At 41.6% G+C, this 65,806-nt stretch overlaps 1 protein-coding gene and 1 pseudogene across 4 annotated transcripts; one reads left to right on the top strand and one right to left on the bottom strand.

Annotated features, from left to right (window-relative positions):
• Positions 1-12,131: 12,131 nt before the first annotated feature.
• Positions 12,132-37,479, top strand: LOC104854473 (cyclin-Y-like protein 1). 4 transcript variants are annotated; one of them, XM_010612975.2, is made up of 10 exons: positions 12,132-12,987; positions 17,426-17,500; positions 19,462-19,496; positions 22,551-22,651; positions 26,998-27,033; positions 29,300-29,351; positions 30,334-30,453; positions 32,605-32,772; positions 34,031-34,192; positions 35,488-37,479. In XM_010612975.2, exons 1-10 carry the CDS (start codon positions 12,768-12,770, stop codon positions 35,596-35,598), a joined length of 1,080 nt encoding a protein of 359 aa, XP_010611277.1. In that variant the 5' UTR covers positions 12,132-12,767; the 3' UTR covers positions 35,599-37,479. The 4 variants fall into 4 exon arrangements, with proteins under 4 accessions (XP_010611277.1, XP_010611279.1, XP_033616922.1 ...); XM_010612977.2 differs by lacking the exon at positions 34,031-34,192 and adding an exon at positions 13,308-13,379 and having other exon boundaries at positions 32,605-32,771; XM_033761031.1 differs by lacking the exons at positions 12,132-12,987; positions 34,031-34,192 and having other exon boundaries at positions 16,932-17,500; positions 32,605-32,771.
• On the bottom strand, positions 25,138-25,671 carry LOC117285194 (annotated as a pseudogene).
• Positions 37,480-65,806: the final 28,327 nt, after the last annotated feature.

Raw genomic sequence — 65,806 nt, 5'->3', positions numbered from 1 at the left:
GTTCGAAAGGCACCACCTCACACCTACAGAGTGTGTCTCATTCCTTCACAAGCGCCGACTCCAGCCATCCTCCTCAGGACCTGAACTCTCGCCAAGGCTGGACCCCAGCAAGCAAGAAAGGTGACAACTGGGTCAAATGGAACCGCTAGTTTTAGTTTTATGAGGAATCTCCACACTGCTTTCCACAGTGGTTGTACCAGTCTGTGCTCCCACCAGCAGTGGAGAAGAATTCTTTTTTCCCTGCAACCCCTCCAGCATTTGGCTTTCTCTCTCTCTCTCTCTCTCTCTCTCTCTCTCTCTCTCTCTCTTCCCTTCCATCCTTCCTTCCTTCCTTCCTTCCTTCCTTCCTTCCTTTCTTTCCTTTCTTTCTTTCTTGGATTGAATTCAGGACCTTGTGCTTGCGAAGCAGGCAGCAGAACCACTGAGCTAAATCCCCAGCCCTACAGGTCTAGTTTTAATCTTTGCCATGTGGAAAGATAGTTTTTCCAGCACCATTTAGTAAAGAGGCTATCATTTTTCCAGTGCAAGTGTTTGGCTCCTTTGTCAAAGATAAGGTGGCTGCATATGTTGGACTTGTTTCTGGATCTTCTAATCTGTTCTACTGATCCTTTGGTTTGTGTTTTTGGTCAGTACCATACTGTTTTTTTTTTTTTTTTTTGAACCAGGGATTGTGCTTGTGAAGCAGGCGGCGGCACCACTGAGCTAAATCCTGGCACTACCATACTGTTTTTATCACAGTGGCTTTGTAGTATAATTTTAAGTCAGGGATTGTGATGCACCCTTCCTTGCCTTTGTTGCCCAGAATTGTTTTTGCTATTTTAGGTCTCTTCTGGTTCCAAGTAAATTTTAGGATTGTTTTCTCTAATTGTTTGAAATACGCTATTGATATTTTATTTTATTTTTGGTACTGGGGATTGAACTCAGCTTGCATTTGCAAGGCAGGCGCCATGCTGTTGAGCTAAATCCCAGGTCTGCTATTGGAATTTTTTTTTTTTTTTTTGGTACCAGGGATCAAACTCAGGTCCTTGTGCTTGCGAGGCAGTTGCCAGAACCACTGAGCTAAATCCCCTAGCCCTGCTATTGGTATTTTGATTGGGACTGCCTTATATCTGTATAACAGTTTTGAAAGTATGGTCATTTTCACTGTATTGGTTCTTCCTACCAAAGGACAAGGGATATCTTTCCATTCTCTGTTATTCTCTTTGATCTCCTTTTTCAATGTAGTTTTCAATGTAAAGATCTTTTATTTCCTTTGTTCGATCAATTCTTATATATTTTACTTTTTTAGATGAATTGTGAAAGGTGTGATTTCCATAATTTCTCTCTCAGTGAGTTTATTTGTGTAAGGAATGATACTGATTTTTGTGTGTTGACCTTTTATCTAGCCACATTACTGTATTTGGTTATTAAATCTACAAGTCTTTTGATAGCATTTTTGGGGTCTTCTGTGTAGAGTGTCATGTCATCTGCAAACAACAATAATTTAACTTCTTCTTTTCCTTTATTCCTTTTTTTTTTCTTTTTTTGATCTAATTACTCTGGCTAATGTTTCCAGAATTATATTGAATAAGAGTGGGGGCAGTGAACATCCTTGTCTCGTTCCTGATTTTAGAGTGATAGCTTTTAGTTTTTGTCCATTTAGTATGATGTTGGCTGTTGGTTTATTATAGATGGCTTTTATCAGATTGAGATAAAGACCATCTATTCCAGTTTTCTGTAGGGTATTGGACTTTGTCAAATGCTTTTTCTGTGTCTATTAAGATGATCATATGGTTTTTCTCCTTGGCTGTGTTTGTATGGGGTGTTACATTTATCTATTTATTTATTTATTGGTAACAGGGATTGAACTTGGGTCTCTGTGCTTGCAAAGGAGGTGCCAGAACCACTGAATAAATTTATTGATTTATGCATGTTGAACCAACCCTGCATCTTTGGGATGAGTCCTTCTTGGTCATGGTGTATAATCTTCTTAATGATTTGCTGCTTTCTGTTTGCCAGTATCCTATTGAGGATTTTTGTGTCTATGTTCATTAGGGAGATCGGCCTGTAGTTCTCATTTGGTTAGATCCTTCTCTGGTTTTGGAATCAAGGTAATCCTTGCTTCCAGGAATGAACTTGGGAGTATTGCTTCCTTCTCAATTTCATTAAGGAGTTTCAGAAGTAGCAACATTAGGTCTTCTCTGAATTTCTTGAAGAATTCAGCAGTGAATCTCTCAGGGCCTGGTCTTTGTTGGTAGATTTAAAATTACACCTTCAATTTCACTGGCTGATATTGGTATGTTTAAAATTTTTATATCATCTTGATTCGGATTTGGTAATTTATGCAAATCTAGGACTCTATTCATTTTTAGTTTTTCATCTTCTTAGAGAACAGGTTCTCAAAGTAGGTACTGCTGATCTTCTAAATTTCTGCAGGATTTGTTATGATTTCAGTCTTTTCATTAGTAATTACGTGGATGTGAGTCTTTTCTAATTTTTTTGATAAGGTTGGCTAAGGGTTTGTATGTTTAATCTTTCAAACAGCCAACTCTTGAATTAATTGATTCTTTCTATTGTTTTCTTAGTCTCAATTGTATTAATTTCTGATCCGATTTTTATGATTTCCTCCCTTGTATGTGCTTTGAGTTGAACTTGCTCTTCATTTGCTAGTAGCTTGAGGTTCAACATTAAGTGTTGAACTCACTATATTTTTCTGATTTGGGAATTCACTGCTACAAACTGACCCCATGGACTAATTTCATTGCATCCCATAAATTCCAGTATATTATATTCATTATTGTTTAATTGTAGAGACCATCTAATGTCTTTAATTTCATTTGTGGCCTATTGTTTGTTCAGGAGACTATTATTAATTTCCATGTGTTTATGTAGTTTTGTGGTTCCTTTTGTCATTTATTTCCAATTTCATTATGTTATGAAATATGTGTGGGATAATTTCAATTCCTTTGCGTTTACCTGTGCTCTATGAGCTAGTTTGTGGTCTATTTTGGAGAAATTCCCATGTGCTGCTGAGAAGAATGTGTATTCTGTTGGTGGGCAGAACACTCTGTAGATACCTAATAAGTCCATTTGCTCAAAGGTTTGGTTCAAATCTGATATTTTTTATTTTTTGTCTAGTTATCTATTTGTAACACTGGAGTGTTAAGGTCCCCCATTACAATTCTATTAACACTTATGTGATTTTTCATATCAGTTTGTGTTTGTTTTATATAGTTTGGTGCACCAGTATTTGTTGTGTGTATATTTATGATTGTTATCTTTCCCCCTTGGATTGTTCTCATAGCAAGAATACAGTGACCTTCTTTGTCTCTTCTGATCAGTCTTGGCTTGAAATCCACTTTGTTTTTAATTAGAATAGTTACTCCTGTTTTTTTCTGGGTTCCTGTCACATGGAATATAGTTTTTCATCCTTTGACTTTCAGTCTGTGAATATCCCTTTGAGTAAAATATGTTTATTGTATGCAGCATATTGTTGGATCATGTTTCTTGATCCATTCTGCCAATCTCTTTCTTTTGATTGGTGAGTTGAGACCATTCACATTGATGATTATCTGGTAGGTATTGACTTACCCTTTTATTGTTGGTTCCCTTTCTTTCACTTCTATTTAATTGCTTGCCTTGCCTGGTAGATACATTATATTGGGATTTTTGGAATTGTTGTCTTTGTTCTCTTTCTAGAATATTCTTGAGAACTTTTTGGAGTGCTGGTAGAGTGATCATGAATTTCTTCTGATGTTCTTTGTCACAGAAGTATCTTATTTCTCCATCAGTTTTGAAAGATAATTTTGTGAGGTAATTAATCTGTGTTGGAGTTTGTTTTAGAGCTTGAAATACTTCATTCCAAATTCTCCTTGTCTTAATGGTTTATGTTGAAAAGTCTGCTGTGATTGTGATGGGTTTTCCTTTATAGGTGATTTATTTCTTTTCTCTAACAACTTTTTTTTTTCTTTTTTTTTGTACTGGGGATCAAACTCAGGTCCTTGCACTTGCAAGGCAGGTAGCGGAACCACTGAGCTAAATTCTCAGTACTAACAACTTTTGTTTGTTGTTTTTCTTTTTTGAGGCAGGGTCTCACAGTGTAGTTCAAGCTGGCCTTGAACTCACTATGTAGCCCAGGCTTGCCTCAAATTCATGGCAGTCCTCTTGCATTAGGCTCCTGAGTACTGGGATTACAGGTATGCACCACCATGCCTGGCTTCTCTAACAGCTTTTAATATTCTATTCTTATGATGAATTTCTGGAATCTTGACTATTTATATCTTAAGGTAGTTTTTTTTTCTTCTGTTCATGGGTATTTGTAGTTCTATATGCCTCTTTTTTGTATGTCAAGTTTTTTTCCATGCTTGGAAAGTTTTCTGCTAAAAGAAGTAATTCTTTTTTTTGTACCAGGGATTGAACTTGGGGCCTCACACTTGCAAGGCAGGCAGTAGAACCACTGAGCTAAATCCCTGGCCTCTGCTGTAACTTCTGAGAATAGTTTCTTTATGCTCTTTGTACTATTTTCTGATTTTACATTGATTCCAGTTAATCTTGTTAGTCTTCTTTGTATCATCTAGCAGCTGTTGAATTGATTTTTCATGGTCCCTAGATATTTTTCAGAAGTGTTTCATTTGGTGATCACCAATCACAGCCCTGTCTTCTGGATCTAATATTCTGTCCTCACAGTGGTTGATGCTGCTGCATATATTTTCAATGGAATTTTTAATCTTCTGGATTTCTGTTTGATTCTGTTTTATGGACTCCAGTTCTTTTATCAATTGGGCGTTCATGGGTTCCATGTCTTTCCTAAGCTCCTCTGTTTTATCTCTTCCAGCTCCTCTGTATCTCTTCCAGATTCACTAGGCATTTCCTTCATTATGGCCATCATCTCTTTAATTATTTGTGTAATTGTTTCTGTTTTGACTTTGTCAAGAGACTTGTCTGCTTTGTTACTTCGGCTGCTACCATTTCATAAAGTTCACCTAGGTGGCTTTTGATTTCTTCCACCTCAAATTCCCCTAGATTTGCTTTGGGGGAGTTGGGGATTTTGAAGTGAATCTTACTTTTGTGTTTTTCATTTTCTGTTTTTTATTCATTTTCTGCAATGATGCTTGAGAATTACTTTCAATTGGTAGCTTTATTACTACCTTGGAGATCTTTAGGTAATGACTACTTTTCAGAGATGTCTTTGAGGTGTAGCTGACCTTTGGTCTTGAGGTTGTCCCAGCGTTGTACCACTCATGTATATTAGGAATGAAAGGTTGCAGCATGTTTGACATAACACCCATTTCTTTGGTACTGGACTGTAGTATTGTTTATGACCCTTAGTCTAGGTATTGGCATGTAAGGAAGATCATTTGATCACAATAACTATATCACCTTAGCTAAAGTAGTACAATCAGTAATAATAGCATCAAACACAAACTGGAAAATGACTAATACATGGCCACCTTTAACCATAAGTACAAGATTTATAGTTATAGAAGAAAATCTGAGATAAATCAGAAAACTATATACAGTAAATATCCACTCAGTATAGCAGTTTTACCCCCTTTCATCATAAAGCAGTGTTCAGCCATAGTAAGCTATAACTACCTTCACGTTCATAAGGTACGTGGTACTTGGTATGAGTGCATGAAGGAAAAGGTGAAAGGAAATAGATTATGCAAAATAAAGAGATGGAAGATGTGACAAATGTATAAGGTTTATGTAAAGGGCCCTGTTAAGTATTAAAGGGAAATAAGTGGTATTAATAACAGTAACAGAAGACCAACTAGAAAAGGGTAAATAACAGGGAGTGGAGATTAAACTTGAGGAAAAGGAAATAAGAAAAAATACTAAGGTAACAAGTGGAGAGAGAGAAAGTTAGAAAAGAAGAGGGAAAAAAAGGAGGGCCTATTCAAACAAAGTAAAATGAAAAAGGGAGACAAGAAAATGGGTGATTAAACTTCAACCTCCACCAAAAGAAAACAATAACACATGCCAATAGAGGAGGAAAAATTGGGTTAAATGAATGGAGAAGAAGAAGAAAAAAGAGAAAAGTTCCTGTGTTCTTCTAGAGGAGTGTTTTCTGCCGGGACAGTAGTTTTTAATATTTTTAAAAAAAGTTTAAAAATAGCTACTTTATTTGATTTTATTTAAAATCTGAGGGCTGAAAGAAATATAGCTCTCCCAGACCAAAGCAAAGAAACTTCACCGATTTTTTTTTTGGTACCAGGGATTGAACTCAGGATCTTGTAATTTGCGAGGCAGGCAGTGGAACCCTGAGCTAAATGAAACTTCACATTTCTAAAAGCATCAGTACAACATGTAGTCTTTAATCTTACAGGTAGCATTCCTGTTTGCCCCTCTGTGTAGTCTGAGTTTGTACAGTGTTTGTTTAGTTCAAAGGGACTTCTCTGTGTAACCTCCTGGTTGTGGCAGCTATTCAGGCTGGGATGTAGGACCAGGGAGGCGTGGGGCCTTGGTTCTGAGGCTCCTGTCATGGATTACTGCTGTTGGGAACCACAGCTGGTTAACGGTTGTGTATTCTGGCATCTGTAGGACAGGCTCCTGACAGCAGGTGGAGGCTCATGTTGACTTGGGATCCCCAGAGGAGTTCCAGAGGAGTTATGTGGGGTGATTCTGGCAGACCAAGTGAGATTATAGGGCTCTGAGTAGTGCCTCACTGGTGTCTAGGATAAAGGGCAGAGCCTTAACCCTCCTGCTTACCCAGGCAGAGGGCTTGCCTGTTGTGTTAGGCAGGGAGGGACTGTGCCCAGGACTGGCAGATTGCAGGGTGAGATTCCAGTGTGCCCAGAGAGGAGGCAGTGCAGGATGCTGCCACAGTCCAGGTATATCAGGGCTTGGAACACCCCACGGAAAACAGGCTCTCTGGGACTGGTGCTAGGTGTCAGACAGTCTGGAGAGTCTAGGATCAGAGCAGGGCAGTGCGAGCTGGGTGTAGACTCAAGCGAGCCTGGAGTGCTCATTACAAACTCTAACCCCAGACCAGTGTTAGCTCTGTGTGCTGGATGAACGCCCCAGTTGGTGAGGGATAAACTACAGGCTCCCAGCAGTGACCCGGTGTGGCCAGGGTTCAGCCCTGAAAATTCCCAACACAGACAGTGACTGCTCTTTATTGTCTTGGACTCTGAGATCGCGTGGGCGGGGAGGGAGCCACTCTGATCCCTGGTCACGTTCACTTGGTGTGTGCTGGTGAAAATGCTGCCGCACTGCAGCCTCCTCTGTGTTTGAGAGGGACGATGAGAGGAGGGCCGCACACCCAAGTCCATCCTGTGAGCCTAGGTGCTGCCTGGGAACTTCCAGCTACTGCGGAACTTTGGAAGGTGGCTGATGCCATGAAGGGTGAGGGTGGGGGCCCCATGGGCCAGTCCTGCTGGACTCCTCCCCTTTTAAACTCCTATGTGTATGTTTGATTTGATCTGCAAGTCTCTTCTTTGCAATGGTTTTTTTGCATCAGGGTGTGTCCCTCCCTCCCTTCCAATTTCCTGTGTCTTTAGTTGCTCTCTGAGTCTCTCCGTCCTCCATCCAGGTGTGTTGCTCCAGTTTTCACTTCTTCTTCTTCTTTTTGATACTGGGGATTGAACTCAAGACCTTGCACTTAGGAGGCAGGTACGGTGCCACTGAGCTAAATCTCTGGCCCCAGTTTTCACTTCTTCATTCAAGAGACCCAAAATCTTGGTTATGGGAGAAAAAGCACCACATGTTGGTCACTGATTCAGAGTATATACAACCTTCTGGAAAACGTGGACTCAGAAACAGATGGGCAAATACCACCCAGCTGTTGCTGTAACTGTCTTCTAGAGGCCATTCCATTGCTCCGTCAAGCCAGCGGCTTCAGGGAAGGGGGAAGATGGTGAATCTGGTGCCATTCTGCCTAACTTCACTCTGTGAAGTGAGCTCCCTAATCAGAACAGTACTGTGCCAAATACCATGATGATGGAAGAGGTGTTATTTTAAAAGTTTGCTGAGGGTAATTTTGCCAGAAACATTTGTATGGGGAAGGCAAATCTGTGTTCAAAGGGAGGCTGAGACAGATTACATAATACCACTTCCACTTGACGATGATGAATTGCTGTGTGTCCCCAGCTTCCTTGCTCAGTGGTGAGACAACCCTTGGTGCGTGCTGGCAGCTGAGCTTCCATGGTAACTTGGGAATGATGTGGTTAAATGTTCGTTCTCTATGAAGGTCCAGTGGCAGGCCAAAAGTTCTCAAGAGCAGAGTAGTTTTGTGCAGGCTATTGTAGGGCTTTGTTTCAAAACTCTGAGTGCTGCTTCTGTGATTCACATATGAAGGCCCTCTGGAGGCTGAAGACAGTGTCCCATCTGTCACCACAATAAGGCACCCTTTCGTCTGTTGAATTGTATGACTCAAGTGGCGGAACAGCCTGCACAGCAGCCTGGACCTGATGCACATCTTTCTCTCACTCTGGGCTCCACTCATGGGAACAGCTCAGTGGGTCTCCTGGTCAGTGGAGAAACAGAACAGGATAGGTTACCTTGAAACCAAACAGAATAGGTTACCTCGAAAATCCAATTAAGCCCACTGGCTGCTGTGTCTCTTTTGGGGTTGTAGTGTAGGGAAAGGTGGCTCCTAGGCAGGGAAGGGATAGGATAAAAGCCTTATTTAAGCTGTATTAAAAAGTAACTGGGGGCTGGGGATTTAACTCAGTGGTTCTGTTGCCTGTTTTGAAAGTGCAAGGACCCAAGTTCAATCCCTAATACTAAAAAAAAAAAGAAAAAAAAACGTAACACTAATCTTACTGAAAGGAGCTTTTAACTCTACAGTTAGACTCTACAGTTTGAGCAATTAGAAAGAAAAGGTAGGAATGGAAAGAGAAACCAGATCTGTAAAGGCTCCAGGTAACACAAATGCCATAAGAATTTATCAGAAAGCATTAACAAAGCACGGAGGAAGCCAAAAACCAGGGTAACCAGCCCCCCTCATTTACCTCTGATAAAATACAAAGGAGACAAAGGACAGCCAGCCTGGGACTCTTACTTAATATATAAAAGACACACACCTGTACATGTATACATACATATATTCTCATTTTAGCATCACTGTATTACTACACCAGGTGCATACATGTCTCATTCATTCAGTCATTAACTCTGAAGCTTCCTTTCTATAAGCTTCCTCCCGCAACAGTTATCTATCACAAAAGGGCAGAAAACAAATGAAGTGGCCAGAAGGAATGCAGAGAGGTGCCCAGGTTAGCGTTAAGACAGCCGGAGAGCAAATCAGATTGTGACAACTTCCAGATGGGAGGAGTCAGTCCTAAATAAAAAGCCAAGGACAAGGGGTTGGGATATTCGCCTTTCCAGTGCCCCCTATTCTTCTAGAGTAGTAATCTTCTCTTTTCTACCCTTTTCTAAATAAACCGTCTTTATTTTATTATTTATTTATTTTTATTTATTGATTGATTGATTGCAGTACCGGGGATCAAACTCAGGACCTTGCACTTGTGAGGCAGGCTCAGTGCCACTGAGCTAAATCCCCAGCCTTGAAGCATCTGTATTTTAAAGTCTGACTTTTTAATTCTTAATTGGTACTGAGAGTTTACAGTCCTGGTGGCTGTGTGTTCCGGTGGAGCAGCAGGGAGTACACACTACTGACCCAACAGTACGAGGAACCTGAGGCCAGAACTTATCCATCAGTTTAAGAAGGAATATCTCCACAGGCCCATAGCACTAGACCCATAACTTTCACTGAAATTGAAGGCACCAGGGTTCTTGTCATATTTATTTCCCACTCTGATGTAAAAATGTGTTACCTATAAATGTAAAGCAGTTGTTACTTGTTGCTCACTAGGTGAATCAGCATAATTTTACCAGTGCAATAAACCAGTGTAATATGTTATAGAAAGAAGCAGTATCAGGTTCTTGGAAACTAAAATACTCTTCTTTATATATTCTAAACATTAGTCCTTTGAGGAATAGATGTCAAGAAATTTTTCCCATTTTGTAGGCTGCCTCCACTCCATTAGTGATTTTGTTTGCTGTGCAGAAGCTTTTTAATTTGATGTGATCTCAGTAGTTGATCCTTGGTATTGTTTCTTGTGCAGCCAGGGCTCTGTTCAGAAAGTCTTTGCCTGTACCTATGTCTTCAAGAGTTTTACCCATTTTGTCTTTCAGCAGATTATTTCTGTTTTAATATTTAGATCTCAAATTCATTTGCATTTTAGTTTAGTGCATCGTGAGAGAGATGGGCCTTGGTTCAGTCTGGCATGTGGATAGCCAGTTTTCCCAGCATCATTTGGTATCCTACTAAATTTGGTGATTAGTTCTAAAAGTGTTTTGGTGGAGTTTTTGGATTCTCCTGTGTAGTGGACCATTTAATCTGAAAATAATAATTGTTTAACTTATACTTTCATATATTTTTAATTTCTTTCTCTTGTCTAATTACTCTGGATAATAGTTCAAGACCTATATTGAACAAGGGCTAGGGGTTTAGCTCAGAGCTGTTGGTTTGTCATAGATGGCTTTATAAGATTGAGGTAAAAACCTTTTTTTTTTTTTTTTTTGGTACCGGGGATTGAACTCAGGACCTTGTGCTTGCAAGCCACGTGTGGTGCCACTGAACTAAATCCTCCGCTCTAAGGTAAAGATCTTCTGTATCTGTTTTCTTCAGGCCATTATCATGAATGGATGTTTAATTTTGTCAAGTGCTTTTTTTGCATCTGTTGAGATTATTGTTTGGTTTTTATCTATGTGGTATATTATAATTTTTGATTTGGGTATGTTGAACCACCCTTCCTTGGAATGAATCCTACTTCATCACAGCATATGATCTTTTGGATGATTTGTTGCATTCTTTTTGCCAGTATCTTATTGAGGATCTTTGCCCTTGTGTTCACTAGAGATTGGCCTGTAGTTCTCTTCTTTTGATTTTGGTATCATGGTAATGCTTACTTCCAGGAATGACTTTAGGAGTATTGTTTCCTTTCCTGTTTTATTAAGGAGCCTGAGGAGTATTGGCATTAGCTTGCCTCTAAATTTCTTATCGAATTTGGCAGAAAATCCATTGGGACCTGGGTTTTTGTTGATAGTTTTTTAATTCTTCAGTTTCATTGACTGATACTTAATTATTTAGGGTTTTTCTAGCTTCTTGCTTCAGTTTTGGACATTCATATGTATCTCAGAATTTATCCATTTCTTCTGAGTTTTCCATTTCATTAGAGTGCTCATTCTCAAAGTAGTACTGGTGATCTTACAGATTTCAGCAGAAACTTTGTGATTTTAACTTTTTAATTTCGAATTGCATGGAGTTGGGTCTTATTTTTGTAAGATTGGCTGAGGCTTTGTGTATTTTGTTTTATTCTTCAAAGAACCAACTATTTGATTCATGGATTCTTTTTTAGTGGATATTTCTTGGATATTCATGGATTTTCATGGATATTTTTTTAGTCACTGTTTCTTAATTTCTGCTCTAATATTTATAATTTCCTAATTTTGGGTTTGGACTGTTTTTCTAGGACCTTGAGGAGCATCATTGGCCTATGTATTTGAGTTCACTCTGCTTTCCTGATGTGGAAATTCACCCCTATATACACTTCCCTCTTCCGACTGCTTTCACTGTTTCACTATGTTCCGTAGGTTCCAACGGGTCATACTGTCATTGTTTGATCCTCGTAACTACTTCATTAATTTCACCTGTGACCCATTGATTACTCGAGATTATATTCAATTTCCATATGTGTGCATAGTTTCTGTGTTGTCTTTTGCCATTGCTTTCTAGTTTCATTTTGATTTGATATGTGGGATAATTTTGATTCTTTTGCATTTATTTATGCATGATTTATGGGCTAGTATGTGATCTGTTTTGGAGAAAGTCCCATGTTCTGCTGAGAAGAATGTGCATTTTGTTGTTTTGGATAAAATACCCTGTAGACATCTATTAAGTCTATTTCTTTGAAGGTTTGATTCAACTCTGACTTTATTGTGAAAAATTTTTTGGTCTGGTTGATCTGTCCATTTGTGATAGTGGGGGATTGAGTTCCCCTGTTATAATTGTGTTGGTATTTATCTGATTTTTTTATGTCCATTTGTGTTTGTTTTATGGGGTTAGGTGTGCCGGTATTTGGTATGTATTCTGTATATATGTACTGTTGAATTGTTCCTTTAACCAATATGTAGAGAAAGTGGATTTCAAACCAAGACTGACAGTAGAGGAACAAAACAATTAACAATCAACAATCTGGAGGCAACTAAGTTCTCTGAGAAAAATGAGAGCTGGACGAGTTACCTATGGAACCAGCTTCTTATTAACTGGGTCTTTTTATAAAGTCTGTTGACCCAGAGTACCTGTATAATTACAAAAGCCAGAGAGGCTCCAGGCAGCACCTGACAATGGAAACAATGGAAACATCGTAGACTCTGTGTGAGGGAGATGACAGCCCCAGGTGGGCAGGGGTATTTTGAATCAAATGCCTGGGTGCCAGTTGGGTGGGCATGTGGATGGAACTCTGGTCATGATTGGCTCCTGGTAGCCAGGTGACACAGGATGCATTCCAGTTGGCAGGTGCTGGCCTAGCGCTTTCAGTTGGTTGGAGGTGGCTGAAGGAGGAAGAGCTCTGACCTGCTATCTGGCAGTGGCTTTGGCTCTTAGCACTTTAAGTAATTGGATCACAGCCCCTCAGAAGACCAGTCAACTTGGGGGTTTGGGGGAGGGTGGCCGAGGGTAGGGCCAGCCTGCTGGCCAGAGGGCAGGTGAAAGAACAGCAGTCTGCCTCTGCATTGCTGAGCTGCTCAAGTGGGGCCGAGCCAAGGTTCAGTGGTGCCCCATGGGGAACATTCTGACCTGTTGTGTGGCCCCCAATGCCAGCCGCAAGCCGGGCCGGCGCAAGGGGACAGTGGAGCCAGACTACGCGTCTGAGATCTATGGAGCAGTGGCTGGAGATGCAGGGGCACAAGCACCTGCCTCCCAGGAGACCGAGGAGTTTCTCATGGGAACCAGGGATGGCTGCCACCTGCACCACATCAGTGACCGGGAGATGCCCCAAGGTAAGGAGGTGGGGAGAAGCTCTAACTTTCTGACCCCCTGGGGCCATGGGGGCTCCTGGCTCCTTTGTGCCAGGAGCTGGCTTTCTCGGGGCTGGGCACTTGTGGCAGGAGTTTCAGGCCGACTGTGCCTCGCTTTCCCACACTTATTCCTTCCCTGTCCTGCGAGGCCAGTGTCTTTCCCTCTCTACCCTGACACCCAGTTCTTGGCCCCTTTTTTTCCCAAGTCCCATTCTGGTTCCTTCACGTTAAGAAGTCCTGTGAGACTTTATTGAGACTTTTTGGTATATTTGCTCCCTTTTCTCAAAATTCAAATATGCCAGTATTGGAGCATCCATCCCATCTCTCTGTGCTTACCTGGATTGGTACCCAAGTGAAGGAGACAGGTAAGACAGGTAAGACCAAATTCTTCCCTTCCTCACACCAGGCAGGGATACTCTAGCAGTTCAGACCCAAATCCTTGAGGATGTCTTATGTAAATTCAAGTAGAGGTTGCCATAGGAGTTTATATGGTATTCTTGTGTTACCTCTGTAGAAGCTGATTATTCTTCCAAGTGTAATTTGAGCATAGAGAGAAAGATGATTTTGGGAAGGGGCCTTTAAAAAGCTGAGAAAGATGTTAAATAGGCAGAAAAGTTTTCTTTTCTTTTTTCTTTTTTTTTTTCTTTTTGGCCAAAGGAGTTTACTCGTAGAGTTCTGGTTACTTCATGTTTCCCACTTTGACAAATATGTCTCCTGCCATGCTTCAGTCACTTAAAGGATTTGGTTTATCTTGCCTGTTCTAAAGGAGAGGTGAGGCAGCTCATAAGATCATGAAATTGTTGGTCTAAAGTTTTAAAAGAGAAAATAGGACTTTAGCGTTCAATTAGGAAGGTAAAGATTTGGGAGTTGAGGTGCCAGGCCCTGCCAGCCCTGGAGCGTTTGTTGCCACCCCTTCTCCTTTCCTCCCCCTCCTGCCAGTAGACCCTGCTCAACTGCTAAGAATGTTTCAGTGAAAGGAAACTGCTGTAGAGAGGAGACAAAATGTTTGATTTTTGCCCCTAAAATTTTGGAAAGGAATCCGTGTAGGTAAAGATAATTGTGGGTAACAAGTTGATTCCTGAAGACTCTTTCTTTCCTTTTTGAAGTGCTGGGGATTGTACACAAGGCCTTTGTACCTAGCTCTAGCCCTAACCCTTTAAAAAAATGTATTTTGAGACAAGGTCTCTGCATCACTTAGTTTCCCAGGCTGGGCTTCAACTTGGAGCTGGGCTTACAGGGCATCACTGAGTCCTGTGAATTGGAAAGCATCATGTCAGAAGAAGTATGAGTCTTGTTTTTTTTTTTTTTTTACTTTTTGAGACAGGGTCTCACTATGTAGTTGAGACTGACCTGGAGCTCACTATGTATCCCAGGCTGGTTTTGAACTCACAGTGATCCTCCTGCCTCAGCCTCCTGAGTGCTGGGATTACAGGCATGTGCTACCACACCTGGCAAGATTATCAGTCCACTCATTTCATTTCAGTGGCAGATTTTCTTTCATTGCTACACAGGAAATGTCTTTTTTTTGTTTTTTGGTACCGAGGATGGAACTCGCCAACTTGTGCTTATGAGGCAGGTGCAGTGCCACTGACCTAAATCCCTGGCCCTAGGAAATGTCTTCTAGTCTTCATGTTAAGTTTAGCCAGGCTCTCAGTTTCTCTGATAGGCTAATTAAGCTGCTTGATAAACAGGCCTTTGTAGCTTTTCAGAAAATTGAAAAAATCATTAAAGAATGAATAAATACATGAACTATACCTTTAAACACAAAGGATGTAAGTATTTGTGAAAAGTGACTCTTTGCTTGGTGGTGTAAAGTAAGCCCCTGATTGATTTTATAAAAAAATTACTAGAGCTGTAATACATTGCAAACATGTACTAATAAAAAAGGGGAAGGGGCTGGGGATCTAGCTCAGTGGTTCCACTGCCTGCCTTGCAAGTGCAAGGACTCGAGTTTGATCTCTGGTACAAAAAAAAGGGTTGGGGGAAGCCCAAAATAGGATGTTTTCATAATTCTTTATGCTTTACAACACGTTCTCATATGTTGAACATCTCATTGGGCCCTTCGAAATACAAAGGAAGCCTGTGTATAGTCTCTATTAATTAAGAGACAAAGGTAGGAAAGGACTGTATAAGAGCTCTGGCTGCCTCCTAGCTCAGACCGATATAGAAGTGGTACATATGCCAAATTCAGTTCTTGAAAGAAAGCTTTTGAGAATGTGTCCTATATTTCATGCATAACGTAGACCTTTCTCTTAGAACTGTCTTTCCTAGATTCATTTATGTGTGTGTACAAAGCAGAGGCAACAGTTACCTCTGTGCCATGTGTGTACATTCATTGTGATGGATAAGAGCAAAAGTAAAGTGACAGATGGTCTCAGCTTACTAGGGAAGCCGGTGAGCTCGTTCTGGGACCTGAGCTGTTGGTGAGAACGCTGGGGACAGTGGAATGTAGGAGAAGCTGGCAAGAGGGCAGCGAGGGGAGGGAAATGATAGTCAGTGCTAAGCGTGAGGTACTGAAAAATACTCTGGGCGCAGTCTCTTGTCATATGTTTATTGACACGAGGGTTAAGTTTTTATTTCCATTTGTCTTTTGAAATTGAATGTTTAGGGCCAGGGAGGTAGCTCACGGGTGGGCGCTGCTGTAGCGTGCCCAGAGCACAGGTTGGATCCCCTGCACTGCAGGGAGAGTAAAATTTTGGCATTCACTAAAGTAATGAGAGTCCTTAGCTTCAGTATTTGGTTATGATTCTTAAATTTGCGTAGAAAGCAGTGCCAAAACACCAAGCATACAGTATAGACATTGTCTTTATTTCAGATAATTTCCCAGAAACTGCAAAATGTCCATTTAAATATTAAAAATTTAGCTCTTCTACAATATAGAGTTGGATTTTAATTTTTTTGATAAAAATGATACATAAACTATGCTTTCTCAGTCATTTCAAAATATTTTTCAAGTAATTAGAGGGATATTCCTAACAACCTGATGGGAATTTCTGATACCTTCAAAAGTATTTTCTTCTACTTTGCCTTCAGGAAGTTAGGTTGGAGCATAATTTATTCATTGTATTTTATGAGTAAGTTTTATAGTAAAATCATACACAATTCCATTGTTTCTGGTGACAAAGATGAAAATATTTTGGTTACTGATGAATTGTACCTTCCTCCAACGGAATTGAGAAGTCATATTTTTTCTTATAACTTAAGTCCATAGGATGAATTATTTTGTATTTAAGGTATTTTATTTTATTTTTTGGTACTGGGAATTGAACTCAGGGCCTTGTGTTTGCAAGGCAGTCATGGTGCCCCTGAGCTAAATCCCCAGCTGTAGAATTAAAATTAGTGATTCAAGCTCATGTTAAACCTGGAAGCCCCATATTATGTGTGTGCAGGATTCTAACCATATTACTGGGAGGGGACAAAAGAAAGAGTCTTAAGTAGAAAGATATGTGAAGTGATGAGTTAGATGGTAGTCACTAGTAGTCATTCTCTTTTAATATATTGGTATGCATTTTGATTTTGCCAGGGTGAGGGCTGTGTGATTGGAATTTGACCCTTGAACTCCCTTTTTAACATGTGGTCAAGAAAATATTGCTTTACCTCTGTTACATCTGATCTCGTGAGCTTCTCACAAGCTTGGTTAAGTAGCTTGAGACCCATGAGGAGGGCCACAGCTGCCCGTGTGATGACTTTTATTGTGTCATATCATGGCACAGTTTGTAGTACAAAGGTTTAAGACTTTGTTTTATAGTGTTTACTAAGTGGACACTTCTCTCAGCTTGGTTCCAAGAATCAAAAGTGTGTGGAAATTGAGACAAAGTTTTAAAAAAAATGAGTTTCAATCCAGAAAGTGTTTGTAGATTAGGACATTGCATTTTTAAGCAGTCTTAAATCTGCCATGGTGAATAGCCACCAAATAGCACAGCTAACAAAAGTAGTTTACTTGTTCATTGCAGCTGGAATTAACCATGTGATTGATTGTAGAGAATGTTTGCTGTTTGAAATGTTTGTTACATTGGACTGGTCTCCAACAGTGTATCCGTGATGCCAGGGCAGTGCTCACGCTTGAAACTTCCTGCACTGTGGTGGTATCCGCACAGAATAGGGTGTTTGTATTTCTGTTGGATTAGTAGGACAGGGGAGGAAGGCATATTTGATTCACCTAAAATTTGCTTTAGATCATTTAGGTGCAAATTTAGAAAAATAAACCCAAGACCTAGCCTATTTCATTCCATAGGTGTAGAGAGATTCTACAGTTGTACAGTTTCCCAGAATTCTTATATGCTTGTCTGTATTTCTTTCCTATTCATAACTAAAAACCTTCCCAACACTACTAAACATGATCAAAGGTGTGTAGCTGTTTTGAAGACCATCTACTTTCCTACTGAACTAAATCATCACATCCTTTCCTTTTCCTCTGTAGGTGCAGCTCTGGAATCAAACCCTTCTGACCTTCCAAGTGCAAGGACAATTTTCCTGAACAAATTTCAAGCATATGGTAAGATGCTACTTCTCCCCATCAAAGATAAGACTGAAAACCATTGCTATTTTGTGATATATTGCAGACATTATTTAGAAGAACTCATACATTGGTTTTCATGTTTCAACTTTCCGTATGTTCACTTTACTTTTACTACATGGTTATACATTTTCTTTTAAATGTCACTGTTTGTTTTTTTGTTTTTTGTTTGATACTGGGGATCGAACTCGGGACCTTGAGCTTGCGAGCCAGGTGGCGGCACCACTGAGTCAAATCCCCAGCCCTAAATGTCACTTTTTGATTAAGAGTATGTGGCTTTCTTTTAAGATGCTTCGGCACTTCTTTGTCAGTACAGTAGACCACATAAGACGTGGTCATGGATTTATACTTATTTTTACACACTCTTTTGGAGCTTTTCTCTAACTCCACAGAGGAGATTTTAAAGAGAAGTGATAGGATTAGGTTATCATACCAACAAATTAAAAAAATTATGTATTATATGCATATGTGTGGGAGGGGAGAGAGGGAGAGATTGATCATCTCTTTGACTTCCTTCCCCATAGCGCCCTTATCAAGTGAGGATGCCTCACACCACATTTATGATTTATGGTGTTCTCAGAAACTTCCAGCTATTCAAAACTTTTTTACCCTAATGTCAAAATCAGTGCAGAGGTGCCCCTCTGATGTTTCCTAGAAGGATAGCCAGGGTGTGCAACTAGTGTAAATTTTTTGTGTCCTATTTGCTTTGGGAATCAGACATAGGAACTTTGTGCAACTCAGTTTCTTTTTCTTAATGTTTGGTCAGTTCTTTTTCTGTTAAAAAAACATACATGACCAAAATTTTAGTTGATTTCAATGGTAAAAATTTAAGGAAGGTAGGTTCTACACTACTTGGAGAAATGCAGTACAATGAAAAATATTTTTGACTTGCATTTCCACTGGTGTGCAATTTTCCTTTCCTGATTTGGTCATTTCTGGTTAGCATTTCTGTGTTTCTCCATTTCTTTCATTTCTGTAGGAGCTGTGGGTCTCTCTCTCCCAGGTGGAGCATAGCAAGCCCTGGGAGCTGTCCGGTGCTCCTCTCTCTGGGGGAGAGGAATGTGCCTGAAGCGGTGCCTAGTGTTAGAGGAGAAGGCCGTGGGGAAACACTGTGGCCCATGTTGGTCTTGGAGCATTTGCTTTGTTAGAGCAAAATGAACCTGTGTGCTGCTGACACTGTGTTCAGTTAGATTAGCACACTCATTTCAAGCCCAATATTTAAGGCGGATTATTTCACAGTTGTTTAAAGACCCACTAATTTTTTAGTAACGTATTTTTAGCACAGTATCTTTGTAGACTCTCAGTAGGTGTTCCAAGATGCTTCCAGGAGTTCTAGTGCAGCAAGAGGTCACTGCCTAGCTGGAAACTGATTCTCAGAGCTGTCTGCTGTTAGATGCTTGTAATTAAGCTGTATGGCAATGTACAATGATGAAATACTGCTTATTTACTCGGGAAAGTCTGAACAGCGGTTGAGATTTGCAATAAGTTAATTTTTTTAAATTAGCTAAGTTTCTCACCTGGTCCAGTTTGTTTTATAGTTTTCTTTCAGATAAGGAGAGTCTGTCATCATTTTAGGTTAAAAAGAAGGTATAACTAAGTTTTTGGTTCTTAGTTTATGGAATTCATCTTGGTGGATGATTTATTTTAAAAAATAAAACAGATTTTGATCTGGGGATTTTGCTCAGTGGTTCCACCACCTGCCTCACAAGCATGAGGACCTGAGTTCAATACCTGGTACCAAAAACAAAAAACAAACAAACAAACAGAAAACCACCAACCAACCAAACAAACAGACAAAAAACCAAAACAAAATACCCAGATGTTTATTTCATTTGTATATTTGTAATCCATCAGATAATTAGTAGCCACTTCTGTGTACTTTTCTAAGGCATTTGTATCAGAATGGATCAGTTAGTTTATTTCTTTTGTTTTGTTCTTAGTGCATGATCAGAAGGAGAGCACCTATTTCAACCATGTAAGTAAATAATTTGAAAGATAAGAAACTAGGAATGAATCAAAGTATGTCTGCCATGATTTCTAAAAAAATATAATGAGGAGTTAGTCTGCTACCACGGACTTCTTTTTCTGTGTTTTTGTAAATCTTTTATTTAATTAATTATTTTTTTTGATACCAGGGATCGAACTCAGGACCTTACACTTGTGAAGCAGGTGGTGGAACCACTGAGCTAAATCCCCAGCCCCTGTAAATCTTTTATATTTTCCTACAATGTTTTAAATCTACTCAGGAAAGTCGTTGACTTAATAATTTCCATTTTAAGTGTTTTTCATATTTAAGTTCCATTGCAGTAATATGGATATAGAGTTAAAGATCTACCTGAAATATTTCCCTTAATTTATTTTGTCTTAAAAAAAATAGTAAACTATTTGTTTGTTTATTTATTTTGGTACTGGGGATCAAACTCGAGACCAGGCAGGTGTGGCCCCACTGAGCTAAATCCAAGTCCTAAGTAAACTATTTAATACATCACTTGTTAGCACTGACATTGTTTTTCTGTCATTAATAGGTGAATGTTTAGCTTCCTCTTTCTACCATGACCTTATTCTCCTCCATTTCCTTGAAATGTATCATATTTTTTAGATTAAATAACGTGTTTACATTGTGACTATTATTCACTGCTGAGTTATGCAATTGTAGTCCCATTGTGCTGCCTCTTTGTACACCTTTAATTCTTTCTCTTAAATATTTCTGAAGTCTGAGCAGTTCTGTACTTCTCCTGGATGACCCCCTTCCCTAAGCGACATTAGTTCACAAAGCCAAGTACAATAACCAACCCCAGCTGGTCTTTCTGCTTTCACATTCTTCCTTTTTGCGTGGGAGTGGGGCATCAATTTCCTATTTTCAGTTGAACAGTGTTCTTAACACTTATCCCCCATTTTATAACATTTTCCACATGCTTATCAGGATATTTTCCTTGTCCTAAAACATAGCTGTTTCATTTTTCTTTCCTACCTTAGTAAGGCTGGCTTTCCCTTAGTTCTGCTGCCTTGATCTTTCTCTGGGCCGTCTCCTTGAAGTCCTCTGGTTTTCGCATAACTGCTGTCTTGTGTTGGATCCTCACTGTCCTGGATTCTTTTGTTTCCTGTCTTGATGCACACCTCTGTGTTACTGGAGCACATATTCCTGGGAAAGGGCATAGGGTTGATTTTAAAAATCTAGCCCATAAGGAAAACTTCCTATTTAATAGAGCATAGACTTGCAGGTCAAAGCTAATTTTCACAATGCTTTTCTCATTTCTAGTGCTGCTCTTAACTCTGTTGCCACCCTATTATATGCATTATAAATATCTAGTTCTAGCCACCTCCCCAGAAGCTTTTAGTATCTTCTCTATCTCTGGGATGCTAGAAGAACACAGTATTGTTATTGACTTTTTCATCTTATTGGGATGGCCATTAAGGTCTGCAGACCGTCTCCCTCTCTTTTAATTTTTGATATTTTCTCCAGTAGTTTTTGTAGTTTGGTTATTCAGCTGTTGTGTCTGTCAGACCAGTATTTCTTCACTAGTGTCAAATTTCCATCCCATTTTTATTTTCTATTTTCTCCTTTGGTGCTGATTATGTACTCGAGACAACTTGACTTTGTACTTTGAACCTTACATTGAAATTTTTCGAAGTTTTCATTTGCTCCTGAATTTGTAGAATTCCCACAAATTCCTTTGTCCCTGCTGCACTGACCTCTTTTGTTGGAGGCATCCCTGAAGTATGTGGCTGTCCCCAGTGTTCTTTGGTTGAAAATACTGTATGTGCACGAGACTTTTCTTAACTAATGGACCTCACTGCCAGAATTCGGCAGCAAAGCCAGCTCTTCAGTGTGGGACCCTAGTGTACTGTCTGGGGCCAGGTCTCTGGGGGCTCTCTGACTTCTTCAGAGAAGATGCTCCTGGCCTTCTACGTGGGGAGTACAGTCAAGGCAGCCTGCTTTTCAGAAACTGTTCAGTGTATAGCTTTCCCCCATCATTTTCTAGGTTTAGTCTTGACCTGCTTGATATCTCCAGGGCTGACAGGCTTAGTATCTCTGGGACATGACATCTGCATTCCACAGCAAGGGGGCCAGGTGGCTCTGGGTGCTGCAGGCTTGTCACGGTTCTTCCCTGGCTTCTGTTTCGCATTTTACTCCAAGGTGCTGTGTGCCTCCGAGTTGGGACCCTGCCGTGGATTCTGCCAGGCAAACTGGCTGGTTGTTTATGTCCCAGTCACTTTCCATAGGCAGCAGAATTGTCAAATTTGTAGGACACGGAGGAAGAAGAAGGCAGTGTGGCAGAGAGCAGGATAGATGAGGCAGAAAGGTGTTCTGATGTGTGTCTTATAGCTGAGAGAATGACGTTAATACAACAGTGCGTGGCTGAGGCTTTCCATAGGAGTGAACTGAGGGCATTCTACCGGAACATGAACTGAATGTTAAAGGCCCAAGGATGTGTTTGTCGTCTGTTGTAGATGTGAGGGGATCTTAAAGTAAAGATTCTGCGCTCTTGGTAAGGGAATAGGTGTAGGGGGACCCATGGCTCCGGCTTGTTGGTGACTGAGTAGCCCTGTAGAGTCCTTTGACTCTGAAATGTTTGTTTCATCACACTGAAACACGCACATCAGTTAATCAGTTAAGTACTAGGCTTTTGTTTGCTGTGGTAGGCTGTGCCAGTGTTACTTAAGGCACTACATTTTATTCTCGTTACTAAATAGTAGAAATGGAAAATCTCAGCTGTTTTTTATTGCTTAAGAAAAAATCTCTAAAATCTCATTTTACACTCTTTATAATATTTGCAAAGGGACTCACACTAAATGCTTGTCAGGTTTGAGGACAGGTCCCACAGCAAGGGCAGCACTTATAACCCATTACTCAGGCATCCTTGGGAGTAAAGGGCCTCCTGCAGAGCCAGATTCACAGTACTGCTCTCAGACAGTTTGTACAGTGTGAGAAACATCTGCTGGTTTGACATTTTAAGTGAGGGAAAACTCCCGCCTTTTGTGCATTTGACTTTCGCTGACATTCTCTTCTGCTTTCCTTTCCCTTCAGGTGTCTCCAGGGCAGCTTCTGAGGATGTACAGCTCCTGCTCCACGATATTTCTAGATGACAGCACACTCAGCCAGCCCAGTCGTAGGAACATGGTGCAGTGGTGAGTACAGGGGTTTGCAGAGGCCCAGGTGGATAAAACAGCCCAGCATGCTGGTGATTTCAGCCATGTGGTTATCCTCCTCCTCTTTCAGCTTCAAATACTGGGGCCAACTGTATATATTAATTTTAAGGGGCTAAATGTGACTTTTCAACTTTTGTTTTAATCTCAGACTGCATGGTAGAAGGCAATACCAGTTAGCAAATAAAGAATCCTTGGAAAAGCGTACCTCTTTATTTCATGCATCTATGTTAAACTGAGAGAGAAGAGGTGCTTTTTATTGGATGTTTCTAGAAAAAACAGTTCTATGTGAGTTACAGGCCTAAAACAGTGTTTAAGACTTAAGAAACGAAACTCAGAAGGAACAGTGTTTCCTCTGTCGGTGCCACAGTCTGTCAGCATTTGAATGCTCTCCAACTTTTGTAAGCAGCCTCAGGTTGTGGCCTGGGTGAGCAGCTCACCAGGATCATAAATGCAGTAACCTAACAAATTGAAGGTGCAAAGTTTAGAAAGCAAGATACTTTATTGGAAAGGGAGGAAATGAAGATAGAGTCAGGGCAGGGGGCTCCAGAAAGGTGGAGGACACGTGGCCTTGGTTCCCAGCTGCTTTCATTGAGTGCCAAGGACCCTTTGACCTACCTGGAACTTGCCAATGGGTCCCCTGGGTGGTCTTGGCATTAGACAGAGTCCCCCGTGCCTGTGTCATTGCCATTTCTTGGAGGAGGGGGTATGTGTAACTTCTATTTGTCCTTAACAGGGCCCTATCTCCAGGGTGGCAGCTGACTGGCTAGGAGGTGCCATATTCATGGTTAATTTTGAGTTAGTAAGGGGATGTGTGGGTCTCTGTTGTAATATAGTGGCCCTAGAGTAAATGCATATGTATATGTACATTTCTGTGTGTGTTAGTGCATAGGTGTGAATACACACTGAACAGAACTTTCCCCAGAGTTAGTCAGCCCCCTCTGCCTTCTGCTTCCCCGCGTTCTATCTGAATTGGAAAGGATGGCCTGTCTTAGCTTTGTGCACTTGGCTTTCTCTGTACTCTGCTTGTCAGCTCTTTCTCTGGCTTTTGGTGCAAGTTCCAAGGCCATTTACTGCCTTTCTTTAGGTGTTTTTTTCTTTTCTTTACCCTTGTCCTTGAGACTGTTTTTGTGGTACCGGGGATTGAACTCGGGTCCTTGCGCTTGCAAGGCAGGCCACCGAACCGCTGAGCTAAATCGCCGGCCCTTTCCAGTAAAGTTTTAACTCCTCCTAGTAAGGGTTAGCCAGAAAACCTAATGAGCCCCCTGTTTTATTTCCCTGCCTACAGACCCCTTTCCCCTGCACTGACGGGTCGCAGTCAGTGGTACACAATGAAAAGACCCTGACAGGAATCTTCAAGCTTATTAAAAAGCCAACATCAAAAGCCAGGTGCAGAGCTTCCTCACTAAACTGGGGTTGTCCAGGAACATTATTAATGTCCCTTTGGGTTACGAGTTTTGGTTTTCAGAATGTAGCTTATATTTCTTTAGAATGTTAATACTCCTATCCTTCATTTTACTTTTTCAGTCAAAAATTATAAATAGCATAAGAATTTAATTTTTTTCTCAGATGTCAGCTTTTCTTTTTAGCTAATCATCAGCACAGTGGTATCTTGGTTCACGAACTTAATTCTTTCCACAGTTCTGGTCAAAAACCAAATTGGATGAGAGCCAATCCAATTCAGTGGTTAGGTTCAGTGTTGACTTTATGGGGAAGTTTGATTTAGTTCTCATTCAATTTAGTTTGCACCAGAATCATAGAATTAAGTCTATGAATTAAGATATCACTGAAATTTCAACTTGTATTAAAAACTACAAAGTTTACATTCATGGTAATATTTTTCTTTCACACAGTAGTAATTGAGATCAAATTGTGTTTCAACAGAAACTCAGCACTGTGTCTAAGTTTTGAAATTTGGCATCTATCAAATAATTACTGAATGTTTGTACTCAGCCAACGCCCCAATCCATGTCTAAAAAGCTGCTGTGCTTTGATAGGGTTGCCAGCTTCTTTTGCATTAAAAACCTTGTGAAGGTTCAACATGTAATTCAGTGTCGAGTTTTAAAGAGTGACCTTCCTCAAATAAGTAGGATTCACACTTGTTTTCCTCCCTGTCTTAGTCTAATGTGTAGAATTTTGCTTTCTGAAGAATAGTAAATTTTAGTTGGCTTTCATCGTGTTTTGTTAAATAATCATCGTGTACACTATTTTTCAAATAAATATTTAGTAAGTAATAGGACAAGTAGGCATTTAGGAAAGCTTTAAAAATATTTACTATGGGGTAACAGTTCACTGCACACACATGCAGTTCCCCACCGCGCCTTCCCTTTGATCTGTGGTTACTCACGAGCATTAGGAAATCAGGGGTGAGGGTGAGGTGTAGTAATATACACAAAATCATTCCCAGTGATTCTGACCCGAACTCTTTTTTTAAAAAAACTTTTATTTGCATTTATTTTATGCCTAATTTATTCCTGTGCCCTAAGTTTTTGTTTCTTCAGTTTCTTCTGGGCTTTTTCTGCTGTGCTAAGACCTTCCTCCTCTGGTTTAGGAACAGTCAGGCTCACCTCAGTGTGGCCGGGGAGCTCTCGGGTATGGGTAACCGGCCGTGAGCTCTCTAAGTGCAGTGGTGCCTGTCGGGTGCATTGTCCATTGATGCGTTCAGTGACCAGAGAACCTATGTGTAAACCCTTAAGCTCAGTGTAACTCTCTGCATTTTTAAGCATGTGCAGCAAAAATTCAACACTCTTTTTGGGCCATCGGCCCTGCGTCCAGCCCCACGGTTTGGCCAGGGCACACCTCCCGCCTCCTCCACTGTGACACTGGATGTCACCCGTTGCTTCTTTAATGTGGCATCCTCAGACCCTTGGTAGCCTTTCGGATATGCAGACCCCTGATGGGCTGGGCGGTTTCATGGGTGTTCTTAAAGTGAATACGAAGCTCTGAGCCTCTGGATTTGCATGATTTTGTGGGTTTTCTGGGTCAAGAGAGTAGTGAACCATTTCACAGGTCACCTCTGGCCACTTACAGGAAGAGCTGACCGAATTCTTAAGTCATTCACTGACTTTGTTTCGTGTTGGAATCACCCGGGGGACTTTAAAACACTCTTTGGACCGAATTGTGTCCCGTGCCACTCAATCAGAATGTCTCAGGTGGAATTCAGGATGGTTGTAAAGCTCCTCGGCGATTCCAGTGTGCAGGGAGGTTCAGGAAGCACTGCTCAATGGAGTATCATGCAGGAGAAGAGCTGCTGACCTCACAGTGGACTTCGGGACCGTGGTGCCCTCAGCTGGGACACGGGCTTGTGGATGAAACTTCACTTAAGGTTCGGTGATGTTGGTCTGTGATTCAGCTTGACTTGGAGATAAAACTGAAACCCTATAGAAGCGTTCGTCTTTGCTGCATATAATATGAGCCTGTTTAAATTCTAAAACACTGTCAAGACTTATTTTAAAATTCACATTTGTCTCCCCGCAGTGATGTTAGCTTCACTGGAGGGCGAGTGGAAGTGTGTAACTCACCTCACAGAACCCTGCGTCCCCGATACGCCTTATCTGTGTGCCATTGAGAGATTCAGCAGTGCAGTATCAGAGTTGTGTCTGCTTGTTAATACTGTATCTAAGACTAACTTGGAAATACTTGCCATGAATATTATTCTATGTAGACGTATGCTGCATCATTACTACTGATTATTTCAGGATGGGTAATGGTGTCATCAGTTTGGTGGGCACTTTTATTAGTAAGTTTTCTTGTCTCAGGGAAGTAACTATCTTTTATTTGGTATACAGCAGTTTTATTATTTACTTTTAGAGAAATAATGAAAAAATGGATGGGCAGGTGAATAATGAAGTAGGTCAATAGAAACAAATGCCTTCCCACTTTAAAAAAAATAAAAACCAACCAACAAACTGTTGTGGGCTGGCAATTTAGCTCAGTGGTTCCGCTGCCTGCCTTGCAAGCATAAGGATCCAAGTTTGATCCCCAGTACCAAAACAAAACAAAACAAAACTATTGTGTGGCTTAAATTTAAGCATGTGGGCGGACATGTAGAGCTTTCCCCAGGGGATGAGGTTTTATGGGGAGAAACCCAAATGAAAGGAAATATGTAATAATGTGTCATCAAGAGAAAGGTGTTCTAACAGCACATCGCCTGCCATTTGGTATCTGTGTTTGCTAAAAGCCAAAAAAACTAAACCAGGAGAGTGCCCATATGGCACGTTTCTCAAACTGGAAGACTCCAAGGTAGTGCCAGGTCTCATCTTGAAAATTTGTCTTCAGTTTTGAAAAATGATAAACTCACTTGTTAACAAATTTTTTTCCTTCCACAGTGTGACCTTAGCAGTATATTACCACATAAAGAACAGGTGAGCTCTTAAAAACCTGTCTTACTCTTCCAGTTAATTTGCACAATATCACGTATAGTATTAGGTAATGACTGCAGGTGTCATAAGTTGTAGTGTGCTTTTAGTAACATACGAAGCAAATCATTTTAGGTTTTTTTGTTGTGATTAGAACTGTTGAAAAAAAAAGGTCCTAGAGTATATTTGCTTCTATCGATTATATTGATATTTACTCTTTTAAACATTAAAATTGAGAGTTAAAAGTAGATATATTTGTGTGTGCATATGTGTGTGTGGGGGAAAGTGTTAACACAGGGTTTCCTAATCCTGGACCTGTTGGTATTTTGAGTGAGGTGATTCTTCACCGTGGGGCTGTCCTATGCAGGGTAGGATGTTTAACCAGGGTCACTGTCCTGCCTGGTAGAGTCCAGGAGCTTTTCTGATACCAAAAATGTCTACTGTTGGATAAGATCACTGCTGATTATGAACCATCTACCAATATAAATAATAACTATCGTCTATAACTCTTTTACATTTTGCGTTCCTTTTTTCATTGGGTGAAAAATACATCTCTATTTACACGTATGTGTATCTTCATTTGACTGCACAGAACACAATTAGATTCTCATACTTTGTGGTTCATTTACAGTTACTTTGAAGAAACAATAAGACAACCTGATATCATGGAGATACACAGTTGGACATACATGTGTTTTTAAAAATTTCAGACAATTTCAGTGGTCCACTGCCTTCCTTTCAAGTACCAGGGCCTGAGTTCAATCCCTGGTACCACAAAAAAAAAAAAAAAATTTCAGGCAGTTATGGATAGTCTTTTAGTTTACATTAAACACTATACCCATTCGTTTCTTGAATTAAGTACAATGAGATTTTAAATGGTATCTCTGAAATTGTGACATTAATACTTGTGGTTGCATCTTGCACAATGAATAGTTCTTTTAACCATACATTTCTACATTGGTATATATTGATTTATATATCAGTTCAGATTTCTTTTTTTTTCTTTTTTTGGTACCAGGGATCGAACTTGGGACCTTGTGCTTGCAAGGCAGGCGGTGGAACCACTGAGCTAAATTCCTGGCCCCTGGTTCATATTTCTTTATAACATCCAAATCACTTTTTTGATATCATCACCAGTCTTAGCACAAAGTTTTCCTAGTTCTGGGAAGCTGTCACATGTACAGCAGAAGGTACACATTTTCCAAAATCTTGATTTTTTTTTTTAGCTTCATTGCTTAAATTTTGTCATTGGCAACAAATACTTGTTCATTTTCCTTGTAGGCCCACTTTGTTTATTTTTTATATTTGTAGTTTCATGTATAAGTGTTCTATGATAAGTAGACCATTCAGCTTACAACTAAATTACAAGTGCTTTTTTTGAACACAAACTTACTTCATTATGCAGAAATACTTTGTGTGAACTTTTCATTTATTCCTAATATTAAAAAGCAGGGCCAAGATTTATTAACATTAGTCTTTACTGCTTCATGAATGACAGGCTTTTAAACAAAACTGCGAGTGACAGTGAGAAATAGAAAGACTGCTGATGCAGTTTGGGTGCACAGTCTTTGTTTTTGGCACCGCGGATCGAACTCAGGTCTTTGTGTTTGTGAGGTAGGCAGCAGAACCACTGAGCTAAATCCCTGGCCCATAGTTTTTTTTTTTTTTTTGGGGGGGAGTCCACAGTCTTACTGCGTGCTGAGAAGTCAGGAGTTTTTCTTCCTTTTGCTTTTATAAAAGCGTTACAAGTGTCCAGCAGTGGAAAAGCCAGTAATGTCTTCATGTGTTTATAAGGACAGTTTGATCTCTGAGCCTCCTGAAAAAGTCTGGGGACTCTCCAGAGGTCACAGACCACAACAAACCACTAGTTTATGGGAGCACAGTATATTAGTTTAATGAAAACACTGGTCTTTTATAAAAAGACAGCTATACTTTTAAATTCACCTAACAGAAACAAGAAATACATAATGAAAATATAGACCAAAGCCCATTCACATTTATTACATTTCTAGACTCATTCCCCACCCCTGTTGCTTTATTAGCATGGCCCACTGGGGAGTCATTTCTTGAAGGCACCTTTAGCTGGTCATCGCAGAAAAGTCTTCACCGTACTTGGTGCACCGAATAAAAAGAAGTCTAAAGGGCAAAATCCAGGAGAATTTGTCAGACTGGTGTGTTGAGGGTGGGGCTCCTCTCCGTCCCGCTCTGCTCCTGGCAGGTGTTGTATGAAGATACAAATGAATGTGCCTGGCTGCGCTTTCTTCTTTTGTAGGGACGCAGACAGATCCCTGGGTATCTTTGATGAGCGACTGCATCCACTCACAGTAAGTGTCACCTCTTCAGAACTATGTTTTTTTTCTTCTTGTCATCGTGTTTCTTTCGTGCTATTTTCCTTTGACATTAATGGCCAGAAGTAAATCACGCTGTTCTATTAGAATTTGAATCGCATCCTTTCCCACCTCGTGTTGCAACACATCTTCTCAGGAAGGAGGGTTTCTCAGGCCTGTGATAGAGTGAGAAGGGGCTGCAGCCTTGTTATTGAGCTACGGTGAAAATGTGTGACCCCGATAACAGAACATGTATCTTTAAAAAAACAATTTTCAGTAGCATCCAACAGTATAAACATTAGTTAATAAATCTTATAATGTGAAATCTCTCAGAGAATTCGGCTAAAATGACATAAAAATGTAAAAAGTCCTTTCTCAGGCATATTAGTTATGTGGCTGCTGACTGTTGTGTGTGACTGCACCCCTACAGGCTGTGGTTGCAGACACTAATTCCATCTTTTTAGACTTTATCACAGAGAATACAGCATAGAATCAAAAAGACTTTCAGGCTAAAAATGAATGTGTGGAGGCGAAGTAGAAAGGAGTATTGATTTTCTGAGCCGGTGGCCTTCTGTGTTGCTCACTGAGAGACGCGCTGACAGTGGTTGCACCTGTGTGCACCTCAGGGGCGCAGTGGTGGTGGTGCATGAGGCGGTCACTTAAGGGGCCGCTGTGCTACACATGGGCTTCACTCACCGAGGGTCATTATGCACAGTAGAAGGTGCCAGTGTTTCTGGTTGGAGACTAAGAGACATGCAACCCAACTGGAATTATCTGAAGGAACACAGGAGTGAGAGGTGCAGACTGCTGACCTAAGAGTACGCAAAGCTTTCTTTCTTTTTTTTTTTTAAGAGTAGGAAAAATTTATTGAGGGAAAGATAGCTTTTGTCAAAGAGAGACAGAAGCGGGACCGGAAAGTGGGTTGCCCCGCAAAAGCTTTCTTCAGGGGCTTCTCACATTGCATCATTTTTCCTTTCAGAGAGAGAAGTTTCCGGAGGAATACTTTGAGTATGATCCTGAACACAAATGCATTTACAGATTTGTTGCTGTTATTTTTAATGCTGTGTGGTTACCAGCTGAATGTGCAATAATAACTTTGGTAAGATGTCATTTACCAAGCATGCTTAGAAACTGGTCTTGTACGCAGAGCAAGGTCTTTTTCTTCAAATTAGACTCCTGAAATTATCATGAGAACTCTATTAAGATAAGCCTGTCAAAGGAAAGCAAATAGACATACTCGGGCCCCATAACCATTCTTATTTAGAATGAGGTCTTCACCTTTCTCATCACAAAACAGTTGGAATTAAAGGCGGTGGGAGAGTTTCCCCCACACCTCAATACACACGCTCACTTAGCACGAACGCGTACACATGCTGTGGGCTGGGAAGGAGAGCAGTCAGGCCCTCTGAGCCAGGGAGTGGTTCTGTGCAGGTCAAGCCAGGTCCCAGGCTGTGTTCCCTGGAGGCTTCACAGCCTTCATTTCCCTGTTCCCTGGGTTATGGGTGCTATACATCCCTGCTGAGCGCTGCTGTCTGCTGGTGACGCTTCCCAGGGTGGAGGTCCAGCAGTTCCTAGAGAAGCTTTGTTAGCCCGAGGAGCTGTAGCTGTGTCCTTATTTTTTTTGTTGTTGTTGTTATTCAGGGTGAAGATTTTATCATTTCTAGTAAATGCTGTTCAAGTGGTAGAGATTGTTCTATTCCTTCCTCTGCCAAATGCATAGTGGAAAGGCATCTTCATGGCCTGTGGTGAAAGAGCACTTAGAGCAGTAGGGACCTTGTGGCATCTAGGCAGAGTTTGGGGTGGGGCCTGCGACCTGTGCTCCAAAAGAAACCTCACAGGACACTTGCATATGTAGAGCTAGATGGTGCAGGGAGGAGGGCTGGCGTGGAAGAGGCAGTGTCCTGTGGACAAGCCAAGCTTGATGTCCCTGGAGATGACAGTGGCATGTTGTCTCATCGTTTGGTTGCACTGTACCATGATGAGTCATTTCTGTACCAGAAGACTGGTGTCCTGGGACAGAGGATCGTTTTTAGGTTACTTGGGGGAACAGGTTTTGGGGAATGAAAACAGTGCAGTTTGGAGAACACTACGTGATTCAGACTACTGGCCAGACAACGTTCAGGCAGTAACTATGCTCTTAAAAGAGGGCCTTTTCCTTTTCCTTTTGATGCAGAGTTCAAATAGCATATCCAGCCTGCCCTCCATGTCCGTGAGCTCTACATCTACAATTTCTACCATTTAGGGAAAATTCATGTCCTTTTTTGCCCAGTCCTTAGTGGGTAACAGTATATATGACTTCCTTTACCTGGCATTGACATTGAATTCTGTGTTGTAGTCGCCTAGATATGCTTTGCAGCCTGTGGGAGGATGTGCGTAGCTTATGTGCAAACGCTGAGCCCTTTTACATGTGGGACTTGAGCATCTGCAGACTTCTGTCGCTCAGATCACAGCTTCCTCTATGACCTTTGCTCACCTGGTAGCTCACCCAGTTCTTTGTGGAGCAGATGTTTGATTGCGTGAGGTTGTCTCACCACCTGCGTGGAAGTTTAGGAGTCCCGGGGTACAGACTGGCAGCTCTGTTCTTCGCGTCATGAAGCCATCAGAACGGACTGAGTTGCTGATTATGTAGGCGGGAGAACAGGTTTTCATGAGTGGCGGAGATGGGAAAACATAGGCACTCAGAAGGACACTCCTGTCTACATGTGGGTTCTTTTAGAAGCCCTGAGTTTGAGGAAGCTTTATAGCTGTGAACTTTACACGTGGTGTGCCACTCTGCTCAGCTGCCGCTGGGCGGCACTGCTGTCCACCACATAGTGCTACAAAAGGGGTAACACCGTGAAAAGAAGGTAAAAACGTGCTCACTGTGAGTTGGGCACTATATTTGACCATGACATGTCTGAAACCATTCTGAAAATACTGGCTGAAACTAGATGCTATGTTGCATGTTGGAGTAACTCAGCGTTTACTGAACAGCTTTACACCAGGCCTTTGTCTGTCCCTTCATGAGTGTGGTGGTGATAACAGCACCACTCTGCTTGACGACCTTGGCTGATCCATCACCGAAATCAGACAGGAAATTCACATGAGTGGCAGTGGTGTCTGATTTCCAGCTGCAACCTGACCCCTCACTTTAGCTGAGCAGAATCTCTGTGAAAGGGCTTTCTGTTCAGACACAGGACTGTGTCGTCACAGCAGTTTCTACAGCATTAAACAGAGCTGCGGTCACAGCACAGTGCTCTCCTCTTCGCAGGTCTACTTGGAAAGGCTTCTGTCCTATGCTGAGATAGACATCTGCCCTACCAACTGGAGAAGGATTGTCCTGGGAGCCATTCTTCTTGCCTGCAAGGTCTGGCACGATGAGGCTGTGTGGAATATGGACTTCTGCCGGATCCTCAAGGATGTTACACTTGAGGACATGTGAGTTTGTAAGGGTTCAGTGAGCTTCCTAGTAATTTTCCAGTTCCCCTGCTCCTATAAGGTTTGCATTTTAAGAAATATTTTTAAATACCATACTATGCAGAAAATGGAAATGGGCACAGAACGATTACTTTTTGTCCAGCTATTTTCCATCATTAATTGATAGGTTTTTGTGGGTTATTATTTTAAAGATATGCTTAGTAAGTTGAAACTTTTCTGGTGGTTTTGCCAGACATCTTACAAGCTTACTGCCGGAACAGCATAGAACAGGGCATTCTTCATGGGTTTTAAAAAGCTGCCGGGCCTGTCCCTTCTGTAAGGGCTGCTGTGCCTGGCTTTTGAAGTAAATGTTTGGCCACTGTTAAGGTGGTAGGGCCCGTGAGCCACACACGTGGCGTGTGTCCTTGGAGTAACCAGGACATGCGCCAGGAAGGGCTCCCGCTCCCCTGCTCCCCCGAGTAGGAGAGCGAGCGGTAAGTGTGCAGATCGGTCTCACGGGCTCTCCTCCTGTGTGTGCGTGGGCAGCTGCACAGTCCCGAGCGGAGGGCGGCTCAGCGACGAGGCTGAGTCCAGGGCTCTGCCAGGGGTCCTGTGCTCACGTGGATTTTCTCCAGCCAGGATCTTTCTGCCTTCCGAAGTTTAAGATGAACATCTCGGTCAGTTTGTCACCTTAGTAGTAGCACGGTGCCCTTTGACATAGCCTCATGTGCTGCCACGCGTGGGGTTTGCCTTTCCCACACAGTGCGCTTTGTTTTTTTCTTTCTTTCTGATGAATGCTTGTTATCTGCAGAGGTTTCCCTGCAGAGAGAGGAGTGGTGGTTCTTTCGTTGGTGCCTTGCTCCCTAAGCCCTTCCTCTCAGGAGCCCCTTGAAGATGCCTGCAGGCTCTCCAGAGCCCACAAACGGTGCACATCACTTCTCTTTTGCTCACTGTGGGTGGGGCCTTGTGAGTGCTTATGGAGTGTGAGTCACACACGTGCTTTGGTGGACTCTGAAGAATGGGCTGTGAGCCCGCACCAGGCAGGAATGGGCAGGCCATAGTTCTCCCCTCTGCGCAAACACGGAGGTCCTGGGATATAGAAAGGACCAAAAGTAGCTCTGCCTTGCTGGAACATGAGTGTCTTCTTCCCGTTGGGTAGCCTTCCTAGGGCTCAAAACAGAATTCACAGCACTCCTAGAAGCTCCGAATGACATTTTTGCAGGTCTCCCACTTGACTGAAATCGTCCTGTATTTGTTTTGCTGTGTTCTTCCTCCCCATAAATGAGCTGGAAAGGCAGTACTTGGACCTGCTTGAATTTAATGTTAATGTGTCTGCCAGTGTGTATGCCAAATACTACTTTGACCTCCGCTCTTTAGCAGATGAAAACAACATGTATTTTGTGTTTGCACCTCTCACCAAAGAGCGAGCACAGGACCTAGAGGTAAGGCTGTGCTTGTGCTAAGTGGGGCTTTCTGTGAGCACAGGGTCAGCACCTGTGACTGTATCATAGTAAGCAGTGACTGGGGAATGGAAAGCGTCCCCAGGAACACACACAAGAGTTCACTAACCCTTCGTGTCAGTCCTGTTTCTCACTTCTTTTATGGTTCACGTAGATATCCTCATTATTCTTAAAAAGTGGATATTATCTCCTTTCTGACCATAATCCAGAATACTTTAACCAGAAGTAATCTGTTCAGTGGTTTGAACCTCTGCCTTTCTCCCTGGCCATATATGATTAACTCCTGTGGTTGTTTCCCTTATTATACCTACAAATACAGGTCACTTAACCTTTGTGCCTGTCTTTTACTCAGGTTGCAGATTCCTGTCGGAGTTCAGCTATTAGTTCAAACCTGTGAGTTCATTAGGGAGAGCCTTGGTGGCTAACGTGAGAATCCTGCACTTTGGATGTGGGATGTGGGGTATGTGTGTGTTTCAAATACTGGAGGTTGGAAATGGTTACATGGAAGTGGTAGCTCACAAGGGGCAAAGTGATATACATGGTTTATGACTTTAGGTGAGCATACACCAAAGTAATCCACACCTGAAATGGATGTGTACATTCAAACAGCACTTTCTGTGTGCCTTGGTAGCATGGTAAGTTCCCAGCTTACGAAGGTTCAAGTTGCCAACTTTGACAGATATGAACGGATCTTGCATTTGGGTTTTTTTTTTTAATGCTTTGCATTGTAAATTCGTGTCAGAGGTGTGGAAGACTCACTCTGTCAGACTTATGGACGAATCTGACTTACGAATGTTCCCGCGGAATGGAACTGGGGAGCAGCCTCTGATGCTTTAGTTGTGAGACCTGTCCTGCCCTGCAGTAGAGCTCACACCTCCTCCGTGGAAGTTGCTTAAGAGTTTGTAATAACTAAGGAGGGTCAGGTAGTGGTGGAATAGCTGAGCCAGGTGTAGGTTTATCATTGTAACGAACACTTGCACAGGTGACAGATGCTGCTGTTAGGAGCCTGGCATATCACAAAACCTTTGACGTCTTTGCAAAGTCCATTTGTGGACTGTAGCTGAACAGACTTCCCTCTCCAGGCTATCAGAGCATCACCCTTAAGACGTTAGTGAACTGGCAGGAAGTAGCATCCTCACAACCTGGCATGCAGGCCTCAGCCAGAGCAGCGGTGGCCACGGAGTGGCTGAGGAGCCCTCAGTGTGACTGAACATCAGTCGTAGGACTTTGTTTCTTTAAAATCTTCCCCCTGTGTTCTGTTTGATTGACTTTCCCAGGCCATGTCACGATCGTGTGAAGACAAAGACTTGTGCAGAGCTGCTATGAGAAGATCTTCCAGCGATGGCAATTTCACCGGCATTGGACTGACCAATGCCGTCCTGTCCTAAGAGGGAGAAATGGGGGCCATGACATCACGGACCCCTCACGTGCAAAGCTGGAGAAGTTCTGTCCCTCTTGCTAGAACAACAAGAACAAGAAGAACAATCACAGTCACAGAAACAGCAAAGTTAGTATTTTCCCCACAGCCCCTCCCGGACAGTGACAGCCGCGCTGCACGGAAGGAGCGGCATCGTCAAAGCAGCGACTCACTTCAGTCCTCACCGGTGTGAGCAGAACTGCCAGGGCTGCAAAGCACAAGCTCCTGGCTCACACAGGCCTTTGCTTACTTCACCGGCCAATGCTCGTGAGCCCTGTGGGGCTTTTGAATTGAGTTTAAATTTAAACTAATTTAAGATTTTAATTATTTTTAAAATCAGATTTAAAACACTACCCATATAATTGTATGTTTTTCTACTTGCCCCTTCCCATGTTGCTGCGTATGCCTTTAGGATCGATACAGTATTACTATTAAAATGTGGGGATCTTTTTCATCGCCCGGTTCCGGGAATGAAACCCAGGGTATTAGCCATGTCCTCCTAGCAGATTCTCTCCCACTGACTCCCCCACCAGCCCCCAAATGGGAGTGTTGTGCAGGGACACCGCTGAGGAATAGGCTGTAGAACTGTCGAGGGCTGAAGGCTCTTCCGCCTGTGCTCTCGTCGAGTTGCTAGTCATAATTGTCAGTCACTTTAAACCCAGGAGCTGGCGGAGGACACCTGCCACTCATGTCTTTTGCAAGCATGACTTAGTAGCGTTGTGACATGTTTGTGGTCCTAAAGAGAAATCATCGGTTTTTGACTCTTTCTATGAAGTCCATGCTGCATCTCATGAACCATGAGTGGTGACTCATTTTCTGATGAACATCCTCTTGTTAAGTAAATATATTAGAAGGTATTTTCGTGGTACATCCCAACACGAGGGCCAGTGATCATAGCCAGTAGTAAGATTCAGGGTGTCCCAAAGTGTCAGCGCAGTTCTAAGCCACAGACTAATATGCCTGTGCCTTCCAGGGCGCTGCAGCAGGTGCAAAGGCTGCAAGCTTTTACCAAAGAGTATGTGAAAGTTTCAGTTTTGCAAATTTGGAATATTAAGCTTTTATTCTTAATGTTTTCTAGTCTCTCAAAGAGATTAGGAGGAATTGGAACAAAAAATTACAATTAAAAGCTTAATATTATACATTTACAAAATTAAATGGTGATATTTTAGATGATATTTTATAACATTGCAGCTTCTCTACTTCTCCTGGCATCAACGCTTAAAATTACACCAAGATTTTTGGATGCTTCGTATTGCACAGTTTCCCTCATGTGTTTAAATAGTTCTTTGAGGGCCGAACAGTATCTGCTTTGATTGCTTAGATTTTTCTCTAGGTTTGGTGAAGGAAGAATTTTAGGACCAGCGTTAATTCACATGTAATAAAAAGGAAATGGACCCCAGTAGCAGCAAGTGATACAAAAGTTCCTTCTAAAGTCCAGCCTGCATTTCAGGTCGCCCCATTTCAAGTCCTCCTATTTAAGAGGGACTTACCTGAACCTTAGGAGCATTGCTGAAGGCTTCGAAGGGCAGAGACGAATTTGAGGAGATTTACAACAATGTTCCCTAAATTTGAAATATTAAAAAATCAGTGCTCTTGCCATGTGAAATCGATTTTTCTGCCTTTTCAAATGTAACCCTAGGAATCTTGCCTGTAATGAAGCCCTCGTGGGCTAGGAATACTTTCCCCCAGTGTTGCACTGCCTCACACAACTGCATGCTGCAGTTTCCACCATTTTGCACAAGAGATGTAGGTGACACTCAATGGCACAGAAGTACCACAAGCTACCACTGCTAAAGAAGTGTTTATGGAATTTCAAGCTGGAAGATTTGAGTGTTATTTTGAAAAAAATGCTACAACTTAAAGTGGGGTTTCATCCCCAAGTGTATATTTTTAAAATAAACTATATTTAAAAAATAAACTATTTTGATTAAAATACAGCTGGAATGTTTGTTACCACTTCTCTATTCACAACATTATATCACTCCAGAATTTCAACGTTTTGTGTTCTTCCTGGTGGTTTTTAAGCATTCTTGTGCTGACTCCAATAAAGCTGACTTGAATCAGGGCTTCTGGTTAGGTGTGGTAATTAATAATTACCATTTTTTGCTTAGCCTCCTTTTCCACCTGAATGTATTGTAGATAGTGTGTTTAAGAGAGGAGAGCACTTGAGAAGATAAGCTCGGGTAACATACTGAAGAGGCATCAGGGACAGGACTCATATGGAATTAGAACATCATGTGTTCGCAGTTTGCAGGCAGCAATGGTAAAGAAATAAAGGTATAGGAACTGAAGTTGCTGTATAGCAGTCACCTGAAACAAGCCACACAGTCTGACATACTGTTCTCAGGTGTATATTTCATTAGCCACAAGGTTTCTTTCGTATGGAAGCCTCACCACTCAGCTTCCGAGTTTGTAATCTGTAGCGTTGCTGTATGTCCATTCACTTGTGATCTATATCTACAGCTAAATCCGAGTGACCAGTCACTTTGATTTTGCTACATTGTTGGTTGAGCTAAATAGGCTGATTTGATTTATAAGGAAAAAATATAGAATGAGTATGGTTTTCACCCTATATCAGTTTCTCAGAAGAAAAATTCATGAATAATCAAAAATTAATTTCAGGCCAGGGATTTAGCTCAGTGCTTGCAAGGTGCTCGGTCCTGAGTTTGACCCCTGGTTACCGCCAAAAAAAAAACCAAAAGAAAAAGAAAAAAAAAACAAAACTTAGGAGGGGTTCATTGGATACAAATCTGTAACTTCAAGAACAAGCTAGAAGAATAAATAGAATGACTAAAAAATTGCTCTTCTCTCTTGGCCTTGCCCGAAGAAGGTTGTATAGTCATTCTGGAAGATGGGAGATTGGGCCACAGTATTAAAATTGGTAAGTTCTCTGGCACACCGTGAGGCGTGGGAACTGGTGGCTGGGAGGGCAGTCGATCTCAGGTTTCCACACATAGGAAAGGTACTGCTGAAACCCAGCACTGAGCTCTGGGTTCCCCACTGCCGTGCTGGGGATTGAACCTTTGCACTCAGCTACATCCCCAGTCTCTCTTTTTTTTTTCTTCTGAGACAGGTTCTCACTAAGCTAAGTTGCCCATTGTGGGCTCCAGATTGTGATCCTACTCCCTCATGAGTCCTGGTTTTAAAACAGGTGAACTTCTTGCTTAGTTTCCTACATCTTGTTTTTTGCTTAAAAAACAAGTAAAAGCCTGTTACTCAGGCAGCAGTTCAATCTTCATTTTGTGTTCAAGTCAGGCAGTTTGGCAGTGGTGTGCAGCTAAGCATAACTATCTTCCACCATCCAGCCTGTCTTGTAGCCGTGTTATGACGATGGCTGACTCTTCCCTCCGGCAGAAGGTGCCTTCTTGCATGTGATGCTACTCGGTGCACAGAAATATCCCAGGTAAGCGCTAGTTGCTGTCCTGTATCTGTAGGTTGCATCCTGAATCTATGAACATGTCAAACATTAGATTAAAGTTTAACCTCAGGACCTCTAAGGTTGGAATTGTGTCACAAAATACCAGTAATCCAGGAGCCCTCAGTAGGTCCTGCTCCCTAGAACAGAATGATCTGCTTGGCTTCTAAGCTTTTAATGAAGTAGTTTACATGAGATTGTCAAGCAAGAAAACTCCTTTCTGTGAGATAAAGGTTAAGAATATTAATTTGTGGTATAGGATCTCTAAGGTGAAAGGAGGACAACCTGGAAAGTGAACATAGAAAAATTAAAAAGACTGAACTCTGAATCTGATTGGAAAGAACACGCTGAAAAGAGCAGGGTCAGGTCAGTTTATTATTATTATAAACTCCTGTGAGCGCCAAGCACTGTGACTGTGAGCAGGGCAATTCGGTGACAGTCCCAGAACCACAGACCTCGGTAAGAGGTCGTATCTGCCTCAGAAGCCTCCCGTGCATACCCTGTGAATCACCTTTGGGCAGGGTATTGCCGCTGCTTCTCCTGTGTCAAAACCCACAGCTCTTGCCTGTATCCCAGGTGCTGACTTGCCCTCAGTGTGACAAGCGACTCCCACTCATGACCTGCTGAGGTCCCTTGGGCCTCTTCACCCTGTGACCTCCGCCTACTGCCCACCATGACTGCTTCATGCTGGATTCTGTGACTCACTTCCAAAGCATTAGCACCAGCTTCAAGGAATTGACAGTCTGTTTTGCAGAGCTGTAGATTGAACCCAGGACCTACAATCTCAGCTGCATCCGCAGTTTTTGATTACTGCCTGCCTTTAAAGACAGGGTCTCACCACAGAACTTGCAGTCCCCCTGTGTCAGTGCCGGCTTACAGTATGGGCACACGAGAGCTGTGTGGAATCCTGACAACTTTTAAAAAACTTTGCAGTGATTTTAGATTTACAGAAAATGTTTCCAAAATGAAGAGTTTATCATCAGGACAAGAATGCTGGTGAGGTCATTAGGGAGAGGGGAGGAACCTCTCTACACTGGTGGGAATGTAACGCAGCACGACTGCTGGAGATCAACGTGGAGATTCCTTAGCAATCTGCAAATACAAGTCCCACCCGAGAGCATTTTCACGAGGCGTCGTACAGCAGTGACACCTGCACACCCTCGATTATAGCCGCCCCGCTCATGGTGTCTCTGGTATCGGGAAACAGCCTAGATCCCCTCAACAGGCCAGCAGATAATGAAGATGTGATTGAGATGGGCTGGTGGATGGACAGGATGGAGCTAGAGATGTTATTGGGCCTAAAGAAGGAAATGTTCATTTGCACGAGAATGGATGAGATTGGAGACCAGAATGTTACAGGAAATGTGCCAGGCACAGACAGGTTACACGAGCAGTCGTTAAAGGACGGAAAATGTAGACTTGTTAGAAACGTGGGAGGGAACCTGGGGGACAAGGGGGAGTGGGAAGGGGCAAAAAACCTGAAGACGTGAGCTATTCGTGTACCAAGCACCAAAAGGAATGCAACTGCTGTATACAGACACCTGAATTTTTTCCCCATTAAGTTTATTGGTACATTTAAAGCACATGATAATTACATTTATCATTTGGATCGTGTACCTTTACATGATGTGTCGTGGTTCTCATTTTTTCCCCAGACCCTCCTGCCCTCCCTTCACCCCTTTCACCCTTCCCTATTTATAAAGACTTTGTTTCCATTTTTCCCTTTTTTCCCATTTTTTCTTTTCCCTTATTTCCTTTCCCCTCCCCTTCCCACTTCTCCTTTAGCCATTTTCTACCTATTTCGCACTCTCAGTGATACCATTTGAACCTTATTTACACTTTTAGTTTTTCGCACCAAAGAAACTATTTGGTATTTACTCAAGCGTGATAGACACCTGAATTTAAGACTTTATTAAGATAAATAAAAAGCTCCCTGGGCTCCAGAGGTACTAGTTCAGTATCGGGGCTGAAGCTCAGAAATCCCCATTTGCAGAGAAACCCAAGTGCCTCTCATTGAGATGTAAAGCCCTCACCCCTCAGTTCCCTTTCCATCCTCTGAACAGCTGCACCTCCTTGCTTCCCTGACCTTAATCTACCTTTGTCAGATCGAATCCTTCAGGTCTTCAGCAGGAGTACGTGGCTCTGTCCTGTGTCACTGGCAGGGGCCTAGAAAAGAATCCCAGATCCTCACTGTGCTCAGGGGACTCTAATAATAAAAATACACAGGGTGTGGAGGTGCACGTTAACCCTAGCACTCAGGGAGGCTGAGGCAGGAGGATCCTATGTTAGTCCTAATCTTTACCAGGTCTCCACGGCAGGAGTGCAGCTCTAGTCAAGCCTTCCTGCCCAGGGCTCCAGCTTCGGAGGCTGGCCACAAGGTGTCAGCACTGTCCTGCCTGTGGTCCAGCTGTGCTTCTCCCCTGTCAGCAATGGGGAATCAACTGGGCAGGGAAGATGCAGCCCTGCTGCTTTGCTGCAGACTGGGGTGCTGCCCTCCCCGCGCGATCCTGCCCCCCAGGCCGGGGACAGCGGCTGCCCTCCCCGCAATCGCGCACAGGGCTGTAAACTAGCCTGGAAAGTTCCTGGCTCTTCCCTCGCAGACTGCCAACCTCAGCCAGCAATGCCTGGGTTCTGAGCCAGCATCAGCTCCGTCCACTGCCCTTACTGCCCAGCATCCACTGTCCACCGCTTGCATCTCATCTCCTGGGCAAGGAATCCCTGAGGTTCTTCAGGCATTTGAACTCCTTCTGGGCCTCTGGAGAGGAGCCCCTGCCTTCTGAGCTGCTTGACTTGTCCATGGCCTGAGGCCCTCAAGCCAGAGTTCCTAGCCTCACACAGTGACACAGTTAAGAGCTGCAAGAGCTTAGGGACCGCTTCACCAGTGTCACTGAGAAGATGCCCTTCCGGGAGCAGCAGAGCGTGGCTTTGCCTGGGAAGTTTGGCCAGCCCCAGACACCTGTGCCACCAGGAGCAGCACCTCGGTGCGTTGAAGGTCCCAGTGCTCTGACCTCTCCACCCTTCTCCGTGCAGCAGCTCATAAGACACATGTGGCAGGTTTTCTCCCCATACCTGAAGGACAGGAATGTCTTTATAAGAATAACCTTCTCTCTGAAGATCTAGGATCACAGAGAAGAACCTGAACAAGGAGCCCTTGGTAAAATCCCCATCTATCACCATAAGATCACAGCCCCATTTGTTCTCTTGTATTTCCCTGTAACTGTGCAATTCTTTAAATCCAGCATAAAAACTCACAGGGTACCCAGGCATGGTGGCACACACCCATAATCCTAGCTCTTCAGAGGCTCAGGTAGGAATATCACAAGTCCGAGCCCAACCTGGGCAGTTTGGTGAGACCTTGTCTCAAAATGAAATGTAAAGCACTGGGGATGTGGCTTAGTGCTGGAGAGCTGGGGGTTCAACCCCCAGTACAGTAAAACAGCCACTGCAGCAAGAGAAACTTCACAGGCTAAGTTGTCTCAAGTCTTCATTATCTTACAAAGGCTGTACATCAGGCAGATAAGTGGCTGTTATAAATCTGTGCTTTTTCTCCGTGCATCTGTGAGAAAGGACCTCAGCCGGGAACCTAGGATGGGTGAAGAAAAGATATTTTCCTTTCCTGCAGTTGATAATTCTCGCTAGCTTTGAAAAGAATGGATAACTTTGCACTTACATCCATCTGGCGCATGCTCACTAAGAATCTGTTGAGTGTCTGCTCACAGTGCTAGTTGCTTGGAGTAGAAAGATGAATAAAAGATAGTTATGTTTTCTAAAAGGTCCCAATATAGGGCACAGCAAATTAATCAGCATTGAGGATATGCATTAAATTATGCTGGTGCCCTGTAGACAAAACTGCTCCCTGTAGTGTGTGTGTGTGTGTGTGTGTGTGTGTGTGTGTAAGATGGGAAGTGAATTTGAGTGGGAAGTGTGTTATCTTTTTTATCTACTTTAATACAGAGGTCTGTAATCTCAGTTTCTGATAAACAAACAGCTTCATGGTCTTTTGTAGAAGGCTTTCATTGCCCAGAGGTTGAGCTATTCACATTCCTTTTGGGATAGTTTGTTCCTTTTGATAAGATTATTTTTCAGACTTTAGAGCACTTAAAAATTACTTTGCTTTAAAAAACTCATCCAGGCTGCTAGATTGACTTTTTTTTTTAACATGTAATTTAAAGCTTCAATAAGGCAAAACTGTCTGCTTTAACTGCCAGTTGAGCTCTAACGGAGAAGGGTGTGCTCTTCTTTGAGATGAGTATGACTGTTTTTGTTAAGAATGAGATCCAGATGGAGAACAGAAGAGCACAGTGCCATAGAAGGGGAGAGAAGAGTTAATTTCAGGAGGTGGCAGAGGAGTCAGAAATATCACAGGGTAAGCAGCTGGAGCACAGAGAAGAAAACCTCGGAGTTGGACATGGGAGTCATTGGGCTCACAGGGGAGCAGTTTTAACAGGAGGGAAAGAAGTTCGTTAAATTGCCCACGATGAGGAATCTGTAGGAAAGGAAATCTCAGTGGCAGGCTGCTGTGTGAAGAAGTTTAACGTGAAGGGCAGGAGAAAGTGAGGCCATAGTTGCCATGGAAAAGAGTTTATAAGGAGGGAAATGTTTTTGAGGACAGAATGAAATCTCAATCTGATGGACACAATGCCTTCATAAGACTTTGCTGAAAAATTAACTGGAATATTTGTATTTTTAAAATCATGTTATTTGGATGACAGTATTCCTGTTTTGTTCCTTAAAATTTTATTTCTCATTCCATAATTTGTGCTTTTATGGTCATGTTGAATTTATTGCTTTGTCATAATGAATTTGTGGTTTATGAAAAATCCTCCGAGATTATCATGACCATCTGGATCTTCCACGTTTGTCCTCCCCCAACACTTTTTGCTTCTTTTTCTATTTTCAGAAATTATTTTCCTTGAGCCTAAGTTTCACTCTGCATGGGGATGTTTACACTTTGAGCTTTCCTGGCATCACACAGCTCAAGGTTACCATAAAAACCCAGAGCCCCTCACTTCCAGCAGTGGCCTGAATTCTGTTTCCATGTAGAGTGGGACGTGCTTCAGCTTTGGTCAGCTGAGGATTCGTTTGGTTGCAACTAACAGCTGGCTGAAGCAGGGATAGGAAGCTGCTGCTGGCTGACGTCATTTGGGCCCTCATCGAATCAGATCTGAGGTCTGTCCTTTTGTCTCTTGCTTTGGTATCCATGGACAGGAGATTTCCTCCTGGTTGCAGAGGCTGCAGAAGCTCTGAACCTCACATGTTGATTCTGGCCCAAGTAAAGTGAGTCTCCCTTCCTCCTTGACTCCTCCTCCTCCTCTTTTTCTTCTTCCTCTTCTTCCTCTTCTTCTTCCTTTTCCTCCTCTTCCTCTTTTTCTTCCTCCCCCGCTTCTTCTTCCTGTCACAATAGGTATGCCACTGAGCCTGGGCTGAGTGAACAGCACAGGAAGTAGGTCAGTCCTCCACCTCTAAGAGTGGCAAGGGCTGGATCCCCAGGGATATCAGTGAATAATTAACTGGTGAATTTGAGGATTTGGAGCTCATAAGCGAAAAGACATGACTGAAATGCTACTTTATTTGGCAAGTGTGTTGACAGGATTGCATGCAAGGGAAAGTCCATACCATACTCTCCAGACCCAGTGTCACGTGAACACCACACAGGAGGGGCAAAGGGCACAAGGACTTCCGGGGAGGACAGTGGGGCTTACTTGTCTGGCAGTGTTGCTCAGAGAGGATGGGTGGTCTCTGGGACAGTTCCGAAGGGCAGCAGTGACTCACAATCTGTAATGGTCCCAGGATTGCCTTATCTGTGGCTGGCAGTGTTGGGTGCAGTTTTATGGGGTGTGCAGAGAAGGCTGACTCCGGAAACAGAAAATGGGCTTATTCGGGGTACACTTAAAGCGACCGGTGTAAGGTTTGGGTTCCCAGTCACCTGCGTGAGGACATGAACAGGAAGGGTCCAGTGTGTGAAGGCCACCTGCGACCCCACATCGGACGGCACCCCGAGAAAGCGTTAGGTTGTGGGTGGCCTAACACCAGAAATGTCCATCTTGTACCGATGTCCCTTTCTCTCCTAGACTCTCTGGGGTGCTGCCTTAGCTGGAGCGGGAGAGGCGGGAAGCAGGGACTTGGGGGTGTGCAGGAAGAGGGGCCGGTGGGCTAGGAGGGCGGGGACTGGGCAGCTGCAGGTGTGTCCAACCCGGCTTGGCTGGGCTGCATAGAGTGGGCTCGGACCACATGTGCAAGGTAACACGCAGTCCACGTGTACACGCCATGCGCAGTCCACGCACACACGGAGCACGCAGTCCGCACGTACACGGAGAGGACTTCCTTCCGCTGGCTGCCCCTGCCCCAGACTCTTCCCTTCCTCCCAGCCCACCCTTTTTCCAGCCTTCTGCCTTCTCCCGGCCCCCTTGTCCTTGTCCTCACTGGAGGTGGCCAGGATGCTTTTTATAGTGTTTTAGCCTTTCCTACTCTCTCTCTCTCTCTCTCTGGCAGAAAAATACCCAAAATGCTAAGATGAGCGTTTTCTTGTCGCACCGGAAGGGAATGTGGTGAAGGTAGAGCTTCTGGCACGGTGAGCGTTGCTTTCTCCAGACTGCGGACGCCCCCTGGGGCTGGCTCCCTTTAAACTTTGGGCGTTCAGTGAGGTTTTCCAGGGCTTTCTGCATCCATGGTCTCAGCGCTCCTGCCCTGTGTGTGGAGTCTGGAATTTGTAGCTTCACAAACCGCGCCATGTCTGCCTCTGACGGTTCTCAGAATCATCTGCGTGCTGGCCCCCAGGTTTCAGACTGTGCCCTGCAGCCCCGCCAGAGTCCCTCAGTTTTGTTTCTGCCAGCCTGTTTGCTGTTGTGTATCATTTATCTTGTTAATTCACAATTTTACATCTTTGAAAGGGTGTTTTTGAAACTAGTCTCTATGGAATGAATCTCTGTGCTGGATTTGAAAAGCAAGTGTTCAACAGTTCAGTTATTTGGATGAATCTGGTAGAATCCTGGACAAACAATCTTTTATTCCTATTGTATGAGCTATTTGTACAGGAGAGATTAATTTCACTGCATTTGATATGAATATCTCTTTTACTAGATTGTTCTTGGCTTTTAAATTGTGTGTTTTTATGTGGCCAAAGTGTTTCTTTCCTGTGTAATTTATTCTAGTTCTTCTAAGGCCTGGAAGCTTCTTTCTCATGCAGTTTTTATGTTTCTCTTTTCTCTAGTTTGGTTTTCTAGCAGGGATTTTTGTATTTATTTATAGAGAAGAATACATGGAGATATTGCTATTATCTCTTATATCCTGTGTGTTGTGCACTGAATTTAACCCTGTTCATGGCCAATTTTCAGAGTGGAGAACGAAGCTCAGAGAAATAAAGACTTCACTCCAGATCTTACCAAGCACAGAGTCGTCTAGTTCTGAAGCTCAAGTTCTTTTTGTGCATTACCTCACATTTAACTCCTTGAGAGTTGGAGCTGGATGCACTCGGGGAGGAAGGGCAGGAGTTTTTTCTGAAAGCCTCCCGAGGACAGAGACCACGTCTTGTTCACTGTGTGCTCTTCCACGCTCTAGTTTTAAAGTCTGAGATGGGGCCTCTCCAAGTTTCCCCGGCTGGCCTCTAATTTATGATTTTCCTGTCTCAGCCTCCTGAGTTAGGACTTCAGGCTGGATTCATCACACCCAGCAAATTGTTTATTTTTTTTGCTACCAGGATCCAACTCGGGTCCTCGGGCTTGAGAGGCAGGCGGCAGAAACACTGAGCTAAATCCCCGGCCCCAGCAAATTGTTTCTTAATAGTCCAGGGATAAAGCATTCACATAAGTCACTTCTATCAGTAGAAATAACAAGTGCTCATTTGCTACAGGTCCTGTACGTTATACACATTTTGTTATGAGTTTTTTAATCAATGTAAAATGGCCACAAATCAAGGTTTTTGTTTTTTAGGTATTATTATGATTCTTTAATATTTAATATAGAAGACATTTTCTTTCCTCTTTTTTGGTGGTACTGAGATTGAACTCTTTCCTCCCTCTTTCTACTTCTATTTTTCTTTTCTGTGTTCTTGGTGAAAGTTTATTTTTCTTTGAGTCTTCCAGTTATTCTATTTCATTTTTTCCCAATCAAATGTTCAGAAAAGTGGATTTTTTATCACAGAAAGTTTCATGTCAGAGTGTGAGCATACCAGGAGCCTGATGTAGATCAGGGAGGTCCAACAGTATGGTATTCCAGTGCTTATAACCAAGGTGAAAGAAAATAGTATGTATATAATAAGCACTTTAGTATGTTTGAACTGTAATTGTCCGTACAGGGTAAACAGAATTTTACCAATAATATATATAAGTATGGTGGAATATTTTAAAAATCATAAAATGGTTTCAGTAAGCTTGTATGGGATTATACTGTCACGTAAATTTTAAAAATATGTAAAAAGAAAAGGAAAATGTTAGGCAAGAACATGAAGTTGAGATGATGAAAAGCTGTAAGGAAAGAAAAAAGCTTTTAGAAAATTACTGAAAAGAAATTCATTTTTTATTTCCCTTCAATGATCTGTCTGAATTCATTTTATTTACATTATATATCTAGTTTGGAGGCAAAGTAAGTTGAGCATTACAACAAAGAGGGTGTTATAAGGGCTTTTTTCAGTGATGAAATATAACTTATGTATAGCAACCTAGCAACCTTGTAACAGGAAACTCTAATAAGAGAGGACTGTGGTTTGCTTTTCCATAGTTTTGGAAGAATGAACTTTATTAGGTGTTAGACACAGAAATTATCAGCTGACTTTCATGCTGTAGGGCTGCAAGGCTTGCTGTGACCATTTCCAGACTTTAGTAGTGGTTTTCATGTGGGTCCTGAAATATTAGGAACAGCGCCTAGCGTGATTAAAATGACTGCTGTTGCTAGTTCTTTGAAGGAACAGGATGTTTAACTTTTGCCTTTCAGTGAAGGATTATTCAAAATTCTGTTATTCTGTGGTTTTCTCCACAGTATTCAACTGTTCTTGAAATGATCAACACACAATAAGCTTTGGGAACCCAATCAATGGCTCTTTTCTTTCTGAATGATGGGGACAAATTCTTCTGAAACTTGGGAAATTGGCTCCATCATTCATCCTTTATTCTTTCTTTGCTCTTTCTGTTCAGACTGCTAAGAAACATATTATTATGATGTCAGTGTTTGGAATAGAAAATCTGTTGGGAAATTAATGTGTATTAATTATTTTGGAATAAACGTGACGGCAGATTAGATAGGTTGGCAGGCACTCGGCTTACTGGGTTTCTCAGTGAGGGCACTCGAATTAGGGAGTTCTAATCTGCCTGGGACAAATTTCCTGCAAATGTTTCCTGGTTTTCAGATTAACTGGCAGAAGCTATGCTTTTCTGGCTTTTGAAGGCTAATATAGCATGATAGAGGTTTAGATTTATATAGTGTTTATTGTGGAAGAGTCAAGCTCTTTGTATCTCTCACTCAGTTACTGAAGCAAGCTAGAAGTGTTGGAGTCAGTCCCCTACCTTGTGGCTTTTCAGCAATTAAGAAAAAATTATAGCTACTCACTTCTCCTTGCTCTACCACTTTATTATATACCTCATGCTTTTACATGTGCTTTTAAATGATGGAAGGAGAATTTAAAGACATCCTGTAATTTGTTTTTTTTTTTTTTTTTTTTTTTTTTTTGTTTTGTTTTTGGTACCAGTGGTCAAACTTGGGACCTTGCACTTGTGAGGGAGGCAGCAGCGCCACTAGCTAGATCCTGGGCCCCTATGATTTGGTTCTTTAAATTGCAGGACTGTTGGAATCAGTATTAAGGGTGAAGTTCCTAGGAGATAAGCTGTTAGCAGGAGAGAGATGTGCGAAACACACCAGCAAGATATATCATTGTACTTTAAAGAACATGCCATTTACTTTAAACTTTGCAAAGGCAGAGAAATGTTCACCAGAATTAATTTGGTAGAAACAGAAAGCCCCACAGAACAGACAGTTTGTGAAGTCCCCACCCTCCTAATGATCCCTTGCTACCTTCATGTTTTCTGTTGGTTGACCCCTTATCTCTGAAGAATATGAAATACTGTTTTTGGAATCATCCCATTTGGATTTTGCCTCTTGAGGGAGCACAACTGATGAAGGGTTGGATTATTGACATTTGCTCTTTCCCTGTTCCAGTTATATCATATTCCCATCATCCCGGAGGCAACGGGTTCTTCCTCTCTCCCCACCACCCAGCTTTCAACACTTTAATGGTCTCATTTTTTTCTGGAGTGATTTTTACTTTGCTTTTTAATTTTGCTTATTGCAAGCTTTTCTCAAATGTCTAATCACCAGTTTTTATTTGAATATGAATTAATAGAAAGATTAGGCATCTTGAAGATGGACCAGTTAGCCTAGCTTTAAAATGAGCAGGTGGGTGTTAGCTTAAATTAGGGACCTCCCAGAAGAAGGTATTTTATTTTATTCTGAAGCTATTACAAATGGAATTTTGTTTCTCAGTGGGTTCATTATTGGTGTACTGGAATGCTATTCCTTTCTGTGTACTGATTTTATATCCTTCCACTTTTCTGAGTTGTTTATCAGATCTAAAAGTCTTCTGGTGGAGATATTTTGGGTCTTCTGCATAAAGAATCATATAGGAATAATTTGACTTCTTCCTTCCCTATTTGTGTATTCCTTTTATTTCTTGATCTTCCTTAATTGCTTTGGCTTATGTTTCAAGTGTCATATTGAACAGAATTGATGAAAGCAGATGCCCTTGTCTTGTTCCTGATTTTAGATGAAATGCTTTCAGTTTTTCCCCATTTAATATGATGTTGGCTGTGGGTTTGTCAAATTTGCTTTTATTAATTTGAGCAAAGATCCCATTAATCATTTTTTTTCAGAGTTTTTAACATGAAAGGTTGTTGGATTTTGTTAAAGGCTTTTTCTGCTTCTGTTGAGATGATCGTGAAATTTTTCTACTTGATTCTATTTATGTGACTTATTACATGTATTAGTTAATGTATGTATGTTGACCCTGTGTCTTTGGAATAAAATCATTTTGGTCATGATGTCTGATCTTTTTAAAGAGTGTTGAATTCTGTTAGGAAGAATCTTACTGGAGATTTTTATATCTATGTTTTTTAAGATCTTGTTCTGTTTTATTTTTCTTGAGTCCTTATCCAGTTTTGTTTTAGATCAGTTCTGGCTGTGTACAATGAGCTTGGAAGCATTTCTTCCCATTCTATTACATGGAAAAGTTTGAGGAGCTTTCTAAAGGCCTGGTAAAACTCAGAAGAAATCCACCATGTCTTGGACTTTTCTTGGTAGAGTTTTTACTATTACATCAATCTCATTGCTTTTAATGGATCTGTTTAATTTTTTTGTATCTTCTTGGTTCAATTTTGGTAGATCATATGTGTCTAGGAATTTATCTATTTATTCTAGATGCTCTGATTTATTGGAAAAAATTTCCAATATTTATTAGAAGTTTCAATATAGCCTCCAATAACCCTTTGGATTTCGGTGGTATCTGTTGTAATGTCACCCTTTTCATCTCTAATTTTATTAATTTGGGTCTTTTTTTTCTTTGGTAAGTTTGGCTAATGGTTTATCAATCTTGTTTATCTTTTCAAAGAACCCACTTGTGTTCATTTCTCCTTTTAATTATTGTTCTAGCCTCTACTTCATTATCTTCTGTTCTGGTCTTTATTATTTCTTACCTTTTTTCCTTGAGACAGGGTCTCACTATGTAGTTGAGACTGACCTGGAACTCACTATGTAGCCCAGGCTGGTCTCGGAACTCACAGCAATCCTCCTGCCTCAGCCTCCGGAATGCTAGGATTATAGGTGTGTGCCACCACGCCTGGCTCCAAAATGGAAATTTTGGGGGAAACCTAGTAAAAACTACAGCCTTCCCTTCCTGTCATGGAAAAAATGTCAAAAGAATATTATATATAACCATTGAAATTTTTGTATGGAATATTAATATGGAACCTTTATGTCTGTGGTAGCTCCGTAACTATGAAGGAGTTGTGTTCTGGAAATGTATTCCCTTGCTGCATTTTTGGCTCTCGAGTGCATTCATGTAGATGTAATCAATGATGCTTTGGTTCCACAAGCTCACCCTGCTTCCTGCCTGTGGTACTGAGGATTGAACCCAGGACCTTGCTTATCCTAGGCCAGTACTTACTGCTGAGCTATATTCCTAGCCACACAAAAGCTCATTTAATTTATAATAGAAACTAGGTACATTAGTCTTAAACAGCTATCTACCCAGTGTTTATAACATGATTTCTATAGAGAGATGTCTTAATTTGAAGTTGGAAAGCCTGAAGCACAGTTATGTAACCCCAGAGAATGTAGTTTGTGTTAGGAGAGTAAAGATGGTGCATTTTTTTAGGTCCTAAATTGCTAACAGGCAGCTTTTATAGGAATACAGATACCTTTTTACAAAGGCATTGCACGATAAATGCTTTTTCAGATTGGTGTCCCCTGCTTCTTTGGAAATGAGAGCAGATCTCCTCTCCAGGGCCTGGCTCCTGGCCTCACCATCACTGCTGTGTTTGTGGGCCCTATGAGAAGGCTGCGTATTCTTTCATCTTGCTCTATTAATGGTCCCTCTTTCATTTTTCTTTTTTCCTTTTGAGGTACAGGGAAGCTACATCACCAGCCTTTTTTATGTTTTGAGACAGGGTCTCACTAAATTTTCCAGGCTGGCCTTGATCTTGTGTTCCTCCTGACACAGCTCCATGTGTGACTGGGATTATCGGCACCTCTGCACTGCCTTATAGTGTCTTACTTGGAAAAATTTTAAAAGAACAACATTTAAACAATGTTTTATTCAGATCTCTGATAGTATCTAACTCTCCTAAGCTATCAGGAAGAACAGAAATATTATTAAGTGTGCATAGAAACCACTATTCAATACAGGACACATTTAAAACAAAAATAACATCAGAATTACAAGATAAAATTAACATTCTTTGATCAATTTGATAAATGACTTTGTTCTCCAAGTAATTATGCAGATACTTGGAAAGATGATGCTTTGAGGTAGATAGTTTGACAGAGTTTTCAAATTATGAATTTACTAATTCAGCTCACTTCCCCCCTCCCCCGTTTTTTTGGACTCCAGGTTTGGCTAAGCTGTCTGGGCTGGCCTTGAACATGCAGTCCTTCTGGCTCCTCATGGCTGGGGTTACAGCTGTCTGCCACCATGTTTGGTGCTAATTCAGCTTGACCCTCAATTTTCTATTTCTTAGCCTTTTCTCTTTGATAAATTGTCTTCCTCTGTCATTTCATTTATTTTTGTGTGCACTAATTCTAAGGGATGCCACGTTGATAGAGACGCTTTGTAGGCGGGAATGCTATTAAAGGCTAGGGGTGTTTAACTCAAGTATTTAATTGAGAAAAGCCACACCGGTGTGTTTGAGCCCATCACTGGCTGAATAACTGCACCCAGGTGGCCTCTGCATTCACGCCCATGAGATGCTGCGGTCAGTCACACAGCTTCAGCCAGACGAGCTTCGCGAGACAAGCCGATTGAGGGATTGAAGTGTTTACAGCCTGCACCGCTCACGGACTGAGCAGTAATTACTCACTGTAATCCAGACTGCAGTTCCCGGCAGAGAAGGAAAGGAGAGCGGAGCTTTACTTTTCACTCTTGTGCTGGGAATTGAATCCAGGGTCTCATAGGTGTGCTCTGCCCCTGAGATATACCTCCAGTGCCAGGCTTGACTTTTAACACATTCACAGTGTGACCATGAATCATGTCCTGCTGCCAGATGGCTCTGAAGCACTGATGCTACAGGACTGTTCCACTGGGTAGCATGGGGCCATATATATATATATATATATATAATTCATATGTATAATATATATTATATATATATAATGCTAGAGTTCATCAATATTTTCATTGAATTTTTCTGAATCGCATAATGATAGCACATAAGAAGATATCTGTGAGATTAAAAAGGCTTCTTTCTTTCTTTATTTGGTCCTGGGGATCGAACTCGGGCCCTTGTGCTTGCAAGGCAGGCAGCGGAACCACTGAGCTAAATCCCCAGCCCAAAAAGGCTTCTTTATGAATTAATTATCCATTTGAGATTAACATTAATTTCCTCATATATATGTAAAATAACTTCTTACACTACATGTTAATCCTTTCAACTGCTAATATGCAACTATAATGCACAGCCTAGGTGTGTATATTTACATATGTGTGTAGATTTGCATGCATGTGTATCTGTTTCTAATTTTATAAACAATAAAATGTGGGCTTTAACAGAAGCCATACTCTGTGCTCTGTAATTGCAAAGACATGTGTTTTGGCGTAGGCGCCTTAAGGAAAGCTGTAACTCTGAAACAATTCATCTGTTTAGAAATGCTTTCAGAGCTTTACATGTTAAACCCATAATTGTATTGCAATTATTGAATTTTGTAATGAGTAGCATTTGTTTACTGAATTAAACTTTTAGCAGAATTTGACAATTAGAAGTTTCCCAAAATGATGCGTGCTGTATTGTAGGAATAGAGGGGATGGAGAAATAAGCCACTTCGGGGAGAATCTGGCAGCTTAAATCTGAATCTTCACATTGGTGCTCTGTGTGGCTGTTGCTGATGCTGAAATGTTTATTTATTTTTGTTTTGTTTTTTCTTAGAATGTACTGGTGTAATATTTTTTTCTTTTGGTACTGGGGATCGAACTCAGGACCTTGCATTTGTGAGGCAGGCGGCAGAACCACTGAGCTAAATCCCCAGGCCTGTACTGTTGTAATTTGACTGATATCAAATGTTATCGGTTACAAATGTATTTTTTATAAATTATAAATAAACTATTTAGAATTTTTCTATTTTACCAAGTAGAAGGAGGCTTTTCATTGTTAACTCTTTGCTGAGTTTCTTTTTAGAGTCACAAGAAATTTATTTTACTTTAAATGATGCTCATTAAAGGATAAGGAATTTCCGTAGGGAAGTTAGGATAGTTTATGTTTTTTGTTAGACTTAGTAGATTTTTTTTTTTTTGTCCACTGAGCTACATCCTTAGCTCTTAAAGTTTTCTTTTCTTTTCTTTTTTAAAATGAAAGCTACTGGTATAAAACTGGCATCCCAAAATGTGAAGTCAGGAAAGCACTGTTAAAATGTCTCAGTGAAAGACATATTTGATATAAGCAAGGAAAAGAAAATTTCAGATACTGTATCTTTTTCTTGTATTAAAAGTGTCTTTTAATAAAGGTTATTAACTCTGAAATTTCTTCTACGAAAAGATTAAGAAAAACATTTTGTTTCGGGGCTATGAGTTGCATGTCTGGAACTGTGCCAGGCTGCCTTCACGTTTCCATATAATTCTTTTTTCCTCCAGCTTTATCAAGGGATAGTTGACCATTAAAACTGTGTAGACTTAAAGTGTCCAACTTGATGATTTGAAGTACATTATGAAATAGGCATCACAATCAAGCTAATTAGCGTTTCTGCCATCTGCTGGAGCTACTGTTTCCTCCGTCCTCCCTCTACGGCTCCCTTCCTCCGTGTTTTCCTTCCTTCCTTCCTCTCTCTTTGTTTTTGGGGGAGGTGAGAACAGTGAAGATGGCCCTCTTAGCCAACTTCAAGTGCACAGTTTGTTAGGTACATTCACGCTGATGGCATTAAACCTCCAGAACATACTCGTTTTGCATAACTGAAACTTTGTATCCCTTTTTTGAGGGGAGAGGGTGGTATTGGAATTAAACCCAGCACCTTGTGCACACCCCACAAATACTCTACCACTGAGATGCAGCCCAAGCTCTTGACCCGAACGCTCCCTTTCTGAAAGCATGTTCGTCATACAGATTCTCGCGTTGGTTGTGGCGTAACCGTGCACACACGGATCACACTTGGGTCTTATCTACCCCATTCCATCTTCTCCCCTGCTCCGGATCCCCTTCCCCTTCTTCGATGATAGTCTCCCTTCTGCTTCCATTTCATCTTTCCCTCTTGGATTCCAAATAGGAGATAAACCATACGATACGTTTTTCTGCTTTATACGGTGATGCCTACTTTCATCCATTTTCTTGTGAAGGAGACGTTCATTTCTGCTATGGCTTAATCGTATTCTGCAGTACAAAGCCCTTGTGCGCTGTTCTCCCCTGATGAGTACCTAGGCCGCCACGACGGGCTGGTGCCATTCAGCGTGACGCTGCTTGTCTCTAACACATTCACAGAAAGAGAATGGAGAAAGAGTAATTAACACCCTGCAGAGAGAGTGACGGAGCCAAGTGATGCATCCGTCACCTCCCGCGTTGTTTTGTCGTGAGAATGTGAAATATCGATTCTAACTGCAGTTTTGAAGTGTAGTTTTTACCCCTGCCTACGGTCGCGGCGCAGTGCAGAAAATCGCTAAATGTGCTTTCGCCGGCGAATTGACCTTTGTGTGCCTTAGTGGTGTAGACTGGTACGTGCACCTCCTAGTCAGGGCTCCCTTACACGCTCGTCTCCCTCTCTCTCTCTCTCTCTCTCTCTCTCTCTCTCTCTCTCTCTCTCTCTCTCTCTCTCACTCTCACTGACTACTCTACATGCCCAGCACCTTTTCATTTTCATTTTGAGGCAGGATCTTGCTAAGTTGCTAAACTGTCTAGGCTGGGTTCGGGCCCCCGGCCTCAGCTCCTGAGGTGTGGGAATTACGGGGATGAATCATCCACTTGGCTTCTAACGCTTTTCGTATTTCCGTTGAAAGTATAAAGTGAATACTCTTATTTTATAAAAAATAAAAGCCAAAATCCTCCTTTCGTTTCCCTGTGAACTCTCACTCTTTCCCAAGGTGGGTACAATGGCGAGTGCTGTTGCACTTACGTGCATTGTTTGGTGCAGTTACAAAGGTCTTGGGCTTTGCTTTACATACGTGAGATCACTCTCTACGTATTAGCCTGTCACTTGCTGATTTCATTTCCATAGATGTTTTTTATATCCAAACACATAAACTCATGCCATGATATATGTGCTATATAGAGTTATTTTATACGTGGATATTGTCAGAGTTCGGCTTATAAGTGAGCATCCCTTAGTCTGGTGAATCCATTTTAGGATTTCTGTTTCTCTCTCTTTCTCTGTCTCTCAGCATTGCTGGGGTAGTACAGACTAGCCCATGTTCCGCCTATGCTACGTCCCAAGCCCATTTAAAAAGTTCATTTTGAGACAGGGTCTTGCTGAATTGCCTAGGCTGGCCTTAAACTTAGCATTCTCCTGCCTCAGCCTCCTGAGTAGTTGGCATTACAGGCGAGTGCCACTGTACCCAGTTTAGCATTTACATTTAATTTCACTTAGCTGTATAGTTGTATTTTGTTCATCGTATGGGAGAGAGTAGAAACGATTGTCTGGACGGTTTGTAAAGGTTTTGATCAAATAAGCTGAGTGCAATTTCCTTGCTTTAGGATTACGGCATTCATTCATCTAGTGCTTTCTTTAACATCCATTTTAATGAACTTCCCTGAAAGGCTATTTAATAGAAAAAGATCTGAAAGTTGAGCTCCAGTCAGTGTGTTAAGAACCCGATTGCCTTGGTAGCTCTTGTGTATGGAATCTTTGTTTCATTAAAAGTTTGTGGGGAAAGAACTGGGAGGAGGGGTGGATATGCAGTACGGTGTTGGCAGTGTGTTTTCCTGGTGCACAAAATCTCCCCCTCCATTCTGACTCCACCGATAGAAGGAAGTCAGCTTGCAGTCCAGCTGTTCTTTTGTTAGATATCCTCCTCTTTCTGGTTGTTTTTGTGAGATTCCCTGTGTCTTTGGGACTCTGCAGTTTCTGATCAGGTGTGTAAGGCAAGGATTTCGTTTTGCTCATTTTTATTTTGTCACGATACAGTCAGAAACAGGAAATTTGAGCCAGCCACCCCCTCCCCTCATCCAGCTGTGGGCACAGCACCGCTCGGGTGCCCCATGGGAGGCCCTCATACCCCAGGCGGCAGAGCATTCTTCCCACACCAGTGAAAGAGGAAGAAGCGGCGGGAGGCACCTGGAGCCAGCGGCGTCCGACCACGTGGGAGACCCACCCTGACGTTCCAAGCGTCGGACCCTTAAGTGCAGAAAGCCTGAGTCGTGCAGGGGCTCCTGGAGAGTTCCTCTTCCTCCTGCCCCATGATCGTCAATGATGTGACTACTTACCATGACGTGCATTCTGTGACGCATTCTTCGGGCTTGTTTTTCTGCGTCCTACCTCACTGTTGTTAGACAAGAATTTCCATTAACCCTTATAACCCTAACGTTCCATTTTTGGAACTTTCATAACAATAGAAAATAATCATGTTTTTTCTCTTCCAATTCTTGTCCCTAGAACTTTTCTAGGTAACAGATGAATTTCATGGAAAAGTTAAAAAAATGTGCAATCTTCAGCATAGATGGTTTAACACTATTTTTAGAGTTTTATTACCTTTTAAAACCATTTTTTACTGTTCAAAGTTTTTGTTTTGTTCTTTAAAAAAAACCCTGCTTGATTACTGATAAAAGTCTCTTGGCCGTATTTTTAGCACCTGTTTTTATTTCTTTAAACTTAGAAAATGAAGTATTTCTTCCTTCTCTTGTCTTCAGGACAGGAAGTCTTTGTGATTTGGATTCTGTGCTTTGTAACTTTTGCTCTCTCTTGCTCGTATTGCCTTGCATTTCTTGTTCATTGTGATTTTGGCTGTGAGGTTGTATTTTTCAGGTTTTTGTCCACAGAATGACTGGTGTGGTCCTTCAGAGACTGGAGTTTCCTTTGTCAGGTGCTTTGTAGAACTTTCAACCCAGGACAACTTTGTTCTGAACTCACTAACTGAGGTTTCTTGGGCTATTCAGAAGAATTAATTTGGTCTGCAAACTCACATTAAAATAAGCTTGCAGTTTATGAATTCTTAGGAGAGCTTTTCCCCCCTTATCTGGCTCTAAGTTTTGAGAGGTGTACTTTATTTTGCTTTCTCTTTGGCTGGAGGGGAGATGCCATTTCTGAACTGCTCTAATATTCTTGGGAGAGTTCTTTGTGGTCTTAGCTTTATACTGGGTGGATAGAGATGTTAAGGATCTATTAGTTGGCCACACAGATGGGTCCTCGTTTTCTTTATGTCATATGAGACCATGGAAAATGAACTTTAAGGCTATTTAGTTTAGGAAAATGCCTCAAGGCTTTCTTTGCCTTTGTGGTTCCACTTTCACAGTTTTTGGTTTCAGAAATTTTTTCCCTTTTTTGGGACAGCATATTTTGAAATGCTGCTTTTAATGAATTTTTTTTTTTTTTTTTTTTCTGGGGATTGAACCCAGGGTCTTCTTACGGAGCCACATCCCAGCCCTTTAAAAATGTTTTCCTTGTTATTTTGAGGCAGGGTCTCACCAAACTGCTAAATTGTCCACAGTGGGCTTGGGCTTGTGATCCTCTTGCCTCAGTCTCCCAGCGTGCTGGGATTATAGGTGTGCGTCAGCACGTGCAGCTACAAATATTCATTCAATAGTTTAGTGGAAGAATTGGCACCATCTGTAAACTCTTCTCCTTTACTTGTAATTTATTTGATTTTATTTATCTTTATAAGCAGTTAAGGACTGAGCAAGCAATTATATCACATTTTATCTGTCCAAGTAAAATATGTAACATTTCATATTTATCCCAATTTATTTAAGCATACAACATGAAGTTCTGATGATAGGCCACATTAAATTTGGAATCAGAGGAGGAAGGGAGGGGGGCGGAAGGAGATGGAAACAGAATGAAGATGTTTTATGTATGGATACCAACTCCCCATGATGAATCCAATAATTCTGTATTTCAAACATGGACTGAGAAAAATAAAAGTTAAAAAATGGTGAATACGAAAATAAATTTGGACTCGGAAAGGGATTTCAGGACTGAGGTGTAGCCCAGGTGTACAGCACTTGCCTAGTGTGCTTGAGGCCCTGGGATCCATCTTTCTTTTTTTTTCTTAAATTCTATAAATTCCAAAGGGTTATTGCACCAAATACCACAGAAAATGGATCAAAATAATACATGAACAAGTTTTAAGAATAGTTTCCCAGGCACTGACATCGGTATCTATTCAACTGATCAAAACGAGTCCCTATCAGTTTCTCTTACTGAAGCTTTACTAGCAACAAATCCCAGAGTTTTCTGTTTTTAGCCACCACTGAAAAGTAAGCATATTGTAATCACTTCCCAAATAGATGGCTCGCCAAAGTTTGACACTTAAAAATCAACATTTAGAGTGGGCTGTTTGATTTAGGCAAAAATTATATGAAAATATCCTGTCTCCTCAAATAGAGTAAAAAACCAAACAGTTTGGGTTAACTAAGAGAAGCTCGAGCCTGTCTAATTTAACGGCTAAAGTGTGCATGAGCAAAATACTTGCCTCACGGCACCACTAGTGCAAAACCCAGACATTTAAATGAATCTGGGTGTCACTTTATGTTCTTTATGTACAGCCAACTTTAGTGAAGAATCTAGGAGGCTACAGACTATCCTTCTATAAAATCTGAGGACCTAATTACAAGACCCCAAACAACAGTTTAGCATCATTTAGCAAGTGGGAACTTTCCTTTCCTCCCTCCCAAAAAGTTAATTCTGAAAAATATGGTTAAGTTTAAAAAGTCGCAGTGTGTAAACAGCAGTTCCATGGGATGTGAAAAGATTATAGTTACTTTCATTAAAAAACAGCACATTTCAGAAAAATGGATTAAAGCCTGTACAAAAAGCTATTTAACACTGGTAAAAATAAAATACTTTGGAATTCTGCAGAAGTATGGAAGCTACATTTTAAATTTTCATTGTCGTGTTTCAAAGGTGCACAGTTACCTTTACGCTCACATCACTTATCAGTGTGTTAGAAATAAAACTGCAACACGCTAGCAGCAGCCCATCATGGTAGCATGGATGTACTTCTGCTCCGTCACGCCTTGCTAGCTTGCTCAGAAAAGCAAGACCCTACAAAAGTCCCACTCAGCAGAAGACTCACAAGTTGAAGAAACCCTAAAGGTCCGATCTGTCAACTGAGGTAGATGACTTGAATTCTTTTGATTTTTTATTTCATCCCATGGTGGGCACGGGGAGGCTGGTCCCCTTCTGGCCCAGTGACCCTGGGTTCCATCTTCAGAACTGGACGGGAGTTGGGAGGGCAGGATGGAGAGAGGGGATGGTTACCAGGCGCCCCTGTATGCACCGCGTTCAGCTGGAGAAACAGTGTGGGGAGGAGGAGGTGGAGCAGTGAGTTCCAGCCCTGCTACTTACCACCCGTGTGTTCCTTAACACATCGAGGAGTTTCCTCCGTCTTATTTCTCCCCACCATCTAATGAAGGCGGTAGCCCTTTTTTTCTTCATTAAGTTTATTGGTACATTTAAAGCAAACAATAGTTAAGATTTATCACTGGCGTCTTGTATCTTTACATGCTATATCTTGGGTTTGCTTTTTCCCTGCCCTCCCTTCACCCCCTTTACCCTGCCCTATTTACTAAGACTTTGTTTCCATTTTTTCTTTTCCCTTATTTCCTTTCCCTTCCCCTTCCCACTTCCCCTTTAGCCATTTTCTTCCTATTTTGTACTTTCAATTATAGCATTTGAATCTTATTCACACTTTGAGTTTTTCACACTAGGGAAACTATCCGGTATTTACTCAAGTGTGTCCTACTTATTTCACTTGAGTGTAGCCTCAATGTGCATCCATTTAGCTATAAATGTCTCTAGTTTCTCATGATTTATGGCTGAGTAGTACTCCATTTTGTGGAAAAACCACATCTTCTTTATCCAGTCTCCAGTTGATGGGCATTTGGATTGTTTCCAAGTTTTAGCTGTTACAAACTGTGCTGCTATAAACATGGGCGTGAGTATGTCACTGTGGTATGACTCTGAGATGGCTGGGTCAAATGGAACCTCTAGTCCCAGCTCTTTGAGGTATCTCCATATTGATTTCCATAGTGGTTGCACCAATCTGCACTCCCACCAACAATGGAGAAGGGTTCCTTTCTCCCCACAACCCCGCCAACATTTGTTATTGTGTGATTTCTTGATAGCAGCCATTCTTGGTGGGGTGAGGTGGAATCTCAGTGTTGTTTTCATCTGCATCTCTCGAATGATCAGTGATGTGGAGCATTTTTTAATATATGTATTTGCTGCTTTTACTTCTTTGTCTGAGAAATGTCTATTCATTTCAGGTGCCCATTTTTGAACCTGGTCTCTGTATTTGGGAGGTCTGATTTTTTTGAGTTCTTTATATATTCTAGATAGTAGTCCTTTGTCTGAGGAGTAGCTCGTAAAATTTTTTTCCACATTGTAGCTTTTCTCTTAGCTCTGTTTATGGTTTCTCTTGCACTGCAAAAACTTTTTAATACAATGAGATCCCAGTTGTTTATTCTTTGTGCAAGTTCTTGTGCTGCTGAGGATTTGTTCATAAAGTCTTCTCCTATGCCAATGTCTTTGAGAGTTCTATCTAATTTACTTTCCAGTCAGTTTAGTGTTTCTGTTTTGATATTTAGATCTTTAATCCACTTGGGTTTTAGTTCAGTGCATGATGAAAGATAGGGATCTAGTTTTAAACTCTGGCAAGTTGAACGCCAGTTTTTCCAACACCATTTATTAAAGAGGCCGTCTTTCCTGCAGTGGGGATGGTTGGCTCCTTTGTCAGGGATGAGGTAGCTGAGTGTGCCTGGTGCTGTATCTGCATCTTCTAATTTATTCCATTGATCCTTGGGTGTGTTTCTTTGCCAGTACCGTGCTGTTTTTATCACAGTGGCTTTGTAGTAGAGTTTCAAGTTGGGAATTGTGATACCCCTTGCTATGTCTCTGTTGCCTTCAATGTTTTTTGCTATTCTAGGTCTCTTCTGGTTCCAAATGAATTTTTGGTTTGTTTTCTCAAGTTCTGTGAAATATAGGGTTGGGATTTCAATCGGGATTGCACTGAATCTGTATAGAAGTTTTGGAAGTATGGCCATTTTCACTATGTTGATTCTTCCTGCCCAGGAGCAGGGGATGTCCTTCCATATTCTTATATCCTCTTCAATCTCTTTTTTCAGAGTGCTGTAGGTTTCAGCGTAGAGGTCTTTTGTCTCCTTCATTAGATTGATTCCTAGGTATTTCATTTCTTTGGATGTTATTGTGAAAGGAATTATTTCCCTAATTTCTCTTTCAGTGAGTCTGTTATTTGTGGACAAGAAGGATTACTGATTTTTGAGTGCTGACTTTGTATCCAGCTACTCTACTGAATCTGTCCAGTAAGTAGAAGCACCATTGTGTTGGCAGCCGCACGGCTGGGCTCCTTTGGTGTGCTGTGTTGAAGGGGTGGGCCTACCAGGGGTTTGCGAGCTGCGGTGGAGCTCCCCTGGTGCCCCGGGTCAGAGGGGCGAGCTCTTAGCCTTCCCAGTTTACAGAAGTGTTGTGAGGTTTGAATGTGCTAATAATGTGTGGTTCAGGGATTGTTAAACTCCTGTTCTTGTTAATTTTGAAGCCTTAGTTTTGTTCCGTTAATTTCATTGTTCTGAGACAAGTTTGAAAATACATTCATAGATTGTTACCTGTGCTCCTCATAACCTCTTTTTTCTTTTTTTCTTTTTTTTTTTGGTAGTGGGAATCAAACTCAGGGACTCATGCTTGTCAGGCTAAAGCTATATCACTGAGCTACATTCCCAGCCCTTCATAACCTCTTCCACCTTAATTTTTTTTGGTGCTTCTTCTTTTTTTTTGAGGCAGGGTCTCACTATGTAGTTGAGACTGACCTGGAACTCATTATGTAGCGCAGGCTGGTCTCGAACTCAGAGTGGTCCTCCTGCCTCAGCCTCCTGAGTGCTGGGATTACAGGCGTGCAGCACCACGCCTGGCCTTAGCATTGCTTCTTAATTTCCTTTGTATGACACTGTAACTCAGTTAACTAGATACCAAGAAATTGGAAAGCTGATGCAGACAAATTCATTGGACTGTAGAGGAGTGTTACCTGGGTGTACTTGCTTTTTGCATTCATATCCTATACAAGAATATTGCACTATTTTAAGCTACCAAGTAAAGCCAGTCTTTGATAGGGAATAGGGGAAGCCCCACAATAATATTCTGTGTTGAGAAGATTTAGTCAGTTGTTGATGGACAGGGTTTGAATTCTCTCCTCATCAGCAGAGGGAGCCTTTGCCTCAGATTCCAGGCGCTGACCCTGGTATCTGAAAGAGCCAGCATATTTATGGAAAATGCTCCTTTCCTCACCTAGGCCTGAAAAGGATTTGGAGCCACTTTTTCTTTTGTTCCTAGAAAAGAAAACTTTCTGTGCTTATTTTCTGAGTTCTTTATATATATTTTCTGAGTTCTATATAGGTTGCCAAATGTTGGGATGTAGATTTCTTTAAAAGCCGTTAGTTCTGGGATGTAATCACGGTTCTTAAATGCTGTTCCCTTTCACCTATTAAAGTTTGAATGATTTTAAGATACTAAAAGAAAGCAAATATAGTGAATTTTTCATAAAGTTTATACAGTTAAAAAGCTGTATGTAGTGCTCTTTTTTTTTTTTTAAACATTTTACTTATTTGCATTACATTGCCTTTTAAGAAAATATCGTCAGGGCAGGGGGTTTGGCTCATTGGTTTTGCCACCTACCTCACAAGTGCAGGGGCCTGAGTTCGATCCCAGTACAAAAAAAAAAATCAGCAATTTTAATTTTTAAAAAATTTCCTTTTTGAGGGCTGGAGATTTAGCTCAAGAGTTCGATCAGTAAAAAAAAAAAAAATCAGCAATTTTAATTTTTAAAAAATTTCCTTTTTGAGGGCTGGAGATTTAGCTCAGTGGTTCTGCTGCTTGCCTTGCAAGTACAAGGACCCAAGTTCGATCTCCAGTACCAAAAAAACAAAAAGAAAAACAAAAAACAAAAATTCCTTTTTTGGGTAGTTTACAAGGTTAAAATCATTGTGATGTTTTCCTGTAGTTTATGAAAGTCAGGAGCCTGGGAATCACTGTTTAGTAGGTACATACAATGGTATCTTGGTTCATGAATGCTTTTGTTTGCAAACAGTTTGGTTTGCAAATAGAAGCATTTGGTGAATTTTTGTTTTTCTTCGCAATCTCTACATTGGGTGACAAACATGACCATGGCCATCTTTCCCACACAAGCACAAATGTGGTCATCTTTTCCAAAATCATAGAACATATTAAATTTGGAAATGAGGTACCACTGTGCTTTATCAAATAAAGATGGAAAATATTGAACTGAATAATTTCCAACTTTCTAGTCACCATTTGACCTAATTTTCCTCTGAGACGTTTTCTAGCCTTTGAGACCTAGGGAAACTTAATGACTTAACTTCCTTACGTACACAGTGTAGGTAAGTATAAGTGCTGAGGAAGTTGGTTTGATTCTTTTCGTTACGTGAGGTATATTTGGGGTCAGGATGGCATCCGTTTCTGCCATGTCTCAGGTGTCATACTAAGTACTTAATCTTTTAGCCTTCATAGCACTCAACATGGTATAGAGTGTTTAATAAGATTTATTTTGCATTTTAAGACATAGACAAAATGAAATGATTCACGGTCATATACCTGCAAAGTGTCAGAGCCAGGATTCAAAACCTTATCATCTTGCCTTTCTTATTCAGAACCACTGCTGTCCCCAGTAGTTATTTGTTTTTGTCTACGTTTGGTACTTTCCCCATATATGCTCACTTGACCTTTTTATAATATTCCATCCTGCCCTGGAAATGGGGAAAAGTCAGAGTATCCCAAATGGTGACTTTTTTTTTGGTATTGGGGATTGAATTTGGGTCTTTGTGCTTGCGATGCAGGCGGAGGAACCACTGAACTAAATAAATCCCTGGCCCAATAGTGACCTTTTTTGAGAAACTTTGCCTACTGCTAATAATCTCTTTTGTGTTGTGTGAAAATATTTTGTACCTAGGCTCTAACAATTAATGACTAAAGCTTTAAGGTTCAGTCAGAGTATATTAAGTTTATTAAGTGAGAGCTTTTATAAAATGTTCTAGTTTTAAGGATCATTCCACTTCTTTAGATATCCACTTGGGATTCCATAATCCACTCTTTTTTTTCCTTTGGTATTGGGGATCAAAGTCAGGCCCTTGTGGTTGCGAGGCAGGCAGTGGAATTTTCCTTTGGATCTGTTCATTATTTCCTATATTTTCTTGTTTAGGCTTTATCTTTTCTTCTTTCTTTCTTTCTGTGTTGGGAATAGGACTGAGGGCCTTGCACTTGCTAAGCAGATGTTCTACCACTGAGTTACACCCTGACACCAAATATTTTTGAGCTCACTATATACTCGTCACAGTGTACGACCGTCGTGGTGTAGAGGAGGAATGATTACTTGGAGGCAAAACTTAGTTCAGTCAATGAGAGGTCCGGTGGGGCTATCTCACCTGAGAGCACCTAACATTAGGGGGAAGCCCTGAAGCCTAGAACTCTCCAGCTTGTTGTTTAGAATGTCAGTGTAAGTGAAAAGAGCAGAAGAGAAACAGGTTGGGTTTGGAGTTGTCTCAGTTTTTCTTGGGGAAAGGGGAAGGAAAAACAGCCAGATACAACACGACTAATCTGAACTTGTTGCTTAACTATTTGTTTCTCACAGAACCTGTTTCCTTTTGCCCCACAGTTTAATCATTCGCTCCTTGGCAAGTCCCCCACATTTCCCTTTCTTGTTTTACAGAATCAGGGATGGTGGGGATGAGGAAAATTATAGTGTAGACAGATACTGAGTTTGACGCAGGAAGGTCATCGTGGCCTCGGCACAAAGTGTCTGCCAGAACAGCACACAGGGGCCTTGAGCGCTGTAGGAAAAAAACAGCAAAAAGATAATTCAAATAGTCATAAAAATCCAGACATGAGCTTGAGGCCAGAAAACCAATTTTGGGGA

Source organism: Fukomys damarensis, unplaced genomic scaffold (genome assembly GCF_012274545.1).
Source record: "Fukomys damarensis isolate Sample0158 unplaced genomic scaffold, DMR_v1.0_HiC HiC_scaffold_7, whole genome shotgun sequence".
Lineage (NCBI taxonomy): Eukaryota > Metazoa > Chordata > Mammalia > Rodentia > Bathyergidae > Fukomys > Fukomys damarensis.
The sequence above is the reverse complement of the archived record's forward strand: the minus strand, read 5'-3'. Positions and strand labels throughout refer to the sequence as shown.

What these genes read in the sequence shown, in the direction of transcription:
- LOC104854473 (XM_010612975.2), top strand. Translation starts at nt 12,768, where the DNA reads ATGGGGAACATTCTGACCTGTTGTGTGGCCCCCAATGCCAGCCGCAAG. An exon ending in AGAGCACCTATTTCAACCAT is followed by an intron (nt 19,497 to 22,550) that starts GTAAGTAAATAA and finishes CTTTCCCTTCAG; the next exon opens with GTGTCTCCAGGGCAGCTTCT. An exon ending in AGCGAGCACAGGACCTAGAG is followed by an intron (nt 34,193 to 35,487) that starts GTAAGGCTGTGC and finishes TGACTTTCCCAG; the next exon opens with GCCATGTCACGATCGTGTGA.